This window comes from Mesoplodon bidens (assembly GCF_964165515.1).
Source record: "Mesoplodon bidens genome assembly, chromosome: 3".
Taxonomy (NCBI): domain Eukaryota; kingdom Metazoa; phylum Chordata; class Mammalia; order Artiodactyla; family Ziphiidae; genus Mesoplodon; species Mesoplodon bidens.
Window position 1 is genome coordinate 96,068,036 of NC_138178.1, and position 72,089 is coordinate 96,140,124.

Genomic DNA, 72,089 nt, shown 5'->3' on the forward strand with positions numbered 1-72,089 from the left:
AACCTGACATTGGTATCACCTGGGGAGATCTTAAAAATACAGATTCCCAAGGTATACCCTAGCCCTAACTCTGAACCTTCAGGTGGGACCTGAAAATGTTTATTTTAACTTGTTGCCAGAGAGAATTCTTATGGAGCCATTCAAACACCAATCCTAATGGTTTAGGAATTAATAATAAGTGGACCCTGAAGGAGACATGATGAAATGGTAGGAAGGAAAATCAGAATGGCTTCTCTGTCCATATACTACCACCCACCCCCAACACACACACACACACACACAACACATAAATATGTGTGATGGCTGTGTGTGCCTGAGGGGACAGTAACTGAGCTAACCCAGAATACCCATGTCTGATCAATTCCAGTTACAGAAATAGCTGTGTATAAATATCCTGTCCCAAACGTGTTTGACCTGCCAAAGTTCGGTTTACTTTTCCAGTTGAAGTCCTCAGAGGACACAGTGCTCTGGTGAGTTTGCTTTGCTTTCAGAGTCCCTGGACTTCAGGCTATATTAGGGTCCTTCTGTCCCTGGGACATTTCCAGGGCCTGGCTCCTCCAACAGCATTTTCATCACCATCTGCTTACGTCTCATCTCCTCCTTTGGGCCATTCCGGAATCCTGGACTGAAAAGCACCCACCAGCTCAGGGGTACAGACCTTGTTTGTTTGTAGACCTCACTGGAAAGCCATCTCTATTAACACATTGGTATGGATGCCAGGAATAGTGGGAGTGAGTGTTTTTAGTCTTTTCTAACCAGCTGAGTTATCTCATTCTTTTTCCCAAAGAAGATTTAAAAAAAAATAAACTACTGTTTCATAACTTCAATTTGACCTTTGATTTGGTGTAAACAAGAAAGAAAGGTGAGCAAGAGAGCAATAAGTAGCAGTTAGCTTGGAGATTCTCCCCACTTTGGTTTTCATTTGTCAAGCACATTTTCCAAGAAGCTTTTAGGGGCCAGCCTGCCCAGTAGCCAGGGCTGTTGCCCCCTGTGTTGCCATTCCCTCCCAAACCTCACTGAGTTTTTGTCTCCAGATGCTTTGTCCCCTCTGCTGAGGAGGGGGGTTAGAACAAACGTTATTAATAGAAACATGTAGTTCAGAGTCACTTCTGTGTTTGCTTAGATGCAAGCATTTTTAACAGCAACTCAGTTTAACCCACGTGATGCTATGAGGCTAGGCAGCGAGGCCTGATGCCCAGGCAGAAGGCCGTTCCACGTCAAACAGGCTGCCATTTACAGGCCAGTGAACAGGCAGGAGATGGTCAGCCTCCAGCAGGGGTTAGCCACGTGAACACTAGCTCACCAGGGCTGGCTCACAGCGCCCCTGCTGGCACTCCAAGGGGACAGGACCTTTTCTCACTTGGCCTAGATGAAGGTAGACTGTTAGTTGGGACTCTCAAGGCGGGCCATATCACTGTGGACAGATCTGGCAACTGATCTTAGCTCTGATTTCTCACGTTAGACATATGGGAACATATTTAATTGTCTCTATAGTCAATTTTGGGCCCCCTAACTACAAAAGTAACTTTTGCATTCAATATTTATATATTATATACACAGACTTGCACCCTAATTTATGTATTCTATATAATTAATAGCCATTATGCTATAATTTATCAGAGGGCTGGAGCTAAGACACAAGCTGTGGATTCTACTCATATCTTCTCATAACTGGGACCTGAGGGAACCCCTGTTCTTCATAGCAGCTCAGCTAACATGAAAAACAAAAGATATTTATCTAGAATCAAAAATTTTAAAGCTATCTCTAAACGTTTCTGAATTTTCAGCTGAAAAAGGAAATGTTTAGTTGTACCTATGAGCTATTTGGTTGTACATAAATAGAAAGAAACCCAAGTCCCTGATAATTCTAAATTTACTTTAAAAATTTAGTTATATCAGTGCAATATGTATGTGTGGACACCAGTATTATTCCACTTCAAATTGTGTGTTCTGTGTATGAACCCAAACACACACCTTGGGTGTTTACCTCTCCTGCTTACGCAGGCGAAGGATCCCCCCACTTCTCAGTCCACTAAGGGTTTGAGTAATTCAGTAGTCCCCTCCTTGGGCTTTCTCAGCAATCAGTAGGTTGAATTCTATCCGTCTCTCTAATGATCTCCTGTGAAAGGCCACATAACACTTTCTCTTCCTTGACCCTCATCCTGGAAGTGATCCACACTTGGTAACTACTAGCACACCCTCCCACAGCATTTGTAATGCAGTGGGCCCAGCCATGGACAAACATTTAATTACAGCCGACCATCTGCTAAATTTAAACTTCATCTGCCAGCAGGTTCTTGGCAGTCTGAGGAAAGCTTTTTCTAAAGGGAAATGGGAATTGCTCATTGAATGGCAGCAGGGGAAAGACCTTCTTGAATCCTTCGCATTTTGACACATTCAGGTCTTCTGAGTCAATGCTTGAAAATAACATCAGTGTCACTTGACTTCATAACTCAAGGAGAGTTAAATGTTCCCCAGAAATTTTAATCCATCTGGTATGGATTATTCAGGTGTTTTTTTGTTTGTTTGTTTGTTTTTCCATACTAGCTTAGGCTTCAAAGACAGTAAGCTAAACAAATGACCTAAGGGACAAGAACTGACCAAATGTGGGCATGATTTCCCATGTAATTTCTGACTGTAATTTTATAGTTTGGAATCAGCATCATATTGTTAAGTTAGAAAAAAATACTAAAGTACACGACAAGGGGTTGACCATTCTTCTTTCTTAATGACACTTGGTAAGTCAGTTCTTACCTACTTCCAGAATCTTTCAGTGGAGCTGCCATGCCACAGCTCACCTGGGAAGAGCAGCCCAGGCCACTGTGTTTAGTGCTTTTCAGCCTCAAGATATAGCCAGAGGTATGCTGTATCTTGACTGGATCAGAGGGAAACACCAAAGCCAGCAGCCCAAGGCTGTCCAGCATTTTATCATCTGGTTGATATAGAAGATGAACAGCCCTAATCCTCTGTGTCCAAATTACCAATCACTCTACTTCTTTTATTCTAAGGTGAACACCTCCTTTGTGGTATTTTACATACCTGGAATCAGGATGTCATACAGTCTCTGTGTGTATTTATTGTAATTATATTTCCTTCTCCTACTAGGTCATAATAAAATGATGGTACATTATATAATCAGTAATGTCTTTGAACCACGGTGTTGTAGTAACTAGAAGTGGGAACTGAAGCTTCAAGGACATGAGAAATTCTTTGGGATAGTCAGGACCACAGTGGAGAGTAGGCCAAAATATCAGTGAGAAGAAGATATGAGTAGGTAAAGGAAGCTGGCCAGTGTAGAAAAAAAAAAGAGGAAATGAATATGCAGAGGGACACTGGCCACATGGGCCTTAGAGGGAACAGGGACAATAATAACAGGTTTCCAAGTCCTCACAACAGTTCTTAGCCTTGAAGTTCCTCCAGTAGATTTTTGAAACAAAGACCCCTAGGAGAACAGGGGAGAAGGTAAACTTAACTAAGTCTCTTTTGCTTCTTAGCAAGATTCTGAGATTCGTATTCTCCAAAGATTTGGGGGATCTTTGAGAATGATAGACTCCTATGCCCAGCCTCGTCTCTCATTACAAAAAACAATTGAATGCTGGTGGTTCTCTGGGTATTCTGATTGATAAAAAGAGCATAAAGTTGAAGTTCACAGCTGGATTCAATTCCAGTGAAGAAACAAAGACTGAACTTTAAAGAACGGTCCCCTCTGCAATGGTTGGCCAATGATAGGTTGGAAAACGGACTTTCAGGTATGTCAACATGTATGATGACAGAATCTTTTGGCCCAAATGAGCTCTGTGATTGATAGTTGATGGAACTCTGAGGCTAACTCAGTGAGGTAATTCAAGCTGAATCACACGTGGGTGTTCACAAGTTTCTCTAGACAGTGGCCTCGATTGACTTTCTCCAATTACTCTATTGCAGCACCATGTTAATTGCGTTACAACACTTACCACAATTTGTTCTTATCTTATTTGTCTGCTTGGATATCGTCCCTCTCATTAAAATATCTGTCTCGTTCACTGCTGTATTTTCGGCATTGAGTTGCACATTATAGTTGCACTTAATATATATTTGTTAGATGTGGAAATGATAGAAAAGATAAGTGTAACTGGTATATTGAACACTGATAGAGAGCAAGTTGAAACCAATTTTATGGATTAATATATGTAAAGCTTTTTAAACATAGTGACCACTGTGTTGAGTGACTAAATAATAATGACCATTATTATTTCTCATTATTGCCTATTCCAACTACTCTCTCAACTTGTTCTCCCCACCCTGGATGAAACCTTGGACAGGTTTCTTAGATTTTCTGGTAACTCCTGTTTTGGCAGATGTCCAAGTCTGTCTTTGTCATTGGTGTGTGTATGGATTTTATAAAGACCCCACCTCATCACTCTAACCACAGTTCGCTTGATTCAAGCAATGCCTCCTGCAGTGGTTATTTGTAAGCTGCTCTCCGTTCCTGGTTTTTGACCAGTCCGTCCTCTGTTGGGGTGTCTTCACTATCTGGGAAAACTTCTTGGCCTCACTCTCTCTCTGTGACCCCATTCATCTCCTCTTCTCAAGAGTCCACATCTGACACATATCAAACTAGGAGGACAGGCTCTTCCCTTAGCAGCCACTTCTGCTGCTACCATGCAAGGCTAGCCATGTCCCCCAGCTCTCCCATTTAGATTTTCCCAAGTAGGAGTTGGATGCAGTTCCTGTGTTCTCAAACTCCAAGGGATACATGTCAAGTTCTACGCATGGTTCTCTTCAAGTTTTTCTTCAGTTGACTTGAGATAAGGGGAAGAACTCTCCTTCCCTTCCCCACAGGAGGGGATGGACATCACAGCATACCGGAAATCTTCCCGTGACATTCTTCTCTACCAACTGCTTCAACTTCTCGTGTAGGTAAGAGGTAGTTGATAGGCAAATGTTGGCAGGACTGTTTTTAGAATCTCTTAGCTTGCTCTGCCTAGATAGTCAAGTACCTGGCACTTCTTTTATCATTCTTGGCCTTTGTATCACATAAAAAGCTGGGAAACCAAGCGTCCCAATTTGACATCCTGTTACATGAATAAAGATAAAAGTGGTAACTCCTATAAAGTCTTGTTACACAGCAATCTACAGTCAGACTGATCCTCATTAATATGGGATTATCAAAGCCTTAATTGGTAAATTCTAAACTGTTGTGTATTCCAAGTCCTAAACCTAGGGAAGGTTATGATTTAGAAGAGGTGGAAAGCTAAGGTACAGTAGAATTTGAGGATTTCTTTGCAACTGAGATTAGTAGAAGTCAATCAGATTTAAAGGATGAGATCTACACTCCTGTTTTGTAAACACATGGATGATGGAAACATGAAAAATCTAATTTAAATTTCATGAACAAAAGCTGCTAAAATTTATTGATGGTGGCCATTCATATTATATAATTCCTTGCTCTTAGGCCTTTTACCAATAATTCTTCTAAAAGCTTGGCCAACCAACTACATTTTTCTATTAAGAGATATATAGAGAGATAATGCTAACTTGGTAACACTTTTTCCTTATAAATTAATAAATTGAAAACGTGGCTTTTTATACTCAAGTCCCCCTAGATTTGATCAACACCTATCAAACTTAAGTATAAGATAAGTTGACTCTGGCTTAGCCTAAAGAATGTAGAGAATTTTGTAGGGATGTCTGACCATGACTTGGAATTGTTGGGTCCAAATTGGGTTTTGGCTTACTTTGCCTGAAGGTACCTGAAAGAAAGTTTGAGCATAGATACTTGAGAGGTCAGTGGGAGAGGTATAACCTGGTACCTCATAGTGTTTTGGGAATGGTTTTTGAACACCCTAGCAAGGGTTGGATAAACACTGTCAAGTGGGCCATTTTAAGGGCTAAAAGAAATGCAGGGCTCTGTTGGTGCTTTAAGCAATGGGAAACAGCCTCCAGGGCTAGACAGCTTTCTTTGGTAGGTTGTAGATGGTAGACAGAGTGAGAGCTCATAGATACAGCAGTTGCCCAGATGAGATGGGAGATCATGAGCAGAAGCCCAGGGAGAACAGCAGCATGTAAAGGGCCTGCTTGAACACATGTGAGGCTTCCATGGGGAAACCTAGAAATACCTTGGGGGGACTTTTCAAGGGACCAAGTTCTTACAGTTCTATGAGTGAAGGCAACAAGCCTGCAGAATTTGAGTCATAACGTCAGTGTAAATTATTTTTGCCCACAGTTTGGTTGCATGAAGTTCTGGATCCATGGCACCAGACCCAACATAGTGGCGGTCAACTACTTGGTGCGTTCCTGCTAGAAAAACCCATTGCCCTCACTCTGATCTTAGCAAGGTCAAGCCTGAAGAAAAATTGTATTATCTTTTTCAACCTATGTCCCATTTTTGAAAGTCCTAGCTAAAGCTATTATCCGATAATTAATATTTATACTTTAATAGAAGATACAAAAGAGAAAAGCCCTCAAAGATCTACAGCTGTAACAGTGGAATGACACCATTTGTCCTGAGTGCCACTCCTGAGAGGCCAACATAAAAGAAACTCCCCATTATGGGAGCCAGGAGCAAGGAGGAAGGTTGGACATAAGTCCAGGGCTGTCTCTGGAATAAGTAAAATAGACTTTAGTAAGTTCCCAACATCGAGGTGCTAAAAGCCACAAAATGAGTCATCCATTCATATATCATCAAAGATAAACTATTACCAAATGAATCAAAATTCTTAAGCCACTGAGGTAAAAGAACAGTTTCTGAGCTAACACTCTGTCTAGGCAAGCATTTGAGTTTTCTCTTGGATGGGTTCCACTCTCATCAGCCTGCTCTAGTTGGCAGACTACACAACTGTTGTCAGAGAGTGACACAGGAAGGGAGATGCTGAGATTCCTTCTTCCAGTTTGATTAGTATGAGTGGCAAATAGTAAGCAACAAACATCTCACTGACTCCTTTCCTCTGATGGCTTCCTGACGGCCTGAAGCCAGCGGATGATGTGGGCATTGGCTGTTCATCCGTCTGAGAGGGCCTTGCCCCGACAGGTCTGCTAAATTCTTCTGCAGCCAGGCTTTCCAAAGATACTCTTTAGTGTGTGTGTGTGTGTGTGTGTGTGTGTGTGTGTATCGAGATATAATTTATATACTGTACAATTCATCTGTTTACAATTTAATGTTTTTTTACAACAGTATATTCACAGAGCTGTGCAACTATTACCACAATTTTAGAACATTTTCATCAACCCAGAAGGAAACCCCATACCTATTACCAGTCACTTTTCTTTTCCCTTGAACCCTTCCAGCTCCTGGTAACCACTAATCTACTTTCTGTCCTTATGCATTTACCTATCGCAGACATTTCATAAGAATCATACAACATGTGATATCACACAATATGTGGTATAATTTGCGACTTGCTTCTTTCAGTATCATGATGTTTTCAGGGTTTATCAATGTATGTATCAGTACTTTATTCTTTTTTTTAATAAATAATATTCCAGTCTATGAATATACCACGTTTTATTTATCCATTCATCAATTGATAGACATTTGGATTATTTCCACTTTTTGGATACTATAAATAATGCTGATATTAGCACTTGTTTACAAGTTTTTATGTGGACGTATGTTTTCATTTCTCTTGGCGGTATTCCGAGGAGTGGAATTGTTAGGTTTTGAAGAACTGCCAGACCATTTTCCAAAGCATCTGCAGCATTTTACATTTCTCTCAGCAGTATATCAGAGTTATAATTTCTTCACATTATCACTAACACTTGTTATATATTTTTTTTGCATTTTTTTAACATCTTTATTGGAATAAAATTGCTTTATGATGGTGTGTTAGTTTCTGCTTTATAACAAAGTGAATCAGCTATACATATACATATATCCCTATATCTCCTCCCTCTTGTGTCTCCCTCCCTCCCACCCTATCCCACCCCTCTAGGTGGTCAAAAAGCACTGAGCTGATGTCCCTGTGCTATGCAGCTGCTTCCCACTAGCTACCTATTTTACATTTGGTAGTGTATATAAGTCCATGCCACTCTCTCACTTCGTCCCAGCTTACCCTTCCCCCTCCCTGTGTCCTCAAGTCCATTTTCTACGTCTGCATCTTTACTCCTGTCCTGCCCCTAGGTTCTTCATGACCTTATTTTTTTTTTTTTTTAGATTTCATATATATGTGTTAGCATATAGTATTCCTTTTTCTCTTTCTGACTTACTTCACTCTGTATGAAAGACTCTAGGTCCATCCTCCTCACTACAAATAACTCAATTTAATTTCATTTTATGGCTCAGTAATATTCCATTGTATATATGTGCCACATCTTCTTTATCCATTCATCTGTCAGTGGACACTTAGGTTGCTTCCTTGTCCTGGCTGTTGTAAATAGAGCTGCAATGAACATTGTGGTTCATGACTCTTTTTGAATTATGGTTTTCTCAGGGTATATGCCCAGTAGTGGGATTGCTGGGTCACATGGTAGTTCTATTTTTAGATATTTAAGGACCCTCCATACTGTTGCCATAGTAGCTGTATAAATTTACATTCCCACCAATAGTGCAAGAGGGTTCCCTTTTCTCCACACCCTCTCCAGCATTTATTGTTTGTAGATTTCTTGATGATGGCCATTCTGATGGCCAGTTTTGATTTGCATTTCTCTAATGATTAGTGATGTTGAGCATTCTTTCATGTGTTTGTTGGCAGTCTATATATCTTCTTTGGAGAAATGTCTGTTTAGGTCTTCTACCCATTTATGTATTGGGTTGTTTGTTTTTTTGATATTGAGCTGCATGAGCTTCTTGTAAATTTTGGAGATTAATCCTTTGTCAGTTGCTTCATTTGCAAATACTTTCTCCCATTCTGAGGCTTGTCTTTTCGTCTTGTTTATGGTTTCCTTTGCTGTGCAAAAGCTTTTAAGTTTCATTAGGTCCCATTTCTTTATTTTTATTTTTATTTCCATTTCTCTAGGAGGTGGGTCAAAAGGATCCTGCTGTGATTTATGTCATAGAGTGTTCTGCCTATGTTTTCCTCTAAAAGTTTTATAGAGTTTGGCCTTACGTTTAGGTCTTTAATCCTTTTGGAGTTTATTTTTGTGTATGGTGTTAGGGAGTGTTCTAATTTCATTCTTTTCAATGTACCTGTCCAGTTTTCCCAGCACCACTTATTGAAGAGGCTGTCTTTTCTCCATTGTATATTCTTGCCTCCTTTATCAAAGATAAGGTAACCATATGTGCATGGGTTTATCTCTGGGCTTTCTATCCCATTCCATTGATCTATAATTCTGTTTTTGTGCCACTACCATACTGTCTTGATTACTGTAGCTTTGTAGTATAGTCTGATCCAGGAGCCTGATTCCTCCAGCTTTGTTTTTCTTTCTCAAGATTGCTTTGGCTATTCAGGGTCTTTTGTGTTTCCATACAATTTGTGAAATTTTTTGTTCCAGTTCTGTGAAAAATGCCATTGGTAGTTTGATAGGGATTGCATTGAATCTGTAGATTGCTTTGTGTAGTATAGTCATTTTCACAGTGTTGATTATTCCAATCCAAGAACATGTTATATCTCTCCATCAGTTTGTATCTTCTTTAATTTCTTACATCAGCGTCTTATAGTTTTCTGCATACAGGTCTTTTGTCTCCTTAGGTAGGTTTATTCCTAGGTATTTTATTCTTTTTCTTGCAGTGATAAATGGGAATGTTTCTTTAATTTCTCTTTCAGATTTTTCATCATTAGTGTATAAAATGGCAAGAGATTTCTGTGCATTAATTTTGTATCCTGCTACTTTACCAAATTCATTGATTAGCTCTAGTAGTTTTCTGGTAGAGTCTTTAGGATTCTCTATGTATAGTATCATGTCATCTGTAAACAGTGACAGCTTTACTTCTTCTTTTCTGATTTGGATTCCTTTTATTTCTTTTTCTTCTCTGATTGTTTTGGCTAAAACTTCCAAGACTATGTTGAATAATAATGGTGAGAGTGGACAACCTTGTCTTGTTCCTGATCTTAGAGGAAATGGTTTCAGTTTTTCACCATTGAGAATGATGTTGGCTGTGGGTTTGTCATATATGGCCTTTATTATTTTGAGGTAAGTTCCCTCTATGCCTACTTTCTTGAGGGTTTTTATCATAAATGGGTGTTGAATTTTTTCAAAAGCTTTTTCTGCATCGATTGAGATGATCATATGGTTTTTCTCCTTCAATTTGTTAATATGGTGTATCACATTGATTGAATTGCATATATTGAAGAATCCTTGCCTTCTTAGGATAAACCCCACTTGATCATGGTGTATGATCCTTTTAATGTGCTGTTGGATTCTGTTTGCTAGTATTTTGTTGAGGATTTTTGCATCTATGTTCATCAGTGATATTCACCTGTAGTTTTCTTTCTTTGTGACATCTTTGTCTGCTTTTGGTATCAGGGTGATAGTGGCCTTGTAGAATGAGTTTGGGAATGTTCCTCCCCCTGCTATATTTTGGAAGAGTTTGAGAAGGATAGGTGTTAACTCTTCTCTAAATGTTTGATAGAATTTGCCTGTGAAGCCATCTGGTCCTGGGCTTTTGTTTGTTGGAAGATTTTTAATCACAGTCTCAATGTCATTCCTTGTGATTGGTCTGTTTATATATTCTATCTCTTCCTGGTTCAGTCTTGGAAGGTTGTATTTTTCTAAGTATTTGTCCATTTCTTCCAGGTTGTCCATTTAATTGGCATAGAGTTGCTTGTAGTAATCTCTCATGATCCTTTGTATTTCTGCAGTGTCAGTTGTTGCTTCTCCTTTTTCATTTCTCATTCTATTGATTTGACTCTTCTCCCTTTTTTTCTTGATGAATCTGGCTAATGGTTTATCAGTTTTGTTTATCTTCTTAAAGAACGAGCTTTAGGGCTTCCCTGGTGGTGCAGTGGTTGAGAGTCTGCCTGCCGATGCAGGGGACATGGGTTCGTGCCGCGGTCCGGGAAGATCCCACATGCCACAGAGCGGCTAGGCCCGTGAGCCATGGCTGCTGAGCCTGCGCGTCCGGAGCCTGTGCTCCGCAATGGGAGAGGCCACAACAGTGAGAGGCCCGCGTACCACAGAAAAAAAAAAAAAAGAACGAGCTTTAGGTTTTATTGATCTCGGCTATTGTTTCCTTCATTTCTTTTTGATCTGATCTTTATGATTTCTTTCCTCCTGCTAATTTTGGGGGTTTCTTTTTCTTCTTTCTCTAATTGCTTTAGGTGTAATGTTAGGTTGTTTACTTCACATGTTTCTTGTTTCTTGAGGTAGGATTGTATTGCTATAACCTTCCCTCTTAGAACTGCTTTTGTTGCATCCCATAGGATTTGGGTCACTGTGTTTTCATTGTCATTTTTTTCTAAGTATTTTTTGAATTCCTCTTTGATTTCTTCAGTGATCTCTTGGTTATTAAGTAGTGCATTGTTTAGCCTCCACATGTTTCTATGTTTTACAGATTTTTTCCTGTAATTGATATCTAGTCTCATAGCTATGTGGTCAGAAAAGATACTTGATATGATTTCAGTTTTCTTAAATTTACCAAGGCTTGATTTGTGACCCAAGATATGATCTATCCGGAGAATGTTCCATGAGCACTTGATAAGAAAGTGTATTCTGTCATTTTTGGATGGAATATACTATAAATATCAATTAAGTCCATCTTGTTTAATGTATGATTTAAAGCTTGTGTTTCCTTATTTATTTTCATTTTGGATGATCTGTCCATTGGTGAAAGTGGGGTGTTAAAGTCCACTACTTTGATTGTGTTATTGTCAATTTCACCTTTTATGGCTGTTAGCATTTGCCTTCTGTATTGAGGTGCTCCTATGTTGGGTGCATAAATATTTACAATTGTTATATCTTCTTCTTGGATTGATCCCTTGTAGTGTCCTCTTTGTCTCTTGTAACAGTCTTTATTTTAAAGTGTATTTTGTCTGATATGATTATTGCTACTGCAGCTTTCTTTTGATTTCCATTTTCATGGAACATCTTTTTCCATCCCCTCACTTTCAGTCTGTATGTGTCCCTAGGTCTGAAGTGGGTGTCCTGTAGACAACATATATATGGGTCTTTTTTTTGTATCCATTCAGCCAGTCTATGTCTTTTGGTTGGAGCATTTAATCCATTTACAGTTAAGGTAATTATCTATATGTATGTTCCTAATACTATTTTCTTAATTGTTTTGGGTTTGTTATTGTAGGTCTTTTCCTTCTCTTGTGTTTCCTGCCTAGAGAAGTTCCTTTAGCATTTGTTGTAAAGCTCATTTGGTGGTGCTGAATTCTCTTAGCTTTTGCTTGTCTGTAAAGATTTTAATTTCTCCGTCAAATCTGAATGAGATCCTTGCTGGGTACCATAACCTCGGTTGTAGGTTTTTCCCTTTCATCACTTTAAAAATGTCCTGCCACTCCCTTCTGGCTTGCAGAGTTTCTGCTGAAATATCAGCTGTTATCCTTTGTGGGGATTCCCTTGTATGTTATTTGTTGTTTTTCCCTTGCTGCTTTCAATATTTTGTGTTTAATTCTTGATAGTTTGACTAATATGTGTCTTGGCATATTTCTCCTTAGATTTATCCTGTATGGGACTCTCCATGCTTCCTGGACTTGACTGACTGTGTCCTTTCCCATATTAGGGAAGTTTTCAACTATAATCTATTCAAATATTTTCTCAATCCCTTTCTTTTTCTCTTCCTCTTCTGGGACCCCTATAATTCGAATGTTGGTGCATTTAATGTTGTCCCAGAGGTCTCTGAGACTGTCCTCAATCCTCAATTCTTTTTATTCTTTTTTCTTTCTTCTGCTCTGCAGTAGTTATTTCCACTACTTTATCTTCCAGGTCGCTTATTTGTTCTTCTGTCTCAGTTATTCTGCTGTTGATTCCTTCTACAGAATTTTTAAATCCATTTATTGCATTGCTCATCACTGTTTGTTTGCTCTTTAGTTCTTCTAGATCCTTGTTAAACGTTTCTTTTATTTTCTCCATTCTATTTCCAAGATTTTGGATCATCTTTACTGTCATTACTGTGAATTCTTTTTCAGGTGGTCTGCCTATTTCCTCTTCATTTGTTTGGTCTGGTGGGTTTTTACCTTGCTCCTCCATCTGCTGTGTGTTTCTCTGTGTTCTCATTTTGCTTTACTTACTGTGTTTGGGGTCTCCTTTTCACAGGCTGCATGTTTGTAGTTCCCATTGATTTTTTTTTGTTTTTGTTTTTTTAAATTTATTTATTTATTTTTGACTGTTTTGGGTCTTTGCTGTTGCACACGGGCTTTCTCTAGTTGCGGTGAGCGGGAGCTACTCTTCGTTGCAGTGCACGGGCTTCTCACTGCGGTGGCTTCTCATTGAGGTGGCTTCTCCTTGCGGAGCACAGGCTCTAGCTGCGCGGGCTTCAGTAGTTGCGGCATGCAGGCTCATTAGTTGTGGCTCAGGGGCTCTAGAGCACAGGCTCAGTAGTTGTGGCACACGGGCTTAGTTGCTCCACGGCATGTGGGATCTTCCCTGACCAGGGCTTGAACCCGTGTCCCCTGCATTGGCAGGTGGATTCTCAACCACTGCGCCACCAGGGAAGCCCATTGCCATTGTTTTTGATGTCTGCCCCAGTGGCTAAGGTTGGTTCAGTGGGTTGTGTAGGCTTCCTGGTGAAGGGGACTAGTGCCTGCGTTCTGGCGAATGAGGCTGGATCTTCTCTTTCTGGTGGGCAGGACCGCGTCTGGTGGTGTGTTTTGTGGTGTCTGTGACCTTATTATGATTTTAGGCAGCCTCTCTGCTAATGGATGGGGCTGTATTTCTGTCTTGCTAGTTGTTTGGCAAAGGTTGTGCAGCACTGTAGCTTGCTGGTCATTGAGTGGAGGTGGGTCTTAACGTTGAGATGGAGATCTCTGGGAGAGCTTTTGCTGCTTGGTATTATGTGGAGCCAGGAGGTCTCTGGTGGACCAATGTCCTGAACTTGGCTCTCCCCACTCAGAGGCACAGGCCTGACACCCGGCTGGAGCACCAAGACCCTGTCAGCCTCACGGCTGAGAAGGAGAGGGAGAAAAAGAGAAAGAAACAAAGAAAAAAGTAAAATGAAATAAAATGAATTTGTGAAAATAAAAAATAATTATTAACAATTAAAAAAAATTAAAAGTAATTAAGAAAGAAGAAAGAGAGAGCAACCAAACTGAAAAACAAATCCACCCATGATAACAAGTGCTGAAAACTGTAATAGAAAAAAAAAAAAAAAAACAGACTGACAGAACCCTAGGGCAAATGGTTAAAGCAAAGCTATACATACAAAATCACACAAAGAAGCATACATACACACAGTCACAAAAAGAGAAAAAGGAAAAAAATCTATATATCGTTGCTTCCAGCGTCCACCCCCTCAATTTTGGGATGATTCGTTGTCTATTCAGGTATTCCACAGATGCAGGGTACATCAAGTTGATTGTGGAGATTTAATCTGCTGCTCCTGAGGCTGCTGGGAGAGATTTCCCTTTGTCTTCTTCGTTCACACAGCTCCTGGGGGTCAGCTTTTGATGTGGCCCCGTCTCTGCGTGTAAGTCACCTGAGGGCATCTGTTCTTCGCTCAGACAGGACGGGGTTAAAGGAGCAGCTGATTCGGGGGCTCTGGCTCACTCAGGCCAGCGGGAGGGAGGGGTATGGAGTGTGGGGTGAGCCTGCGGCGGCAGAGGCCGGCAGGACGTTGCACCAGCCTGAGGCGCGCTGTGTGTTCTCCCGGGGAATTTGTCCCTGGATCCCGGGACCCTGGCAGTGGCGGGCTGCACAGGCTCCCCGGAAGGGAGGTGTGGAGAGTGACCTGTGCTTGCACACAGGCTTCTTGGTGGCTGCAGCAGCAGCCTTAGCATCTCATGCCTGTCTCTGGGGTCCACACTGATAGCCGCGGCTCGCGCCCATCTCTGGAGCCTGTTTAGATGGTGCTCTGAATCCCCTCTCCTCGCGCACCCCGAAACAATGGTCTCGCCTCTTCGGCAGCTCCAGACTTTTTCCCGGACTCCCTCCAGGCTAGCTGTGGTGCACTAGCCCCCTTCAGGCTGTGTGCATGCAGCCAACCCCAGTCCTCTCCCTGGGATCCGACCTCCGAAGCGGGAACCTCAGCTCCCAGCCCCCGCCCGCCCCGGCGGGTGAGCAGACAAGCCTCTCGGGCTGGTGAGTGCGGGTCGGCACCGATCCTCTGTGTGGGAATCTCTCCGCTTTGCCCTCCGCACCCCGGTGGCTGCGTTCTCCTTCGTGGCTCCAAAGCTTCCCCCCTCTGCCACCCGCAGTCTCCACCCGCAAAGGGGCTTCTAGTGTTGGAAACCTTTCCTCCTTCACAGCTCCTTCCCACTGGTGCAGGTCCCGTCCCGTCCCTATTCTTTTGTCTCTGTTTTTTCTTTTTTCTTTTGCCCTACCCAGGTACGTGGGGGAGTTTCTTGACTTTTGGGAGGTCTGAGGTCTTCTGCCAGCGTTCAGTAGGTGTTCTGTAGGAGTTGTCCACATGTATATGTATTTCTGATGTATTTGTTGGGAGGAAGGTGATCTCCTCCGCCATCTTGAAGGTCTCTCCCTCTATCCTTTTTTATTATAATCATTCTAGTGTGTGTGAAGCGGTATCTCATTGTGGTTTTTATTTGCATTTCTGCAATGGCTAATGATGTTAAGCATCTTTTTATTGGCTTTTTGGCCATTTGCTTTTCTTTGGAAAATGCCTCTTTAGGTCCTTTTAAAGATACTCCTAAGTCCATGAAAATTCTAATGCTGAGTTTAGACTCTGTGCCTGGCCACAGCACAGCAGCATCATGAAATGCATGCCGGTAACAGGACCTGTGGATGATCAGGGCCTCCAGCATAGCTCAAATGAGATGAACGGGAGAATGTGCTCATGGACAAAATATCAGAGCCTGAGGAATAGCTTCTAGAACACTGTGATGGGGTAAACATTATGCCTCTAACTAGGCTGCAGACCTTAATTATTCAATCAAACACTAACCTAGGTGTCACTGTGGAGGTACTTTGTAGGTGTAATTAACATCTACAGTCGTTTCAAGGAGATGTAAAGGAGATTACCTTAGAGAAGCTGGGTGGGCATGACTTAATCAATTGAAAGGCTTTAAGAACAGAACTGAGGTTCCCTTGAAGAAGAAATTCCTCCCAGGGACTGCAGGTTTGACTCACAGAGAGCTTCAATCTGCCCTTCCTGGCAGCCTACCCTAGGGATTTTGGATTTGCCTAGGCAGCATGTTAAAGAGAAAGCCACAGTTATGTAACATATATATATGATTGTTACAAACACCAAGGAGTTTCTGACATATCTAAAAGGGCTTCTTGTCCTCCCTGGTACAGAAGATATAGGAAATGTGAGTGATGGAAAACTGTTCTCTGAAAGCAGGTCTAACTCTAGGAAAAATTGTGAATTTGGTTACACCTCCCTTTCGTGGCCTCACCTCCCAGATCACAGGTCTTCTTCTACCAGATTCCTATGCCTCTTATTTTCTAACTCTTGACAACAGCAGTAATTCTCAACTAGGAACATTTTTACCCCACAGGAGACATTTGGTCACATTTGGAGATATTTGTGGTTATCACAAGTGAGTGGGGTGCTAGTAGTATCAGGTGGGTAGAGGCCAGGGATGCTGCTGAACACACTACAATGTGCAGGAAAGGCCCCATGGCAAAATGGCAGTAGTGCCAAGGTTGAGAAACCTTGTTCTAAAGGCTCACTAAATGTCTCCTGGTCCATAATCTACCTAGGAATTTACCTAGGAATCTTTGATGCTTCCAAGGGGTATCTGCGCTTTAAAAAAGAGTTCAGAGAGCAATCTTCAAGTCACAAACAAATTGAACCTATAAATGAAATTTCAAGTCTTCTTAAGGGAGATTATTTGTTTGGAACAGAATCTACCTACTGTTTCAAAGACTAGACCAGGTAGTAGGTCTGCATAGAGAGAAAATGATTCCCTGACCCTATGAACGGTGCTGTACAAAGACCCAAATAATATCTAAATGCCTTCCTTAGGAGGGAAGCCCTTGTTATTAACCATTGCAAGTGGTCTTCTGTGTCCACATTTATTTATGATAGCATCTCAGAGTAGGAAGTGATTGTAGAGGTTGTCAAATATAACTGCCAATTTATTTGAATACCATATCATATCACATCTTATAGATGATATCATATCATAATATAAGGCCTATGTTATTCCTTTCACGTGTTGCTCAGCCTCAGTTCCAGGGCTAGACCACTCACTACCTTCTGAAACAACTTGCCTCTCATCTTCCCAAAAACAACTGTTTGCTAGAAATTCTTCCTAACATTGAGATAAAGTCTTCTTCAATTATGTTAAACTCATAGCTCCTAACTAAGCATCATAAATTCTGAATGTGTAATTGTGTACCTACTATTACAGGGAGATTCAAAAGGATTATGTGACTCCACAAATTTTAAGAGTTAAAATTTACTCACAATTGCTGTCTCATATGAGAGGTGTTTCAGAACAGCTCTTTTTAATATTGAGGCTTACTGAACAAGGTGGGGTGTGATGGTAGATGGGGTTGAAATGCTACATATAATCAGGCCAGGCAGCAGTAGAGGATGGCACACAGGCTGGGTGACTACTGGCTGGTTCCTAATTAGGTCCTCATTAATCCTTTGATATCTTCAAAGTCTTGCTCCAGATATCCTGCCTTGAGCAAAGTATGGAGCATCCTTAAATTTTTATCCCACCTGGCTTTGAAAGGAAAGCCTTTGCGGGGGGGGGGGATGCTTCTGATCCCCTTACGCTTACCTCATCAAAGTGTGTTTTGCTCTGCCTATTTGATGTCTGAGAGGCCTCATTAGGAGCTCATTTTATTAGCCCCGTTAAAAGAGTTTCTTTCCTATAGAAACAGGAAGTTACATTTTACAGTGTATATACCCCTAAGGTCTCCAGAATCTAGGCACATTTGGAGTTCTAGTCTCCAGGTCTCCAAATGCAGACAAAACTCTTCCCTAAGAGGCTCCCCAGTGCTCTGGGCAAATCAGTTCACACCTGGGGTCGGGCCTCTTGGCGTGCCCACTTTATAAGCTCTGCTTTTCATACAATCAGGAGAGTGATTCCACTTTGGCATTTATAATCTGTGCTTTTGGTAACCTTGAATTCTCTGTCCACTTTTAAAGGGCTCTAAAAAAAGATTTCAGTCTTATAGGTCATTGGACCTAGTCAGTAGCTTCCTGGCTCCTTCTTCAGAAAGGAGAAATGTTGGGAAACCAAAGTCATTGAAGTATTCATGCCTTTCCACTTCTAAAATGGGAAAAATGAGCACTAGGCAACTTTTCAGGATCTAGGATCAAAGGGGTCGGTAGCGCCATGGATTCTTCTTTATTCTGATTTTTTAGGTCTGGTCGCTAGATCTTCGCGTCCCCCTAGGAACCTAAAATGGTCTGGGTCATCTTAAGCATCCCCCTGCATCCCCATCCACCTCTTGGGCCTTTTCCCTAGGATCTTTCTCGTGGAGTTTCTTCATCTTATGCATAGCTCCACTCCCTAGCACACAGGTCTTAGCTGAATTGTGTAAAAAGAAATATTTCCTTTCAGAAGATGTGGGAGGGGTGAACTTTTCCCCCTCATACTTGATGGAAATAAAAAGAAATTCTAAATTTCATAGTGTAATTTTCAAAGACTGTTAGCAAATAGGAAATGTCCTACAATGGCCGAAACATGACTGTTGTAGACAGTAGTGAAGCCAGGGATCAAAGTGCTTATTTCTAGAGCATTTTTCTGCTCAAAGTCTAAAGTTCAGTTTCCAAGCCTGTCTCTCTTTCTTCGGCTCCTGTGTAGGCTGTACATCTTTGATATTGTCCTAGGAAATTGTATTACAGGAGGCAGGAAAGAAAAGGTTGGTACTGATTAGAGCACTGTTTCTCACCTTAGTCAAACCTTGATGTTACCACACCAGGGGAGAGGAAAATAAACTCCTGACAGAAGCAGCACTTAAGCATTTGAAAGGAAAAGCACTAAAGTTGATCCTTCCACCTTGACTCATCCTGTGTCCCACATACTTGCTTCATTTCCTGGCAGAGCATAAAATTGTCTTGCACTGGAATCTTTCATCTGAGTAAGTCAGAGTTCTCTGCATAAACAAGCTTCCTGAGTCTTATTCTGTACCTTCACAGAGTATGATCATTTATGAGCCAATCGGGTAACACTTTTATTATTATCTTCAACCAACAAAAATGACCTCATCTACATAAGGTGGTCAATATATTCAATTCCAATTTTGCATGCCTTCTTCAATTTTTCTTTCCCAAATTTATTTGTCTTCCATTACAAAACGTATGCAAAAGTAAAACTGATTTTTTAAAAAAATTTTCCTCTCTGAGCTTATGAATTTATAGAAACTTTATGTGTCCATTTGTGTCTGGGACTTTCCTTCCTACTTCACTCTACTACCATTTTAGCAGAATCTTTACTTATGCAGGGTCTGAAAAACGGCAAGTCCTGAAAATGTATTTGTTGAATGAATACACATCATCATATGATATTTTAAAGCAACAAGGAGCTGCCATTGTAGGAGATACTTATTTGTCTTGGGTAATTGCTTGTATGAATCAGCTTAGCAAACATTTATTACATGTCCCTTATGTTTCCAGAGAAGAAAAATAAACAGAAACTAAAGATTTATGTATTTATAACTTTTTTTTAGAGCTATTTTTCTACATTCTCCCCTCGAGAATTTAAATCCCTGTTTCTTTGTACCACATTGTGTTCTGACTTTCTTCTAATGAAAACAATAACAGCAGCCAAATATTTGTAGTCTGATCTGTCCTTTTTGATGCCTACACTGAATTTCTCCCACCCACTACTGGTGATTAAAAATAATCAGAACCCATGGTATTGGCAACAACCTGGACTTTGCTAGCCATTGACCTTTCTCCCACATGATCCAGTGGAAAACGAATTTTCTGCATAAGAACAAAAGACTCTAGAACAGTGAACATGTCACCCTTTGGTTTTTCTGATATTGTGTGGATTTAAACAATTCAATAATTTTATAAAACTGGGGGTAAATGTCAAAGCCCTCATGACTTAAGAGTGTGACCACTAGAAGTCCTCGTTTCTTCAGCCTTTTCTTTTCTGGCTTAAAGCAGAGAGATGTTTAAAATCAGTTTCTTTATTTGTAAAATGGGAATAATGATGGGTGAAGTAGAGCAACATGAGTGGTTAGAGAACTCTGCATCCTAGATTATACTGAAAACTGTGGTACAGATAATCAGTAGAATGAAAGGATGAGAAGAGTGTTGACGTAGTATTAGACAAAGGCTTCAAGGAGGTGGTACCTGAGAGTCAGGGAAGACTGGTGAGATTTGACACTAACACACTAGGGAGAAACATTCCAAAACCATAAAATAACAATTACCCATAGAGGTAGACGTGTTGAACTTAACTTTGAGAAGAGTCTTTCACCAGGGGAAAAATGGTTGGCACAAAACATGTTATATCTGGGTAGCTAAAATTAGCTCTTCCTGATAATTCCCTTGGGACATATCAAATATTTCTCCCCAAATCCCATCAGATCAAAGTCTGTTGGATGTTTTCTTTAGGACCAAGTGGATTGGTTTGTAGCTGGTACTTATTAGAAGATCGAGGATGAAGATGACTTACTAAGTTGGCTAATGGACCAGACTAAATTCTTGTAGATCATAATATTTACAGTAAGAATGAGAACTATTGGCTTAATTTTTATATAGATAATCTGCATGTTGCCTAAAAAAATAGAAAACCCAGTTGTTTTCCAGGCAGAAAAAGAATTAAAAGGAAAATGCTTCGCTTTGCTTTGCTCCTCAGCCTATATCCTCCTTGTTGAAAGCTATGTCCATTGGCCCATTCATGGAAATCCTTACAAAGTGTATTGATTGGGGAGTTAACTTATTTCAATTCTATCGACTTCTCTTAGTAATTTAACATGTAGTCATTTGAGTCTATGTTATATAAAATGTAAATTGTGTGATAACTTCTTTCATCTTTGTTCATATCTTAAATCCTCAGAATCTTGGCTAAGGGGTGCTATTAGGTAAAACTAAGTATAATTAAATCGTATAGTTTCTGGAGGGGAGTCCAAGATAATTTCCTATTTTTAATAATGCCCATGTTTCAGAGGCATGTGATAGGCCATTTAACAGAGTTCTTTTGACAAGTTTGCTCTCAAATGCAGCTTTTTTTTTTTTTTTTTTTTTTTTTTTTTTTTTTTTTTACAAGAGAAGCAACAACAAACAGCTGGATGTTTTTTGGTCAGTTTTGTCCAAAGACATTGAAATTTTTCCCCATTTGAGGCTTAGTATAGAAAGTAAAGTATGAAATTGGATGCTCAAACCTGCAGTAGTGCTATTTTCAGACTTGTGTAAAACCATAAGAGGAAATTCCCAAGTCCTTTTCCCAGCTGATACTAATTGGCTTTCATTTCCCATGGTTCCTGGAGGAAGCAATTTAACATGCTAAGGAGTAGCTTGAATGTTCCATACATCTTCCTGTTTCATTTGAAACCAAGATCTAGGATTCTAACTCATTCCAACATTGTCCAGGTTACTGGGAAGATAGTTTTCTTATTTTATTATTTCTTAGACGTCTTCTGTAACCAGAAGTACTCCAGGGACAACAGTTCCGTTCATGGACTGGGCAACTACATTAGCCTATGCCAGGCTGGCACTTCAGTAGAACCAGTCAAAGCCACCAGTGTCAAGGTAAAGAAATTAACTGCCAACTTGTTTAAATTCATCACCTTGATGAATCCTAATGCCAAATTTGTCCTTGCTTTTTATTTTGTCCAGAATATCATAGACTAATTGTATAAGACCTACTGTTTCTTCAAGGCCTTCCACAAGTCTTGTCCTTTCACAGTATTTGTCCCAATCACAGCAAATTTGATAACAGCTGCTTCATTTAAACTCAATGTATTATAAAAAAAATCCATTGACACACATAGGCTACTGCATATTTGTTAAATCTTTTAATATATCTACTTCAATTTTCATTATTTCTAAAATATATATTGGCTATTAATGTAGCATTTTCCCTATCACATGGACCATATTGTCTAGTGAAACTTTTAGATGAAATGATCTATAATGAGAAAGTGTGAGATTGGCTCAAGATGGCAGAGTAGAAGGATGTGTGCTCACTCCCCCTTGTGAGAGCACCGAAATCACAACTAACTGCTGAACAATCATCAACAGGAAGACACTGGAACTCACCAAAAAAATACCCCACATCTAAAAACAAAGGATAGGCCACAATGAGACGGTAGGAGGGGCACAATCACAATAAAATCAAATCCCATAATCGCTGGGTTCGTGACTCACAAACTGGAGAACAGTTATACCATAGAAGTCCGCCCAGTGCAGTGAAGGTTCTGAGCCCCACATCAGGCTTCCCAACGTGGGGGTCTGGCAATGGGAGGGGGAATTCCCAGAGAATCAGACTTTGAAGGCTAGCCTGATTTGATTGCAGGATTTCAACAGGAATGGGGGAATCAGAGACTCCACTCTTGGAGGGCACACACAAAGTAGTGTGTGCATCAGGATGCAGGGGAAGGAGCAGTGACCCCATAGGAGACTGAACCAGGCCTACCTACTAGTGTTGCAGGGTCTCCCGAAGAGGCAGGGGGTGGCTGTGGTTCACCATGGGGACAAGGACACTGGCAACAGAAGTTCTGGGAAGTACTCCTTGGTGTGAGCCCTCCTGGAGTCGGATATTAGCCCCAGCAAAGAGCCTGGAACCTCCAGTGCTGGGTCGCCTCAGGCCAAACAACCAACAGGGAGGGAACTCAGCCCCACCCATCAGCAGACAAGCAGATTAAAGACTGTCCACCAGGGCAACACCCAGGTTGACCCACAACCAGTGCCTCCCATTAGGAAGCTTGCACAAGGCTCTTAGATAGCCTCATCCACCAGAGGGCAGACAGCAGAAGCAAGAAGAGCTACAATCCTGCAGCCTGTGGAACAAAAACCACATTACAGAAAAACAGACAATATAAAAAGGCAGAGGACTGTGTACCAGATGAAGGAACATATAAAACCCCAGAAAAACAACTAAATGAAGTGGAGATAGGCAACCTTCCAGAAAAAGAATTCAAAATAATGATAGTGAAGATGATCCAGGACCTCGGAAAAAGAATGGAGGCAAAGATCGAGAAGATGCAAGAAATGTTTAACAAAGATCTAGAAGAATTAAAGAAGAAACACCTAGAAGAATTAAAGAACAAACAAACAGAGTTGAACAATACAATAACTGAGATGAAAAATACACTAGAAGGTATCAATAGCAGCATAACTGAGGCAGAAGAACGGATAAGGGACCTGGAAGACAGAATGGTGGAATTCGCTGCCACAGAACAAGATAAAGAAAAAAGAATGAAAAGAATTGAAGATACCCTAAGAGACCTCTGGGACAACATTAAATGCACCAACATTCTCATTATAGGTGTCCCAGAGGGAGAAGAGAGAGAGACAGGGTATGAGAAAATATTTGAAGAGATCATAGTCAAAAACTTCCCTAACATGGGAAAGGAAATAGCCACCCAAGTCCAGGAAGCGCAGAGAATCCCAGGCAGGATAAACCCAAGGAGAAACACGCTGAGACACATAGTAATCAAACTGACAAACTTTAAAGACAAAGAAAATTTATTAAAAGCAACAAGTGAAAAATGACAACATACAAGCAAACTCCCATAAGGTTAACAGCTGATTTCTCAGCAGAAAATCTACAAGCCAGAAGGGAGTGGCATGATACATTTAAAGTGATGAAGGGGAAGAACCTACAACCAAAATTACTCTGCCCAGCAAGGATCTCATTCAGATTCGATGGAGAAATCAAAAGCTTTACAGACAAGCAAAAGTTAAGAGAATTCAGCACCACCGAACCAGCTCCACAACAAATGCTAAAGGAAGTTCTCTAAGTGGGAAACACAAGAGGAGAAAAGGACCTACAAAAACAAACCCAAAACAATTAAGAAAATGGTAATAGGAACATACATACCAATAATTACCTTAAATGTGAATGGATTAAATGCTCCAACAAAAGACACAGACTGACTGAATGGATACAAAAACAAGACCCGTATATATATACCCATATATATCTCTCTCTACAAGAGACCCACTTTGGACCTAGGGACACATACAGACGGAAAGTGAGGGGATGGAAAAATATATTCCATGTAAATGGAAATCAAAAGAAAGCTGGAGTAGCAATACTCATATCAGATAAAATAGACTTTAAAATAAAGAATGTTACAAGAGACAAGGAAGGACACTACATAACGATCAAGGGATCAATCCAAAAAGAAGATATAACAATTATAAATATATATGCACCCAACATAGGAGCACCTCAATACATAAGCAAATGTTAACAGGTATAAAAGAGGAAATCGACAGTAACATAATAATAGTGGGAGACTTTAACACCTCACTTAGACCAATGGACAGATCATCCAGACAGAAAAGTAATAAGGAAACACAAGCTTTAAATGACACAATAGACGAGATAGATTTAATTGATATTTATAGAACATTCCATCTGACAATAGCAGATTACATTTTCTTCTCAAGTGCACATGGAACATTCTCCAGGGCACATCACATCTTGGGTCACAAATTAAGCCTTGGTAAATTTAAGAAAATAGAAATCATATCAAGCATCTTTTCTGACCACAATGCTATGAGATTAGAGATGGGAAAAAAACCGTAAAAAACACAAACACATGAAGGCTAAACAATACATTACTAAATAACCAAGAGAGCACTGAAGAAATCAAAGAGGATATCAGAATATACCTAGAGACAAATGACAATGAAAACACGACTATCCAAAAGCAATGGGATGCAGCAAAAGCAGCCCTAAGAGGGAAGTTTATAGCTATACAAGTCTACCTGAAGAAACAAGAAAAATCTCAAATAAACAATCTGACCTTACACCTAAAGGAACTATAGAAAGAAGAGCAAATGAATCCCAAAGTTAGTAGAAGGAAAATCATAAAGATCAGAGCAGAAATAAACGAAATAGAAACAAAGAAAACAATAGCAAAGATCAATAAAACTAAAAGCTGGTTCTTTGGGAAGGTAAACAAAACTGATAAAACTTTAGGCAGACTCATCAAGAAAAAGAGGGAGAGGACTCAAATCAATAAAATTAGAAATGAAAAAGGAGAAGTTACAACAGACACCACAGAAATACAAAGCATTCTAAGAGACTACTGCAAGCGACTCTATGCCAATAAAATGGATAACCTGGAAGAAATGGACAAATTCTGAGAAAAGCACCACCTTCTGAGACTGAACCAGGAAGAAGTAGAAAATGTGAGCAGACCAATCACACATAATGAAATTGAAACTATGGTTAAAAATCTTCCAACAAACAAAAGTCCAGGACCAGATGTCTTCACAGGTGAATTCTGTCAAACATTTAGAGAAGAGCTAACACCCATCCTTCTCAAACGCTTCCAAAATATAACAGAGGAAGCAACACACCCAAACTCATTCTACGAGGCCATCATCACCCTGATACCAAAACCAGACAAAGATACTACAAAAAAGAAAATGACAGACCAATATCACTGATGAATGTAGATGCAAAAATCCTCAACAAAATACTAGCAAACAGAATCCAACAATGCATTAACAGGATTGTACATCATGATCAAGTAGGATTTATCCCAGGGATGCAAGGATTCTTCAGTATATGCAAATCAATCAGTGTGATATACCATATTAACAAATAGAAGAATAAAAACCATATGAAAATCTCAATAGATGCAGAAAAAGCTTTTGACAAAATTCAACACCCATTTATGATAAAAACTGCAGAAAGTGGGCATAGAGGGAAGCTACCTCAACATAATAAAGGCCATATATGAAAAACCGACAGCAAACATCATTCTCAGTGGTGAAAAACTGAAAACATTTCCTCTAAGGTCAGGAAAAGACAAGGATGTCCACACTCACCATTATTATTCAATATAGTTTTGGAAGTCTTAGCCATGGCAGTTAGAGAAGAAAAAGAAATACAAACTGGAAAAAAAGAAGTAAAACTGTCACTGTTTGCAGATGACATGATGCTGTACATAGATAATCCTAAAGATGCCACCAGAGAACTACTAGTGCTAATCAATGAATTTGGTAAAGTTTCAGCATACAAAATTAATTCACAGAAACCACTTGCATCCCTATACACTAACAGTGAAAGATCAGAAAGAGAAATTAAGGAAATAACCTCATTCACCATTGCAACACAATGAATAAAATACCTAGGAATCAACCTACCTAAGGAGACAAAAGACCTGCACTCAGAAAACTATAGGACACCAATGAAAGAAATCAACAATGACACAAACAGATGGAGAGATATACCATGTTCTTGGATAGGAAGAATCAATATTGTGAAAATGACTATACTACCCAAAGCAGTCTACAGATTCAGTGCAATCCCTATCAAATTACCAATGGCGTTTTTTACAGAACTAGAACAAAAAATCTTAAAATTTGTGTGGAGACACAAAAGACCCCGAATAGCCAAAGCAGTCTTGAGGGAAAAAAACGGAGCTGGAGGAATCAGACTCCCTGACTTCAGACTATACTACAAAGCTACGGTAATCAACACAATGCGGTAATTGCACAGAAACAGAAATATAGATCAGTGGAACAGGATAGAAAGCCCAGAGAAAAACCCACACACCTATGGTCAACTAATCTATGACAAAGGAGGCAAGGGTATACAATGGAGAAAAGACAGTCTCCTCAATAAGTGGTGCTGCGAAAAGTGGATAGCTACATGTAAAAGAATGAAATTAGAACACTCCCTAACAACATACACAAAAATAAAATGAAAATGGGTTAAAGACCTAAAGGTAAGACTGGACACTCTAAAACTCTTAGAGGAAAACATAGGAAGAACACTCTTTGACTTAAGTTGCAGCAAGATCTTTCTTGACCCACCTCCTAGAGTAGTGGAAATAAAACCCAAAATAAACAAATGGGACCCAGTGAAACTTAAAAGCTTTTGCACAGCAAAGAAAACTATAAATAAGACAAAAAGACAACCCTCAGAATGGGAGAAAATATTTGCAATCAAATCAACACACAAAGGGTTAATCTCCAAAATATATAAAAAGCTCATGCAGCTCAATATTAAAAGAACAACCCAATCAAAAAATGTGCAGAATACCTAAATAGATATTTGTCCACAGAAGACATACAGATGGTCAAGAGGCACATGAAAAGCTGCTTAACATCACTAATTATTAGAGAAATGCAAATCAAAACTACAATGAGGTATCACCTCACACCAGTTAAAATGGCCATCATCAGAAAATCTACCAACAACAAATGCTGGAGAGGGTGTGGAGAAAAGGGAACCCTCTTGCACTGTTGGTGGGAATGTAAATTGATACAGCCACTATGGAGAGCAGTATGGAGGTTCCTTAAAAAACTAAAAATAGAACTACCATACGACCCAGCAATCCCAGTACTGGGTATATACCCTGAGAAAACCATAATTCAAAGAGAGGCATGCACCAATGTTCATTGCAGCTCTGTTTACAATAGCCAGGACATGGAAACAACCTAAGTGTCCATCGACAGATGAATGGATTAAGATGTTGTACATATATACAATGGAATATTACTCAGCCCTAAAAAGGAATGAAATTGGGTCATTTGTAGAGATGTGGATGGACCTAGAGACTGTCATACAGAGTGAGGTAAGTCAGAAAGAGAAAAACAAATATCGTATATTAATGCATATATGTGAAATATAGAAAAATGGTACAGATGAATCGGTTTGCAAGGCAGAAATAGAGACACAGATGTAGAGAACAAACATATGGACACCAGGGTGGGAAGGGGGTGGTGGTGGTGGAATGAACTGGGAGATTGGGATTGACATATATACACTAAATATATAAAATAGATAACTGATAATTACCTGTTGTATTAAAAAAATAAAATTAAATTTAAAAAAGGAAAATAAAAGATATCTTAAAAAAAAAATGAGAAAGTGCTGTAAGTGTTTCTGTAGTGAGCTGTGGTAACCCAGGGAAGGAACATATAAAACATATAGGTACTCAGAGAAGCATTTTGGGAGACATCAACTGTCTCCCAGTGAGCTATATAAATATGGGAAGGATAAAGGGCATTTCAAAAGATAGAACAGAATGGACAAAGGCATGGAAATGTTTGAAGGTGTAGCATGTATTCAGAGAATGGCAGGTTGTTCAGTGTGGCTGAAGTCATGTTAGGAATTTGGGGTAATAATGGGACAAAAAGAGAGTCAAGCCATTTTAAAGAGCTTGTGCCTTTTGGCAATTGAGAACACTTGAAGAATTCTAAGCAGATGAGTGATGCTATGGTAGTTAGATGTTAGAGGTACTGTGATAACTGCAGTATCATGGAATGGTTTGAAGAGCAATGCAATTGACAGAAAAGTACTCAACAAGATAAGACTAAAGTTGATAAGGATCTGATCTAGGAAAAGAGTTAATTCAGGGAAACTTAAAATGATAAAACAAACAGATCGCTAAAACATTAGCTATTGGGAGTAAGGGAGTGTGGGCGTTCTTGGATTACTCAAGGTTTCTGGCTTTTATCATTGGATCAAATATGTTACATGAAAATAAACAGAGAATAAAGAATGAAGAATAGAAGAAGAGATGAAGGAGGAGCAGAAAGTATGGGAAGGGGGTTTAAAAAATGAGTTCAGTTTTGAACATGTGCTTCCTGATGTCCGTTTTTGATGTCTAATAGGACATTAAAAGTAAATCTCAAGAGAGAAATCTGACTTGAGCTTCTGTATGTGACTTATTAGCAGAGAAGTGGCGTTAAAACCATGGAATTGGATAAGATTGCCCAGAGAATGTAAAGTGAGAAAACGGCCAGTGACAGAATTCTGGGGAATGTCGTAATGTAAGCTGTAGACAGAGGAAAAGTGTGACAGAAGAGAGTGAAGTGTGGTTGGAGAGACAGGTAGAAAGTTGAATGAGAGCAGTGTCTAAAACTCCAGAGAAAGGAGTTAGATGATAGTTTTAGTTTCCTAGGAAACTAAACAAATTACATTAACAAATTACAACAAACTTAAAATGATAGAAATTTATTCTTTAAGAATTCTGAAGGCTAGAAGTCTGAAATCAAGGTATGAGCAGGGCTGTGCTTCCTCTGCAGACTCTTGGGAAGAATCCTTCTTTGCCTCTTCTAGTGGCTTTCCAGCAATCCGTAGTGTTTCTTGTAGCTGCATCATTCCAGTCTCCTCTGGCTTCACATGGCCTTCTTCTCTTTGTGCATCTCTATGTTTTCTTCTCTTCTTATGAGGATACCAGTCATTGGATTTAGAGCGCACCCTAATGCAATACAACCTCATTTCCATTCTTAATTAATTACATCTGCAATGAATCTGTTTTCAAATAAGGTCACATTTTGAAGTTCCAGGTGGACATGAATTTGGGGGGAACACTATTCAACCCATTGCAATGGTAAATGACTATATCTTATGACCTTCACACATCTATAAGATCCGCTGCCATCATCAGAAACTATGGCTTTTCTCTGGGGATTTCTCAGATTTATCAAGGCGAAGATTAATTTATAGGGAAAAAAGAAGAGATAGAGAGAAAGAGAAAGAAATAGATTCTAGGAGAGAGGAAGCAGAGTTGATGCCTATCCTTTACCCATTTTCTTCCATAGGGCACATTTAAATGTTCCCTCCTTTTGTGAAGCAGGAGCTGTGCATTGAAAATTGTCCTAACATTCTGATAATATTCCCCACAATATGAGGGTAGGCCTAGGAATGTAAATCAGACTTAGGTCCTTATAACTCAGCAAGACAGAAGAGACAAAAGAGTTGTGTGGTTGTTGGGTTGGGGCCCTGGAGTTCATATTCCCATGTGATTTCTCCTGGGTGTGATATCCAGATTGTCCTTTTAAATCACTCTGGTCACTTTGTGGTTTGCCTTCCAGTTATTATAGCTGTATATCTTTCATCAATTAAGTCAAAAGAAGTTATTTCCCAGTAGTATTGAAGTAAGGTTAAATGCATGACTGTTTTTATGCAAAGATAAACTTGTCTCTGAGCTAGTATCTCATAAAAGACAACTCCCACAATACATAGGTAATTGTGGAGAACTAATCCCAGATTAAAAAATGAAAACTTTATGGCTGACTATATTCTCCAGGTAGGTGTATTGAGGTTGCAACACATATTGGAAGAAAAGGTGACGAAGGCACTGAACAGTTACATTTTAGCAGAGAGAGAAAATTGGCAGGTTTTCTGCCATTTTAGTAAACATCAAGACTGAGAGAATCTTTCTTTATCAGATATTTACCACTGCCCAATAAAAATCCAATAGCAAGTCAAATCAGTAGGATCAGTCCCAAACAATTATTGGAACCAAGCCATCCTTTCTCTGCATCTGCTCTTCAGTACGTGTCAAGAGCAGTGGTGACCAAAATTTGTGACCAAATATGAATTTCATGGCTATTGCTGTGTCTGGGCTGGACCTTGAAGGTAGCTTTGACTCGACAATATTGTTACAAAATTTTTCATGATGTTTTAAACTGAAGGGTGTTCATCTGTCAAAGAATCATCATTATTATTGTCACTTATCCTCGCCATCCCACCCACTCCTAAAAAAATGTTTTGGGGCTTCCCTGGTGGCGCAGTGGTTGAGAGTCCGCCTGCCGATGCAGGGGACACGGGTTCGTGCCCCGGTCTGGGAAGATCCCACATGCCGCAGAGCGGCTGGGCCCGTGAGCCATGGCTGCTGAGCCTGCGCGTCCGGAGCCTGTGCTCTGCAAGGGGAGAGGCCACAACAGTGAGAGGCCCGCCTACCGCAAAAAAAAAAAAAAAAAAAAAAAAAAAAAAAAAAATGTTTTGCTCTGATGTTGTTTACTCTTAATAGAGTGGAAAAGCCTATCATGGACCAAACATAAAGGAATTTTGCTATTAACCTTCCAGAGGAACTTATTACTTGTCAGTTTCAAAGGCAACATTACCACATGATTTTAGGAAATGTAGACTTTATTATAAGGACAAAATTATATCACATATTTAACCACACTATCTAAGACAGGGTTTTCAAAGTTTGTCAACGGTGTCTAAATCACATTATAAATGTATGCTTAACTTTGTAAGAAACAAACTATTTTCCAAAATAATTGTCTATTTTATTTTTGTTTATTTTATAGTGATTGTTATTAATTTAAGTGATTAGGTAATTGTTTAATTTATATTGTCCAAATCACTGTATGATAGTTATAATTGTTCTATCCTGGCCAGCACTTGGTATTGGTAAATTTTTAAATTTAGACCGTCTAGTAGGTGTGTAGTGCTATCTCATAGTGGTTTTAATTTACATCACACTATTGAGTAATGATGTTGACCATATTTTCATGTGTTTATTGGTCATTTGCATATTTTGCTTCTCTCCTCTATTTTGTACTATTGTTTTTTTTAATTGAAGTATAGTTGATTTACAATACTGTATTAATTTCAGGTGTACAACATAGTGATTTAATATTTTAATAGATTATACTCCATTTAAAGTTATTACAAAATGATGTCTGTATTTCCCTGTGCTGTACAATATATCCTTGTTGCTTATTTTTTTATACATAGTAGTTTGTATCTCTTAATCCCTTACATCTGCATTGCTCCTCCCATGTTCCCTCTCTCCACTGGTAACCACTAGTTTGTTCTGTATATTTGTGAGTCTGTTTCTGTTTTGTTATATACCTTCATTTGTTTTATTTTTTAGATTCCACATATAAATGATAACATAGAGTATATGTCTTTCTCTGTCTGACTTATTTCACTGAACATAATACCTTCTAGGTCCATCCACATTATTGCAAATGGCAGAATTTCATTCTTTTTATGGTTGAGTAATATTCCATTGTATATGTATACCACATCTACTTTATCCATTCATCTGTTGATGAACACTTAGGTTGCTTCTATGTCTTAGCTTTTGTAAATAATGCTACTATGAACATTGGAGTGATTGTATCTTTTCAAATTAGTGTTTTTGTTTTCTTTGGACAGTTACCCATAAGTGGGATTGCTGGATCATATGGTAGTTCTATTTTTAGTTTTTTGAGGAACCTCCATACTGTGGCCAGGACTTCCAATACTATGTTAAATAGAAGTGGTGAGAGTGGACATCCTTATCTTGTTCCTGAATTTAGAGGAAAGGCTTTCAGCCTTTTACCACTGAATATGATGTTAGCTGTGGATTTGTCATAGATGGCCTTTATTATGTTGAGATATGTTCCTCCTGTACCCACTTTGATGAGAGTTTTTATCTGTTCCAGTCTTGGAAGGTCGTATGTTTCTAAAAATTTGTCCAGTTTTTCTAGGTTGTCCATTTTGTTGGCATATAACTATTCATAGTATTCTCTTATGGTTTTTTTAATCTCTGTGATATTGGTTGTAATTTTTTCTTTCATTTCTTATTTTGTTTATTGGGGTTCTCTCTCTTTTTTTCATGATGAGCCTGGCTAAAGGGTTGTTAATTTTGTTATCTTTTCAAATTCCAGCTCTTGGTTTCATTGATCTATTTTGGAGGGGTGTCTCTATATTATTTATTTTCTCTGTGATCTTTATTATTTTATTTGTTTTGCTGACTTTGGGCTTTGTTTGTTTGTTTTTTCTAATTCCTTTAGATGGTAGGTTAGGTTGTTTCTTTGAGATTTTTCTTGTTTCTTGAATTAGGCCTGTATTGCTGTAAAATTCCCTCTTAGAACTGCTTTTGATATATCCCATGGACTTTGGAAAGCTTTGCTTCCATTTTCATATGTCTCAAGGTATTTTCTGATTTCCTCTTTCATTTGTTCATTGAATCATTGGTTTTTTTATTAGCATGTTGTTTAGTCTCCTGTGTTTGTGATTTTTCTTCCTGTAATTGATTTATAGTTTCATACCTTTGTGGTCAGGAAAAAATGCTTGATACAATTTCTGTTCTCTTAAATTTAAGACTTGTTTTGTGGCCTGTCATATGATCTAAACTGGAGAACGTTCCATGTGCACTTGAAAAGCCTGTGTATTCTGCTATTTTTGGATGGAATGTCCTGTAAATATCTATTAAGTTCAAATGATCTAATATGTCATTTAAGACCACTGTTCCAATAGATTTTCTGTTTGGATGATCTGTCCATTGATGTAAGTGGGTGTTAAAGTCCCCTATTCTTATTTGATTGTTGTCAGTTTTACCCTTTATGTCTGTTTATGTTTGCTTTATATATTTAGGTGCTCATGTATTTGGTGCATATATGTTAATGAGTAATATCCTCTTCTTGTATTGATCTATTTATCATTATGTAATTCACTTCTTTGTCTTTTGTACAGTATTTGTTTTAAAATCTATTTTATCTGATTAAATATTGTTACCCCAGCTTTCTTTTCATTTTCATTTGCCTGGATATCTTTTTCCATTCCTTCACTTTCAGTCTGCATGTCTTTAGATCCAAAGTGAGTCTTTTGCAGGCAGCATATAGATAGGTCTTGTTTTTGTAATCCATTCAACCACCCTATTTCTTTTACTGGAGCATTTAGTTCATTTACATTTAAAGTAATTATTGATAAGTATGCACTTATTGCCATTTTGTTGATTGTTTTCTGGTTGTTTTTGTAGTTTTTGTATGTTCCTTTATTCCTCTCTTGTTCTCTTCCCTTGTGTTTTGATGATTTTCTTTAGTGTTATATTTGGATTTCTTTGACTTTATTTTTTGTGTATCTGTTATAGGTTTTTGATTTGTAGTTAACATGAGGTTCATGTATAACAATCAATATATAAAGCAGTCTATTTTAAGTTGATAGTCACTTGAACGCATTCTAAAGCACTCCATTACCACTCCCTCTTCCATGTTTTATTTTTTACGTCATAATTAACATCTTTTTATTTTGTGTATTCCTTAACTACTTATTATAGTTATAGTTGCTTTTACTACTTTTTGTGTGTGTGTGTGTGTGTGTGGTATGCAGGCCTCTCACTGTTGTGGCCTCTCCCGTTGCGGAGCACGAGCTCCGGACGTGCAGGCTCAGCGGCCATGGCTCACAGGCCTAGCCGCTCTGCGGCATGTGGGATCCTCCCAGACCGGGGCACGAACCCGGGTCCCCTGCATCGGCAGGCGGACTCTCAACCACTGCGCCACCAGGGAAGCCCTGCTTTTACTACTTTAATCCTTTAACTTCATATTAGTTTTATGAGTGGTTGATACAGTACTTTTCGTATATGTTTGCCATTACCGGTGAGATATTTTTCTTTCATATATTCTCTTATATCTAATTATGGCCTGTTCTTTTCCACTTAGCCAAGTCTCTTTAACATTTCTTATAATGCTTTAGTGGTGATAAACTCCTTTAGTTTTTGCTTTTCTGGAAAACTCTTTATCTCTCCTTCAATTCTGAATGATAACCTTGCCAGATAGAGTATTTTTGTTTATAAGTTTTTTTCTTTCAGCACTTTGGATATATCATGCCACTCCCTTCTGACCTGAAAAATTTATGCTGGAAAATCCATTGATAATCTTATGGAGGTTCCCTTATGTAACTACTTGTTTCTTCTCTTGCTGCTTTTAAAATTCAATCTTTATCTTTAACTTCTGACACTTTAATCATAATGTGTCTTGATGTAGATCTCTTTGGTTTTATCTTATTTGGGACTCTGTGTGATTCCTGGGCCTGGATGTCTGTTTCCTTCCCCAGATTAGAGAAGTTTTCAGCCATTATTTCTTCAAATAAGTTTTCTTCACCTTTCTTCTCTTCTGGGACCCCTACAATGTGGTCAGAAAAGATGCTTGATATGATTTCAATTTTCTTAAATTTTCTGAGGCTTGATTTGTGACCCAAGATTTTATCTATCTTGGAGAATGTTCCATGTGCACTTGAGAAGAAAGTGTATTCTGCTGCTTTCAGGTTTACTATTCTATAAGTATCAGTTAAGTCTATCTGGTCTATTGTGTCATTTAAAACTTATGTTTCCTTATTTATTTTCTATCTGGATGATCTGTCCATTGGTGAAAGTGGGTGTTAAATCCCCCCACTATTATTGTGTTACTGTTGATCTCCCCTTTTATGGCTGTTAGCATTTGTGTTATGTATTGAGGTGCTCCTATGTTGGGTACATAAAGATTTATAATTGTTATATCTTCTTGGATTGATCCCTTGATCATTATGTAGTGTCCTTCCTTATCTCTTTTAACAGTCTTTATTTTAAAGTCTATTTTATCTGATATGAGTATTGCTACTCCAGCTTTCTTTTGATTTCCATTTGCATGGAATATCTTTTTCCATGCCCTCACTTTCAGTCTGTATGTGTCCCTAGGTCTGAAGTGGGTCTCTCATAGATAGCATATATATGGGTCTTGTGTTTGTATCCATTCAACCAGTCTGTGTCTTTTGGTTGGAGCATTTAATCCATTTACATTCAAGGTAATTATTGATATGTATATTCCTATTACCATTTTGTTAATTGTTTGGGGTTTGTTTTTGTGGGTCTTTTTTGTCTCTTGTGTTTCCTAGAGAAGTTCCTTTAGCATTGGTTGTAGAGCTGGTGTGGTGATGCTGAATTCTCTTAGCTTTTGCTTGTCTGTGAAGCTTTGATTTCTCTGGTGAATCTGAATGAGATTCTTACCAGGTAGAGTAATCTTGGTTGTAGGTTTTTCCCTTTCATCACTTTAAATATATCCTGCCACTCCCTTCTGGCCTGCAGAATTTCTGCTGATAATCTTATGAGGATTCCCTTGTATGTTATTTGTTGCTTTTCCCTTGCTGATTTAACTTTTTTTGTTTGAATTTAATTTTTGTTAGTTTGATTAGTAGTGTCTTGGTATGTTTCTCCTAGGGTTTATCCTGTATGGAAGCACTCTCTGTGCTTCCTGGACTTGGGTGGCCATTTCCTTTCCCATGTTAGGGAAGTTTTCAACTATGAACTCCTCAAATATTTTCTCATACCCTTTCTCTTTCTCTTCTTCTTCTGGGACCTCTGTAATTCAACTGTTGGTGTGCTTAATGTCCCAGAAGTCTCTGAAACTGTCCTCAATTCTTTTCATTCTTTTTTCTTTATTATTTTCCTTGGCAGTTATTTCCACCATTCTGTCTTCCAGCTCACTTATTCGTTCTTCTGCCTCAGTTATTCTGCTCTCGATTCCTTTAGTGTATTTTTCATTTCAGTTTTTGTGTCGTTCATCACTATTTGTTTGTTCTTTAGGTCTTCTAGGTCTTTGTTAAACATTTCTTGTATTTTCTCGATCCATGCCCCCATTGTATTTCTGGGATTTTGGATCATCTTTACTATCATTACTCTGAATTCTTTTTCAGCTAGGTTGCCTATTTCCTCTTCATTTATTTGGTCTTGTAGGTTTTTACCTTGCTCCTTCATCTGTAACATATTTTTTTGTCATCTCATTTTTTTGATGGGTTGGGCTGTGTTCCTGTCTTACTGGTTGTTTGGCCTGAGGCTTCCAGCACTGGAGTTTGCAGGCCTTTGCGTAGAGCTGGGTCTTGGTGCCGAGATGAGCACCTCCAGGAGAGCTCACTCTGATTAATATTGCCTGGGGTCTGAGGTTCTCTGTTAGTCCAGCGGTTTGGACTCGGCACTCCCACCACAAGATCTCAGGCCCAACCCCTGACCAGTGAACCAAGATCCTAGTCACTCGGGGGTTCTTCCCATCCCCTTAGGTGTCCAAGATACCCCACCAGCACCTGGTAGGTGCCCTAGTTGTGAGGAGACGTGAACTCTGAGTCCTCCTACTCCGCCATCTTGACTCTGCCCCTCATGAAGGTTAGAATTTGAGTTGACATTGACAACCAGAAATCAAAAGCATAATCTTGGCCTCTCTGTTAGAGTTGGGGCTCTACCCTGGGTAGTAGATTCCTGTTAGTAACTGGAGTCCCAGAGAAAGTCAGTTCTCAGTCACTTAATGAATAATTAGAATGACTATACTTGATAGGTGGGGTAACTGCTGCCACATGGTGTCCCAGTCCTATGAGGTAGGAGCCAAAGAGTGGGGACGGCCCAATAACCTCTAACACTTCTCTCCACAAAGACAGTAAAAAAAAAAAAAAAAGCTTCATAGGTGCATGGTAGAGAATTTGGCAAATGTATTGTTTTCCATCCTCTAGTACTCAGGATAAACTCTCACTTTGCTTCATTTTGCAGCAGAAACTACAATGTGAATATTAGTACATCTGATGCTGTTTCAGAGGTCCCTTAAACTATCCTCATGTAAATATTTTTCAAATAAAATTTATTTTTTATTTTTCTGTTCTGATTGGTTGATTTCCACTACCCTATCTTCCAGATTACTGATTCGTTCTTCTGTATCATCTAATCTGCTATTGATTTTCTCTAGTGTATTTTTCATTTCAGTTATTGTATTCTTCAGCTCTGATTGGTTCTTTTTTATATTTTCTAACTCTTTGTTGAAGTTCTTACTATGTCCCTCCATTCTTCTCCAAGTTCAGTGAGCATCTTTGTGAACATTACTTTGAATTCTTTATCAGGCAGTTTAATAGTTTTATATCATTAAAGTGTGTTTCTGAGGTTTGTCTTTTTCTTTCACTTGGAATGTATTTCTTCATCTCCTCATTTTGCTTGGCTCTCTGTGTTTGTTTCTATGTATTAGGCAAAACTGCTACCTCTCTTGGTCTTTAAAGAATGCCACTCTGTAGGTGATGATCCTTCTTATTCAGCCCTGCCTAGCTCTTGGTGGTCTCTAGAATCTTTGTGGTTGTCTATACTGCCTGATTTATTTTTGATATGCTCCTGTTGTTGAGGGTGTGCCAAGGCCCATCAGTGTTCCAAGGAGAGGAATCTCATTTAGCACCTAGTTTCAGGCTGATTGGATGCAAGACCCTTAGGCAAGAGCTTTTAAAGCATGTAGGTATATACAGTCCTGTAGGGCTGCAATTGTAATCCCTACTGGCCTCAAAATCAGGAGACCCAGAGTTGTCCTCGTGGTGACAGTTGTAAAAATTGGGACTCCTTTCCAGGGAGTCTTGTCAATCTGTAGCAAGGCCAAGGAGGTGTACTAAAATGGTGTCTCCTTGCTTATGTTCCCCAGCAACACCTCCTTAGCCTCTAGATGTGGGGGAAACCTGAAGCCTGTCCCACAGAGTGCAGATCCAGGTTAAGGAATAGGCCATTTTCACAGGAAGACTGGGGTTTTGTTTCAGTGCCTGGAGGTGGTGGCCTGCCAAGAACTGTCTTTCCAATTGTTATTGTCCTGTGGAGCTCAGGAACACCAGCTCCCTTGGCCATAATGTCCAGGTGATAAACAGGTGTCCCTTGTATGGATTGTACAGGCCTGCTGGCTATAGCTAGGCATCTGGAGAGCATAGGGAACAGAGCTTTCTCACTTGCTTCAGGAAAGCCATTGAACAGTGATTTGACTGTGTGTGCCCATGAGCTTCAGCAATGCACCATGAGAGTGCCTTGCCTGTATACTTGTGTAGGCTTTAGCTGGGGGTGGGAGAATGCCGTGATTGCTCACATTCAAGGATTGCTTGCCCCCATGTCCAGGCTCACCTGCCTCTGCTAGTAGGTCAGGTGAGGAGTGCAACAATGGCATCTGCCAGGGCCTTTGTCTCCAGGGAGCATTTCTGTCACCTCCCCTCCAGCTGATACTCTTAGATTCTCAAATGACTCTTCTTTGCCTATAGTCTTGGCATTTTTCAAATATCTGTTATTTTAATGGGTCTTGGGGCAACCGAGACCACACATGAGCCCCTTAAGAAGTTTCCTGTAGCACTTTGGGACCCTTGAACATCAGCCCCATTGGTTTTCTAAGCCAGATGTTTTGGAAGCTCCTCTCATCAGATGTAGATCCCAGGGGCCAAGGGGCCTGACATGGAGTACCAACCCCTCACTCCTCTGGGGGATGCACCTGTCTGTTGAGATCCTGCCCTATTGTGTGTTGCCATACTAGGTGAGATTTTTGGCAAGAGTGTTTCTCTTCCTCTCTGACCCATCTTAATATGGTCCTTTTTATTTCTTGGTATAGAGCATGTGTTCAGCCAGTTCTTAGGCTCTTTTCAGAGGGAATTGATCTGTATGTAGTTGTATATTTGTTGTATCTGTGGGAAGAGGTAGGTTCAGCCTCTTCCTATGCCATCTTCTTAAATCACCCCCCAAATCTCAATTTATATTTGAGTACATTTGGCCCAAATTCAAATAATCTATTATATGTTATTTTTTTTAAACATATACTATCAAATCATATTTTATCTTACATAAGTGATTTAAAGAATATGCATCGCTTGTTTAAGTGAAACAATCTTATGTCTATCACTAAGCAGTTATTAAAATGAGCTTTATGATATAATAGTTAATGGTCTACTGATAAAAATAAAATATACTTATTTAAAGTCACATCACCATGTACCATACAAAAGTAACAACGTGATTTTTTAATTCTTTAGATTATTTTATTAGTATATGTTACTAATAGAGGAACTTTCAAATCAAAGAAGGTTTGGAAACATCATCATAGATTAAGTATGGAGAAGAAAAGAATTAAAATGTTTCATGAGGTAATAATAGCCCCAAATGACAATGAAAATGTTGTTTATCAATACTCATCCCTTCAAGGAGCATTTGCTGATTTTCTTTTCTATTAGAGGATGACAAAATACCTGAACAATGATGAATAAAATGTGACCATCCACTCAATATCTATGAGACATCTATTAGATTCTCTGTCAGTTACATTGTTATGTTCTGGAATTATAATATTGAACAAGATAGGCAAGAGTCACTCCTTCATCAGGGTTATAGTTCAGCAAAAGAGACCGACAGGAAACAAACAAATCAACAACAACAAAAATAACATTGTGAAGAGATCTATGAAGGAAGCTGAATGACAGTAATGTAAATATAATAGTTAGATTTTCAGCATTAGGATTCACCTTCGATATCTCATGGAAGACTTAACTATACTTACAAATAACTTGTCAATATTACTGATTTTGGCAACATAAATATAAAGCTACAGATAACTGAGGTTGTGAGATGGAAGTAGGATGGGAGGTGAAAAGAAATGAGGGCTAGGGACTTCCCTGGTGGCACAGTGGTTAAGAATCCACCTGTCAATGCAGGGCACATGGTTCAAGCCACGGTCCGGGAAGATCCCACATGCCACAGAGCAACTAAGCCCGTGTGCCACAACTACCGAGCCTGTGCTCTAGAACCCATGAGCCACAACTACTGAGCCCGCGTGCCACAACTACTGAAGCCTGTGCACCTAGAGCCTGTGCTCCACAACAAGAGAAGCCACTGCAATGAGAAGCCCGTGCACCACAGCAGAGTAGCCCCTGCTCAACACAACTATAGAAAGCCTGTGCATAGCAACGAAGACCCAGCACAGCCAAAAATTAATTAATTAATTAATTAATTAGAAAGAGATGAGGGTTAATATCCTGATCCTACAAAACTGTAGTTATTTAAAAATATTATCTGTAGCTTCCCTTTTCAGTACAGTTACCATATGGCTGTTCAGTTTTACATTATTTAAAATTAAATACAATTTAAAATTCTGTTTTTCCTTGGTTGCAGTAGCCATATTTCAAGTGCTCAGCATTCACCCATGAGTAGTGGCTACCATGGTGAACAGAATAGATATGAACATTTCAATTATCACAGAAAGTTCTATTGGACAGTTCTGGTCTATAGTGAGCAGATAAAGAAGTAATGATTTAAGAATGTTGTTTGAAGTAGCATAGGCTGTCAAAGGTAGAACTAAGACTTGTGATGTAACTAGAATGAAAGAAGGTGAAACAGGAAGGTGGTTTCATCTTCATCAATCGAGTCAAGAATGTCAATAGTAAAGTGACAATTCCTAGTCAATAATTTTATATTCTGACAAAGCACTATATTTAGCATCATTGAGATAACGAATATAGACACTGAAAATAGAAATCATTCCTGTACTGAGAGAGGGGAGAAGTGGGCCTGGAGAATATTGGCTTTAATTGTATATCTGTTGGTACTGCTTCATTTTTAATCATTTGCATATATCACTTTACTTTTAAAGCTGTTTTATTAAGAAATCATTCTAGTTTCTTTTGAGGAAATAAATTGACAGAAATAAGAATTTAAGTAGGCAGACTACTTATGGGGATTTTGTAATAGTTCAGGGGATAGATAATGGTTTTTCTTTGCAATTAGTAGACAATCAAGTGATCAAAGTCTACAAAGAGAAGGTGGGAAGACAGCAGTGAAAGGGAAAAAGGAAACAGAACAGAATATTTATGGAGTGAAGATCCTTGATATAGCCAAAAGTTGTTACATACATTAAATTCATGGTATTGTCATACTTGTATACAGTGTTTTTGACCCTTAGTCTAGCAATGATTCAAGGACAACACATCTAGTTCAGTTCAGGGCCCGAAACTCACCCAGGGCACACACACTGACCTAACTAATAAGAGTAGGACATCAGATACACAGCTGGAGGGTGTGAAACCCTATTAAAGAATTCTTAGAATATGGAACAGAGTTAAGCCATTCCATCTATATGCTGGAGGAATAAACAGTGATCTTCCCATACAGTGTTCTAGATCCTTCAAAGACAGGCAACTAAGGAAAAACAGTAGATGTTATGTTATCGTGTTTATCATGTTAATGTTCCAACTGGCAGGCTCCAGAGATAATTGGATTTCCTGGAGTGCACCTATGAATAGACCTCAATGTCCTAGAGAAAACATTAAACACACAAGTTATCAGATTACTTTTACTGCCAGTTGCAAACTTACTGCTCTACATATTCTCAACTTGTTTTTGTTTTCCTTTTGTCTTTTTTAAAAAAAAATTTCCCCCAAATCATATTCAGACAAGTTAGACAGTTTGAAGCCTTTAACAAAGACAATTGAATTTTTAAAAATAAATTAAATGCTATAATTTTCCCATAAAAACCAAATGTTATGAACCTCTGGTCAAATTTTCTGCTTTGAATTTAAAGCATAACATTTCCCTTCCACTCCAAACACACAGCAATAATATATGCAAAATAGTAAACCGAAACAATATAGACAGACTCAGAAACAAGAAAGGCATCTCTGGGGACCAGGAACAGAACTGAAATACAAAGCCATGAGCAAGACTGAAGCCACACACATGCTAGCCTTTGAGTACAGAAACAAGCAGTGATAGTAGGAACTCAGCTTCTGTAGGCTTCAGAGGACTAAAATTGTTCCATGTGGGACAAGGGAGCACTGAAGCTAAGCTGCTGAAACCACCCTGCCCTCATAAAAGAAGGTGGAAAAAATATTAGACCGACTTGAGTCTACAGCTTTTAGCAAGCTGTAGGCCGTCACTGCTGGAAGATATGGACAGAGTCCAACAATACTGAGACTGAAACAGGTGCCCACCGCTTAGTGACTGGATCTGAGGTATCCTCACAATCCACACCATGGAGATACACTCACAGTGGCTCCAGTGCCCTTATGTCAAGCCCATGGGATGAGCAGAGGCAACTGCAGACTCTCTAAATAGGGGTAGTCATGTCCTCAGTAATCACTTATTCTCTGTATCCACTCTGGAGTTTAGCCAGAAGATAGAAAATAAAAAGACATATACACAAATTTCCTTTCAAATTTAAACTAACAGCAAAATTCTAAAACATTAAGAAACCCAGTGTTAAAAATAACCAACAAACAAAATTAACCATCAAAACCATATTAATTCACTTTGGTTGAAATTAATTTTATGTAACAATCTGACAAAGACTTTAAAATAAGGATGTAGAGTGCTCTGCATTTTAGGTGAAAGAAGTATTTCCTTTTAAAATGAGCAAAAGTTTGAGTCAAAAAGAAACAGAAATTAAACAAGGTGAGTGTAAGAAGAACTAATTAGAAATCTTGGGATGAAAAAGTACAGCCATTGATTTAAAAGCACTCAAATAACTGGTTAAACTCCACACTGTATACATAGAATAAGTTAGTAGTGGGGACATCCCTAAGAATGAAGATGAGGGGAAAAAAAGATGAAGAATATGAATGAGCAGAAAAGAAGCAAAGACAGATGCAAGGAAAAGCTAGATGAAGAAGCTCAATCATACATCTAATAGATATTCCAAAAGAAAATAATAAAATAAATGGAAGTGAGGTAATATTTGAAGAGGTAAAAGCTGAAGTTTTTTTCAGAATTAAAGAGAAATATGAATCTTTAGATTGAAAGTATACTCTAAGTACCAAGATGGATAAAATAGATCCACGTTGAGGTACATTACTGTGAAACTGCAGAGTAACAAGGGTAGAGAGAGGGACCCTTAAAAGTTACTAGAGAGGAAAAGGCAGATTACTTAGAAAGGGATAACCTTTGCACGTAAAACAGATTTCTTTATTGACAATGATAGAAGCCAAAGTACAATAGGATAATAGCTTCAAAATGCAGAAGCAAAATAACTGGCAATCTAGAATTGTATCAATATATAGAAATGAACTATCATTTAAGAACAGAGGCAAAATAATGGCATCAAAATAAAGACATTTTCATTTGTACTAAGCCAAGAGTTTATCATCCATAGCCCTCACTAAAAGTACTATTAAAGGATAAACTTAGACAAGAATAAAAGTGACACTAGAGAAACCACATGATACAAAACACAGTAGGATAGAAATTGATAAATTATGTGGGTAATGGTAACAATAGACTCGTTTAAAAAAACAACATGGTTTCAAGGTAAAAGGCATATTAAAATTTTGGCTACTAGACACTTTGTTAAGACCTGTGACAAAATTCTTCTTTACCAGACAATAGCTGTTCTAGAAATATTAAGAGTATGGTCCCACAGAAGCCTGATGTGCCCAAGCTCTCTGTAATTTAGTCTAGATAGAGAGAAGCAAGTCTCAAAAGGAACTGTGGTTATGCCTTTTAGCACATGAGACTGACTAGAATAAACCACATAGAGAACCATAAGATTTTATGAGAGAGTTGCTTTGGCAAAAATGTCATCAGCCTTGAGTAAAAAAGACTGAGACTAATTGAGATGTGAAAAAATACCCATGGACCCCAACATTCTACAGGCAGGAAGCAAGCTGATAAAGCTGCTCAGTTGCCAAGAATGAAATATTCTCCAATGCCCTCTGCGGAAGTGATCAAAGAAGATAATGGAAAAAGACACAGGAGACAGCACAGCCAAGCACCATAGGGGAATAAAAAATGGACTAGGGAGCCATTCCCAGGATTTTAATCTGGAACCTAATCAAGATACATTCCCTAGCCTTAAGGAAAAGGAACCTGGCAACATTTGCCCATAGGATTCAAATGGCTATGGACCACTGACTGCTATGTGTCTCCACTTCTTTTCTTTCTTTGAATGGGAGAGTTTGTTGCAGTTATCCTGTCTCTGATTTATCACTGTATTTTGGGTGTGTGGGAGGCAGATAACTTGTCCTTTTAGTTCTAGAGTTACAACCAGATGTGACATAGGTAATAAGATCCTGGATTTAGAGCCTGATGCCTTGATTGGATGAATCTTTTGGGGTGTAACAGTGAAGGGCTGAGTGAAGTTTGTGTGTGGGAGAAATGTAATAATCATAACCAAGAGGGTAGCCTGTGGTGGGTTTCATTATTATTCCCAATTTTTCACCCTACCCCTGAGTCTAAACCCATTGTCATGGGACTTTGCAGTTTTTCCCTCTAGAGGCAGAGTATATCCCCCATCCCACTGATTCTGACCTTGGCCATGTATCTTGCTTTGACCGTTTGAATGTTAGCAGATGTCAAGTGATCAGGGACTAGAAATGTTCTAGTGAGGTTGGGCTTGCTCTTTTTCACTTTTGTCATTGCCCTGGATAGCCTACTGGTCCCAGAATAATGTAACATGTGTGTGAGGCAAGCTTGACCTGAACTCACAGTCTGGAACCAAACCCAGCTAAGCCTAGCCAAGATTAGCCAAACTATAATGAACCCAACAATGTATGATATGTAAATAATTGCTTTTTGCTGTAATCCACTGATTTGTGGATTTTTAAAAAGAAGTATTACTGTGGCACTACTTGACTAAAATATTCTCTTGCTGCACAGAAAAATAAATTTGAGACAGTTTAAAGATCTAAATATAAAATGAAAACATTTAAAATATCTAAGCAAAAATAAAGGAAAAAATTCTAAGAATTTCTTGAAGAATAAACCAAAAGCCCAAAAATTATTGATTAATTTTCCTACATTTAATTTTAAAAATCTTTTTAACAAAACACATCAAATATTAAGATAAATTACAAGGCACAGACTGGGAGAAGATATTTGAAATGCTTATTGCTTGTGCTCATCAAAATATTATTGTCCAGAATATATATAGGAATAGGACAGTAAGGAAAAGTTACAAAAACAATAGAAAAATGGACAAATAATATGAATATTCACAGAAGAATAAATCCAATAGCCACATGGAAAGATGTTAAATCTCACTGGTAGTCAAGGAAATATAAAATAAAATGACAATGAGACATCATTTCATATTTATTAGATTGGCAAAATTAAGCAAAAATTAGACAATACTAAATCTTGGTGAAAATTTGGAATGATGGACTCATATAATTATGGTGGGACTGTAAATGGACACAACTACTTTGGAGAATATTTGATATTGTCTGGTGAGAACTGAATTCAACATAATTCCCTGTCCTAGTGTTGAACAACACTGGTACCAAACATACTTTTCTGTCCCTGTATTAGACAAGTCTGACAGGCATGGTTTTCTGTCTCTTTGTTAAGCAATACTTAGCTACTTGCTCCAGGAAATATTTTCTCCTGGAAGTTAAGACCATGAAGCTACAAAAATAGCTTATGTATCAAGACTAATACCTTGCTCATCAAGGCTTACTTCAAGAGACTTGCCTCATGGCACCTACCAATTCAAAGCTGCTATGTCACAAACTCTGCCCAATCCAAATTAGTCCCCTGCAATGCAAGACATATGTTGAAATCACCTAGCCCAGCTCCTAAACCCATGCAAATACCATCTTCTAATTTCTCCATTTGTTGGCATGATTAAGACTCTGCCATGATAGTGGTTCTTCCAGAATACAGTAGGCCTAAGAAACTTAGCTTTCCTTGATCAACGGTGTTATTTTCTTTTGGTGGGGGGGTGTATTTCACGGGAGCTGATACTAGTAAAGTTGAAGATTCTTATGGTATATCACTCAGGATTTCCATCTTCGCATATAAAGCCTAAAGCAGTATAATTCAAATCATGCATTTAGACTGATTAGTGAAATGAAAAATCAGTTTGGGGAATCACAACCCACATTTGCTTTTTTCAGAATAGGATAGATCAGACAGGTATGGACAAAAATGGAATGGAATGGAATAAAATAAAATAGAATGAAGAGTAAATAGTAAAAAATAGTAAAATAATAAAAGGTTGGTCTGTGAAACTGGTTTCAGTATCATCTAAGTGTATGTTTGTACATGGGTACATGTATGTATTATGCACTGCCTTAAATTAACCCTTTCATATGTATACAAGAAAACCTGTATTTGTTTATTGCACAAAAAATCTAGAAACAACCTCAATGATCATCAAAAAATAGACAATAAATATTTATGTAGTAAATATTATACAGAAGTTAAAATGAATGAACTAGAGTTATATACATCAACACAAATAAACCTGAAAAACCTGTTGAGTGCAAAGCAATTTATACAATACATACATACTTATAAATAAGAAAACTAAACTAAATATTGCTTGAGAATACAGTAATCCAGACAATATAATGCCAAAGTATAAAAATTGGGAAAATCAACCTAAAATTCAGGGCAGTGGTATTCTCTGCAAAGAGTGGGAGTGAGAGAATGAGGAAGCAGAGCATTGAGAGAGGGTAGTGAGAGGGAGTGAGAAAGGGAAGAAGGGAAAGATATCAAGGGGGGATAAACAGGGGGTCTTGAGTGTCTTCGTATTTTGATTTCTTAAAAAAAATCTGAGACAAATATGGCAAAATGTTAAAACCTGATAAAGCTTGGTATGGGTAACAACAACAAAAATAGTAGCTCACTTAGAGTTTTCTATGGTCCAGACACTGTTCTAAGCACATTACTTTTTATTTGCAAAGCTACTCATTAAATCTTTACCTTGTACTTTTCAGTGTGGTGGAACTACTTCACAGTTTTAAAAATAAAAGCAGGGACAAAATATTAACATATGAAATCTAAGTGGTGGGTATATGAATGTTCATTATACTATTTCCTGTAATTTTCTGTATGGCTGAAATCCTTCATTAAAAAGCATGTATTTAAAAAATCAGTTGTTAATACAGGACCGATAGTTAATCCTTAATGAGAGACCATATGATATAGGGAATGCACTGAAGTGTTTACAATGGCCTATGCACATATCCCTAAGGATTGTTCTTTTTCTCACCAGAGTTCCATGAAAATGTTCGCTGTCATTTTGTACAGAATCAGACTGGTTATCTCTAGAGTACAGAGATAGCTGTACTCTCTTCAGAGGAAACACAGGAAGTTGCATGAGAGCCATACTTGTCCAGCCTGTGCCATTCAGCCCTCCCTTTCTTCCCTCCTGTCCTCCAAATAACTGAAAGGAACACCCAGAAATGGTGACAGAGATGGGCTTAAAGTTCCCACGCCTTCTTTGAGAAAAGGGCTGGATCTAAAGAAAACAGACATTAGTAATACCACACGGGGTCGGCTGCTGGGGTGGGGGCGGGGGGCGGAGGAAGAAAAGTGCTTCAGAGTGAAGCTTCATTTGCACAGACCTTTTTGTGGCCTTTATGTCTGGAATGTCTTCACCAATCTGTGGCTTAGATCTCAACTGGTTTTATTAAGAGCTGGAAGCAGTCAACATCAAAATCCTTCATAATCTTCTGATGAGTTTTAACTCGACACCCAGCTCTCTGAGTGGGACATGTAGCCTCTCTTTGAGTGGTTGTTTGTGCTGGCACTAGAGGCAGCTTGGCTCCACTAAGGATGAGCCTCCAGTTGGACCATTGTTTCACAGAACTGGCTGGTTGTTTGATGAAACTGGCTGAACTAACCTCTTGCTTTGATATCGTGGAAATAGAGTCCAGTTCTCTTCCCAGCCAAGAAGCTGGCTAAAAGCCCAGCTTTAGATACAAAATTGGAGATGTGGATCCAACTCTTTAAGACTCTAAGCAACATCTTGTGCCTCTTGGTCTTTCTTTTAAATGAGTAAGGATTTTATTTTTCAAGAAAGGATAAAAATAATAAATGGGTTTTTAAAAATGGTTTTAAAGCCCATACTTGAAAGTATAATGTAGGGCTCAATTCACCATAAATCTGAAGTATTTAATAATAATAAAAATAGTAATGCTAATAGTAATACGAATAGCTTTTATGAACTCATTTCTATGTGCCAAGTATTCTTTCATTTTCCAAACACAAACTTATCCTTATAACAATCCTATGAAATAGGTAACTATTTCTCCCATTTTATAACTGAGGAACTGAGTTCTGGAGAAATTAAATAATTTGCTCCAGATAGCAAAATCAGTGGTGGAGCATGTGGGGCTTAGAGATGATGTAATTCAACTCCCTCCTTTTACATAGGAGGGAACTGGAGGTCTAAGCAGGGTGTCAACATGAGGAAATCCACTTGAGTCCATTAAGATTACATTCTCCATAGAGAGAAGGAGATACATGCCTAGGCCTCCAGCCCAGCTAAGTTGACACTGGGTTCACACCTTTGCCTCTTGATGAGAAAACTTAGGACCAGAGAGGCCAAGTAACTTGCTCACAATCTGGCATTTAGTAAATAGCAGAGCTGAGGTATAAGAGTTCATCTAAGTCTTTCTCTAGACTCTTAGCCTGATATTCGTCTCTGTGAATTTGGATTTCTCCATCAATTTTTTTCTCTGATTTTAATTTGCTTTATTCTCCATGTTTTTTAGTTTTCACTAGAAATAGGTTTACTCTCATATCCAGCCTCTTTAATTCTCTGCTGAGGATAAACGTTTGGAAGTGGAATGTTTTGTTTTGTTTTTTTTGGGGTTTTTTGGCGGTACGCGGGCCTCTCACTGCCGTGGCCTCTTCCGTTGCGGAGCACAGGCTCCGGACGCGCAGGCTCAGCGGCCATGGCTCACGGGCCTAGCCGCTCTGCGGCATGTGGGATCTTCCCGCACCAGGGCACCAACCCGTGTCCCCTGCATCGGCAGGCGGACTCTCAACCACTGCGCCACCAGGGAAGCCCGGAAGTGGAATGTTTTTGTCAAAAAAAGTATATAATACTTTAATACAAATTGATAAACTTCATAATGTTTATAATAACTGCTATCCCATTCAGGTGTATTAGTGAATTCAGTTCCTCATGGCAAAATATACACAATGTTATTTACCGATATAATAGATCAAAATAGCACCTTATTTTACTTTGACTCTATAATTATGAGTGAGGTTAAATTTATTTCGTATACTTCTTAGCTTCCTGATTTACTCAATAAATTTCCCTTTTTTAACAAAGTTTTGCTGATTTCCTATTGGCATGTTTGTGTTTATAAGATTTTTTTAAACATAGGAGTTACTATCTCTTTGATAAAATGATGAATATTAGTCCAGGCTTCTCATTGGTGAGATGGAACCTATATGGATTGGCTAAAACTTTTGAGAAAGCCTCCAAGCATTGCCTGAAGAGAGCCTAAGAATCTAGGGAGGCCCACAGACCCCTCTGCAGGTGTCCAAGACCTGCCCCTAAATAGCCCTGGTTGTAGCCACTGGACTGGGATTTTTGATTACCTGATGCTGACTCTGAGTAACTTGATGTATCTGCTTCAAAGGAAATTTTTATGCATAAGAGTCAGAGATCCTTTTTGTTTTAGGGCAGGCAAACCTCCAGAAGAGTTTTATGACCATTTCTCCTTATTAGTTAAAAAAATATCTAAATGACAAATATCCATATACATGGAAGACTTTGATCTGAGACTCCCTTTTTTACTAAGAGGATAATCCTCATTCATCCCACATTTCTTTGACAGCTACTAGGAAAAACATAAAGTTGTGCATGACCAGATTGTCCACAAGAAAGACCTATGTCAAACTCACCAATGAACATTTTCAAAATGTTTCTGAACAAAAAATGTTCTTGGACTCTTCTCCTAGATTGAGGCTATCTATAAGGAATGAGATTGAATTTACCTACAATTGGAAGAGGAAAAACTACTTCTCCTTGTCCTCTCTTTCTTATAGGAAGAAGAAATTAATTAAGGAATTCAAGGTCACTTGCCTCTCCAGCCTTTTCTCTCTCACCCTCTCATCTGTGTCACCTCAAAAAACACTCATAAATAGATAATTGGGAAAGGATGTCTGTGTTGAGAATTGTAACTAAGAAGTAATTACCAATCCCTCTAACTCAGCACTGCACTTTATTGAAGCTGCTTTCCTTCTCTTCATTGATTGATTCCACACATTGACTTGAATTTATTTTCAATCACCCCCCTCCCCATCCCCCCATAGTTTCTTTATGTTATGTTAGATTCAGAGAATATCCAGTGACGGTGATGCCTGCTTCCTTCTCCAAGTTATTGACCTGCCAGAGCTCCTGAGAATTAGTGACCTACTAATCCTATTCTGGGTTTATTTTAGAAAACCAAGCATAGCATATCTGGATCCTCATCATCCAGGAAGTGCCCCAGACTTCAAATGCAACTTCTAAAAGTGTTTTCACAGAGTCGTTATTGTAATGGAACAGAATGAAAAGAATAAAACTTCCTTTTTCCCTCGGTTCATGAAAGTCAAAACCAGAAACAAGTTAAATGGCCTGTGACTCACTCTGAGTTCTGATTGCCTGCTTCTGTTTCTGCTCACAATCTTTGCCTGGGAGAGAGAGGCCTCCACATTTACTATGTGGTCAACCGGAGGTGCACACATACTGGGAAGGGTGTCTAAAAATTGATCTTCTCTTGGTTGTCTGAGGCTTTGGGGTTTCATATGATCCTTCTATCACTATGAGAACCTGAGGAGAGAGATTAGCCTGGTTCTCTTTCTTCTCACCATCAAGGTCTCAGGGGAACATAAATCAACCCACCCATGAGGACCAAGACACAGGCTGCCTGGTTCAGCTCTGACAGTCACACCCTGGCTGGTCTCACCTGTGAATGAAGTAAATATCTATATCATGTGACTGTGGGAGTATTGAGCCCACCCCTCCCCCAATATCATCCTTGACTAATAAGTGATTCCTGAAACTCAACCCTCAGAGCTTTCCTTTTGCTGCTTAAGGTTACCATTACTATGCAAATAACTCTTGGACGGAAAGAAAGATGGGGAGTGGAAGGAACTAACATGTGAAGGCCTACTTTGTCCCAGGACCTGTTTGGAGCCCATTAGAATCTATATTTGCCACTTATTTCATTCTTACCTCTCAGGTAGGTCCTGTCTCTTTTCTAGAGTGGAGGTAATTTAGTCTTAAGGACCCTCAGTGAGTAAATGGTGCATCAAGGATTTGAACCCAAACCTCTCTGATTCTGGAGTCCTTGGTATTTAGGAGAAGTACCCATAAAGCTGCTGTCAATCATTCATAGTTTTATACTGATTTGGGGAGAAATTAGCAGTGCTTATGACTTGGAGAGTGTGAGAAATAGATTGATATTTGCTAAAAGAACTATTGAGAGTAACTGAAAACACCTCTTCGCTCCCTTGCAATGTTGCTGTGGAGACTGGGTGGTGCTTTCTTCCCTCCAGGGCTCACATCTCCTGTACTACTTGCTGCCTCATCCAAGTAAGGCTGTGCCGGGGGTTGGGGTGGGGGAAACTCATTATGTGAAAAGAGCAACGTTGAGCAAGAGCCTCTCTTTCCCAGTCTGCCCCAAGTGATGTCAGTGATACATAGGAGTTTAGTAAATGAGGCATGAATCTGTGATAGAATAAACAGCCTACAGCCTACCACTGTGTAACTGGGATTTGACAGCTTAACCAACCAACCATTTGTAGATTAGGAGACCAGAAATGTGTCAGGAGAGACTTGGAAAGTGCCTCAGACATTTACATTTGTGTCACTCTTTAGGTATGTTTTGAAGTTTGAAATAACAGATGTGGTTAGTCCCTTTGATGGGGAGAACCCTGGACTTGGAAGGAGAGACTAGTGTGACAGTGCCAGCCCTGCCACTCATCAGCACTGCAGGGTAGAAGCTGAGGCTGTGATCTCAGGCAAAGTCCCAGCCTCCTCCAGACCTCACAGGGTGCTCAGAGGGTGCCACACCTCAGAGTTTGTCTTGATTAGAGATAAGGAAGCTAGACTTTCATAGTCCCCAAACAGTCAGTCCTAGGCTAAGGGCTTTCAAGGAGCTGCTAAAAAAGAGAACAGATCCAAATCTGGGCTCTATCTCTTAGTAGAGTTATTTCCGTGGGGAAATTTTACCTAATCTCTTAGTTTCCCCATCTCTGATCATGGTAGGATAATTAGGCTCAAAGGAGAAAATAAAAGCAAATGTTTGTCCACTTCCTGGGCAGACTTATATGTACTCAGAATTGGTATTCTCAGACTTGGTTTCCCTGCTCTGAAGTATCAGTCATAAAAATTGAAATTGACAGCTGAATAATACCATACATGGTAAGGTAAATTTTATTATTCCTTCCAGTTTTGATATCCTATGAAGTCACAGCCTTGCCTACAATTCCTAATATCTAAACAGTGCTCTTGAGAGAGGCTGAGAGACATGTATATGGGACTGGAAGTGAAAGCAAATTGATCCCCTTAAGCTAAATCTAGCAGAGCTCTGACAAAGGCCTTTATAATCCCTGACCAGCCTGGGGCGTCTATTTTCTATGAATAAAAGTAATGGTACATGATTTTTCCCTAAACCCCTATCAAATAGTCAGGTCTTGAAATTCATCATGAACCACAGAAGGGAGAAGCTCAACATAGTAAGCAAAGTATACAGTGATCTCTTCTCCTCATTTGGTCCCTTATTTATTTTAAGGGGAATAACTGCTTCTGGAAGCATATTTGGATGGAAGTTCATTTAAGGAAGACAATAGCAGTGATGAGGCCAGTGCTGAATAGCCACGATTTAGGATAGGGCTGACTGTATATCCATGCCGTGAGCCTGGCAACTAAGGAAATAAGATCAAGAAATAGAAACGGCCCTCAGTTAGAAGGATATCTAATAGCCACTGGGTCTGGATCAAAAGGTCCTACAAAGTGTCTGCAAAAACAAAAGTACAAATGAGAACTTTTAATACTGGAATAAAAGTTACCAAATGTCAGAGAAACTCAAGTCTGAGGAAATAATTGTTTCCTTGCTCATGATGGGCACAGCTTTGAGAATTTGATGCTACAAATGACCGCTTAGAACAGACCAATTACAATGGCAAAGAGGAAGTGTGGAGGGCAGTTTAAGTAGCTCTCATCTCTCCCGAGAGCAGAGGTGGGAGACCCAACATGGTTGTGCAAAGAGGATGGCTGTCCTAAAGGCTTGTTAAGTAACTGAGTTTCACCTTCAACCCATAGGGTATGAGGTTCAAGGGCATTGCCCATTTAACAGGGCTCAGTATGACAGAGCAAACTGGGTATTTTCATAGACATTCTTTTATCCCACTAGCACCTGAAGTAGGTACTAGTAGATCAGGGGGAATATTGCTTATCTAGGAGCATTGTGTTCACCAGTGTGATTGAAACAAAGGTGGGAAAATAACTGTTTAAAAATGTAGAGATAGTGATTTGGAAAATATTCCAAATGATGCCAGACTAAGGATCTGGGCTTTATCTTAATGGGGAGCCTCTAAGGACTTTGGAGGTGGGAATTGGAATGAAGAAAGGAAATTAATATGACTCTGGTACGTAAAATCATTTAGAAGGGAGGGGAGGCTGAGGTTAAGACTGGTTAGGAATAAGTTTTGGTCAGTGAGGCTGAGGGTGTCTTGTTGGGTGGAAGGAAAAATGGAGACACATAGCATGCTGAATGGAGCAGGGGAGAGGTTTGCCTTGGTGCTCGTGTCTAGCTAAGATGCTACAGAAATAGCAGATGAGACTAGCTTCCCACCTCTATGGAGGTACCTGCAGTAAAGATCATGGATTCCACAACCACCTGAGGGAAGCAGACAACTGGCCAAGGTGAACAAGTCTTCTCAGTAACAGGACAGAATTTCATGTTGTGATTACTAGACACAGCCTGGAGAGGCCACTGGCTCTGCTAATCCTGGCTGCTCTCAAGGAGATAAACACTCCTGGCCAGGACCAGCCCATCCTCATGATTCCTGGAGAAGCTGAAGATGTAAAAATCCCCCCATTTCCCCATAGTACCGTAACCTCTACCCCTAGAAAGATCCAGTTTCCTACATGCCACCTCCTTTGCTTCCATACTTCTGGGGGAGAAACTTCCCCTTTACATTTAACCACTTCTAGAATCCCCGCTCTCTGAGAGACGGCAACAGCAGGACTGTCACCAGGGCTCAGAGAATTCATACCACTGAAATCAGGCAAATGAGTTAATATTTATTCCAGACTTATGATCAATGACAGTGTATAAAGAATTTTTAATTCATAAGTAATGTGTGGAAAAGGGTAAAGCTGTTTGAAGTAACTGTTTGTATTTTTTCACAACTTTCTCATATTTAAAAGTAAAATAGGAATCTGTAGCCAAAGCATCCATTAATAGAAATAAAAACAGTAATGAGAAGAGAAAGAAAGTGCTTAGCATAATTCCTGGTTCATGGTAAAAGACATGGTACCCTGTTAATCATGATGTAGAGTGATTGCATGAAATCCAAGAGAAAAGGTCTAACCCCTGTTAGGTATATAGGATTGGCACTCAGCAGAGAATTGGGGGTTGGAATGATGATTTAAAAGTCATTTGCACAGAGGGGATAGTAGAAATTGTGAATGAAGCTTTCCATGCTTTCCTGGAACTTACACGTGTGCTAAGAAAGTAGAGGCCTCAAACTTAATTCTTGGGGATGTGGAAGAAGTGGAGCAAGTAGATACAGGCTCAGAGCTGTTAGAAAGGAGAAAGATCCAGGACAACATGGGGGTCTTAGAAATTTAAGGAGAAAAGGAAGACAAAGACCTCATTGATTGAGAAACATAAGAGGCTAGAGAGGCCTCAGGAGAGCAGTTTAAGAGGACTGCATTCAATTAATCCTGTCTTTTAATGGTGGGCATTGGGAGCTATGGCTTGACATGCTTAGAGCTAGTGAATCCAGAGCTCCCACCCCACAATTTTTCTGCCATTGCTTAATCTTGTGTTTCCTGGGCCCTAGATCCGAAACCATAAAATGTGTAGTATTTATTTAGTATTAGACCATGTTCTGAGAATGCTTTTTCTGGAGCTGTTTTGAGACCACAGAATTGAAAAAGTTCTTGAGATGAAATGCTAGCCCTGTACCCAGGTTGGCCTGTCATCCTTTCCATTTAAAGCCACTGGTAATATGGTTGCAAGATGTATTTTGCCCATTTTTTAAAAGCCATTTTCTACTTTCTACTTTCCAACCACCAAAATATGTTGGGAGTTTCATAATTGTTTGTCTCTTTGGAACTTTAGAAAATTTTGTTTTTATAATAGAAATAGCATTTCTTTAATTTTTTTCTTTTTTTAGTCTCCAAAGGCTGCCATACCAAACCACAGACTTGGCTCTTTATATTTCCAATTCTAGCTTGTGCTAGAATTTCTGGCAAATGAGTGTCATAGGTCTGCCCAAAATATTTCTGAGGAGGTTTATCTCAGAGGCTAGTCAGATGAAAGACTAGAAATTTTAAATGGACTTAAATGAATTCATGCAGGTTAAGCATTTAGAATAGGGTCTTGCACATGATAAGCATATATAAATGCTGGTTATTATTATTATTAGGACATTCTAAGATGATGTATTATCAGAGGCAGAAATGGACCAAGAAAGATCATCTGTTCTTATGATAGGATAAGTGTTCCCTAAGGATCCAAAACAAATGATTATTAGAGTTTAGAAGACTTCCAAGGAGCTGTTAAAAGACGACCACACCATGGGTGATAGTTGTGTTAAGAGGTTGACCAGTTGTCAGTTGTGTACGCTTAACTACCAAATGTATCATGGAGTGGGAAGTGAAGGAGCTTGCGGTTATCCGAAGTTGTAGAATCCACATACTTTGAAAGTAGTCCAACCATAATTGAAGTGTAAAGGTGCTTGGAATTAACATAGGAAGAAAATATTGAGATGCTGAAAAGAGCATGATGTTCAGGCATTTAGAAGCTGTCAAACATGTGGAGAAAGATAAGTGAGCCCTTATTCAGGGTTCTATCTGTTTCCCTTCACTTACTTGCTTTCAAGGTCTCTAAGTTCTCTTGCAGTAGGGCAATGTGATTGGGACATTTATGAATAAATGATCTGGTTTCTGCAGATCAGTGAGTAAATAATTGAACAATTATTTGTACAAGCATTTGCTCTGAGACATGTGAAAATCACTATAATAGAAGTCTTTGTGTCAATAATAAACTTCTCTATCATTCAGATTGTTGCTAAAGATAGAAAGAATGTATCACAGACTATGAGATAAAGGGAGGACAGAGGGTACTCCCCAAATTTACATGCTAACAATGTCCAATCTAACCAATGAAAGAATATGTCTAAGAGTCTTGGAAGAGAGCTGGGAAGACCAGACAAATTTTGAGTCAAGACCAAGAGAATAGGGGAAGAACAGATGGGATGTTTTGGAGTTAGTGAAACTTGCCTGCAGACTCACTATAGACCAATACATGACTTAGACTCTAAAAAATTCATGAGAAAATAAACATGTCCTCCAGCAAACCTAGTCCACCCTTTACCCAGAACTCCAGCAACCTCAAAGAGCCCATTCCCAGGCTAGAATCCCACAAAATAAATAACCAGTTCTGGTGGGGAATGGTCATAGCCCATCCTTTTGAAAAAAACCCTAACCCCCATTATCCCCATCAGTCATCCTAAATGGAGAGTAAAGATTTTTTTTTAAAAAAGAAAGTTGTGGACCTATTTTCAGACCTGCTATGTACAGAGGTAAGACCATCCAAAGAGCCCTAGGGACAAGACAAGGAAAATAGTGTTTAATGAAGAAGAATATTCATGTGAGAAATTTGGAAGATGAGGTTGTAGAAGTAGGTCAGGACCTAATTATAGAGGACCTTGAGAGCTTAGAAATGAAAGCTCAGAGTTTCTCCTGTTGGCATGGGAAGGGAGTGAAAGATTTATGAGCTAGAGGGGTTGGATAAAATATTAAAAGATATATTTCAGAAAGACTACTCCTCTGGTTGGTAGTGGGGAGGGTGGACCACAGTGGGTAGGACAACTCGAGACCAGAAAAGAGAAAACAAATTGATGTTACTATCATGTGTCATGCACAGGGGCCTGGATATCACGGAACTGTGGGATTAGAAACAGGAGAGGCCATCTTAAAGTAAAACCACATGGGTGTTTTTCATTATTTTTTTTTCACTTTTTATTATGGAAATGATTCAATCATACATAACAATAGAGAAAATAGTACAATGACTTCCCAGGTATCTAATATCCAACTTCAACAGTTATCAATATTTTGCTAATCTTGTTTCATTTATCTCCTCCTACAACTATTTTTACATGTGTTTAACCTTTTTCTTTTGAAATCGTTTCAGACTTACAGAAAAATTGCAAAAATAATACCAAAAATTTCCATATACCCTTCCACCAAATTTCCCAAATGTTAACATTCTGCCACGTTTACTTTAATTTCCTCTCCCTCTCTCCCTTCCTCCTTACCTCACTCCTTCTCTCCCTCTCTCCTTCCCTCTTTGTCTCTCTCTCTCTCTCTCATATTAGTGCTACAATTGTCCCAGATTTGGTCAGTGGGAGCCCCTGCAAGCTGGATCCTATGTCCTCCTGATGTTCTTCCATCATTCTTTGAGCACTTCTTCTTTTTTTTTTTTTTTAATTAATTTATTTATTTAACTTATTTTTGGCTGTATTGGTTCTCCGTTTCTGTGCGAGGGCTTTCTCTAGTTGCGGCAAGCGGGGGCCACTCTTCATTGCGGTGCACGGGCCTCTCACTATCGCGGCCTCTCATTGTGGACCACAGGCTCCAGATGCGCAGGCTCAGTAGTCGTGGCTCACGGGCCCGGTTGCTCCGCAGCATGCGGGATCCTCCCAGACCAGGGCTCAAACCCGTGTCCCCTGCAGTGGCAGGCAGACTCTCAACCACTGCGCCACCAGGGAGGCCCCACTTCTTCTTTTTTAACACAATACACTATTCCCTGCTCATGTTATACTTTCCATGCCACAAGCCTGGAATCAAACATTTCTCAAGGACCCTGTTCCTTTTAGTGAAGAATGATATTTAGAAAACAAAATATGACCATTAAGTATACTTATTGTTTTTGCTGCTATGCCCTCTCAGCAGATCTAGCTAGAAATCCATGTATATCTATTTCTATATATAAAATTATGGGTTCATAATGGTAACTCCAATTCCAATCCAATACCACAGGGTTCTTTCCAGCCTTACCCCTTTTGCAATTGTAGTTTCATTTCCCAACAATGAGAACACTGACTCTTATCCACAATATAGACAAAATGATGCTTTTACGAATTATCTATATGACTTTATAGAATAATCCTGAATTTACCCATAGCTCTCTCTCTTTGACCTCATATACTTAGTCTCAGCAGGGAAGAGGAGGAAAAATGCCCACAACAAGCAACAGTTTGACATATACATTCCCCCACATTTCTAAACACAAAGGCAAACACAGGGTGAAATGATGTTTCCAGGGCAGTTAAGGACTAGAAACCTCACGTCTGTCCTTAGATGGGAGTTTATTTTCTCAGACTAAGTCCGGGCTTTACATTCCAGCTGCTCGCCCTTCCATGGCAAATGGATATGGAGAAGTCTGCCACCAGCCGTTGATGGAGAAAACAGCTTTCCTTAGAGGGGAGAAGCCATGGAGGTGGTTGGATGTCCTCTCCACTCCCCCCATCTTCTCCCCGTCCTGCAAATACAGCATGCACACATGTACATGCAAATGAAGGGAAAAGGACGTTCATTCGTTGCTAGGAAATTCAACTGGGAGCAAGAAAATCTCCCTTAAGTAAATTCTTTAGCCAAAGTTTTCCTTTAGATGATGATTTGCATGAACATTAATTCAAGCATGATTATCTTGATTATTTGTGAGTTGTTGCCTGTGTCGATTCGTTCAATTTCCTGAGAAACTGGATGAGTAAGCACATGACCTTGATGAGCTGACTACAACTTTATTTTGGTATGTTTGCCTGTAGTGACTTATTTTCATTTCTTAAACAGTGCTTACTAAACACTTTTTATGTGTCAGACACTGTGTTAGGTGCTTGAAATATAGACATGGATAGTCCACCAGAAAGAGAAGTCTAATCACCAGGAACAGAAGTAGGACCTATTTCCCCTAGGGGTAAACCATATCTGGTGGCCTTAAAATAGCTATCTGAAATGGTATGATTTAGATGATTCTTAGCTTTCTCTAGTCCTTAACTAGCCACCTGACATCTCTTACGATGCCACTGTTAGTGCTTCTTTTGATTCCTTCCTAAAGACTTTGCATTCCTATAGAATTTTATATTACAGTATAAGTACTTTTCCCTGGCAGGATATTTGTCTTAAATCTTTTATACAGATAACGTATTAATGAGATCAGTTAGCAGTTAACTTAGAGTGAGGTCTTATGAGTAGGAACACATAAGAAATGGAGGTCCATTATGAAGGAGAAGGCAGAGGATCCTAGCAAACACCAGTACCAGCTTCATAGTTTCCTGTCTACAAGACCCCAAGTCAGTTGAGAACTATAGTTGATACCACTAAAAATATTTTCTAGGGCTTCCCTGGTGGCGCAGTGGTTGAGAATCCGCCTGCCGATGCAGGGGACACGGGTTAATGCCCCGATCCGGGAAGATCCCACATGCCACGGAGCAGCTGGGCCCGTGAGCCATGGCCGCTGAGCCTGTGCGTCCGGAGCCTGTGCTCTGCAACGGGAGAGGCCTGCGTACTGCAAAAAATATATATATATAATATATTTTCTATAACCCAAAATATGTGCTTTGTTTTGTCACCCCATGAAAAAGGAAATATGAAGAGTCTACAGTATTTGTCTTTCTCTTTCTGACTTACTTCACTCTGTATGACAGACTCTAGGTCTATCCACCTCATTACAAATAGCTCAATTTTGAGTATAGTCAACTGCTGTGAAATGAAAACTGATCCCAAACTTAGATCCAGGTAATATCCCACGTATAATTTTAAATGGATTGCTTATCTTATACTTTTATACTTTCAAATAATTTTTATTTGAAAAGTATGTTCAAATATTTATTTTATAATAAACCTGTATCACTCTGATTTCATAGTAGAGTGGGAGGGACCAGTAAAAAGGGGGATCCCTACTGTCACACTGTGTGTTAGTGACATAAACACAGTGTAGCTAGCTTAAGGTAAAGGTATAAACTCACGGAGCTGAAAAAGATACAGGGGTATCTCTGATGGGCGACAATTCTTCATTGCTATCTCAGGTTTCTGCATGTCTTGTAAGCAGAGGCAGTGAGCGTCTTTTTGCTGGACTCTTTCAAGGATGTTTGTACAGTGAAGAGCTAGTGTCTCACTCTGGAACAAAGGGCAAGCAGGCTTACTCCCCCCATACAAGGTCTGAGTTCCCTAAGCTCAGGGTGTCTCTTCCATGATGCAACTCACTGTGTGTGCAAGTGTTACTTTGTCCTCTTCACATCACCAAATGGGAAATGGAACTCGAGGAATGAGCACAAGGACATGCTGATATTGCGGGCTACTGTTGTGGGTGTGACTAATAGTCCTTTGTCTCTGAACCAAGAGTTTCATGTCTTCTACTTAGCAACCATGGGACTATGGCAGGCCAAATTGTTAACTTGCAAAGAGGGTAAAATTTCAGATCTTCCACAGTTCTTATCAACTCAAAGAATCAAATTAGAGACTAACTACTGGAACTAGGGTCTCAAATTTATCCCCTCTAGGTCCACCTTTCTCTCCATATCTGCTATGGGCTAATTGCTTATATCTCCTCCAAATTCATATGTTAAGACCTAATTCCGAATATGAGTGTATTTGAAGATGGGATCTTTAGGAGGCAATTAGATCATGAGGGCAGAGCCCTTATGACTGGGATTAGTCCCTTATAAAAGAGGCTCAAGAGAGCTCCCTTGCCCTTCTGCCATATGAGGGCACCATAGAAATGGCTGTCTATGAACCAGGAAACAAACAACCCCCCACGAGACACCAAATCTGCTGGCACCTTGATTTTGCACTTCCCAGCTTCCAAAACTGTGAGGAATAAATTTCTATTGCTTATAAGCTCCTCTGTCTATGGTATTCTGTTATAGCAGCCTGAATGGCAATACCTCATCCATTTCTGCCTGTTCCTATTCTGCTTTAGTCTATAGACAGAGAAGCAAGACAGCTTTCGTCATTGCCAAATCTGTTCTCTGAACTCCACAGCCCTGGGCTGTTGACCTTCAGTTGTTCCCAGGGAAGAACTCTGATTAGCCTAATTTGTATCATTGTTCCCTTGGACCAATATTTATTTAACAAATATGATATACTCTGTAAGAATATATTTCTGCAAATCATGTTCTTGAATATTAAAATTCTTATGAATATATTTCTCTTTAAAACTGAACAAATTAAAGAAGAAAATATTAATATAAATTATTCATATTCAAAACTTTATGCTTATTAATATATCTTTGTATGCCACTCAATTTGCCCCCTCTTTCCACACTTCAGTAGTCAACTGTAACGTAGATCTGGGAACAGAGACCAGAGCAATATTCCTTAAGTGTCAATTAGGAAGGTAAAATAAATCTGACTTACCACAAGGAAATAGAAAAGTAAACTGAGTGAAATTGTCATTTGGAAAGCTGATCATTGGTAAATAGCTTTTAGATAAAATTACCTAGAGCCCTCCTTCCCACTGCTGCTTTGACCCCCACTAATACTCACATTTCTTCCTTTCACTCCTTTATTTCTATAGGTCTATCTCCCTGATAAGCTCTTGAGAGAATAGAGACCATTCCTTATTTTTCACACATAGTAAGTAAAAGCATTTAATGTCCACAATAGAGAAGCTCACCAGCCTCTTCTCCTGGGGATAAGCAGGATGCCTTAAAAAGGAACACAGAAAGACAAAAAGATTCCCCAAATTCTGTTACATATTATTCAAAACAGTTATTTTCCTGTAACTAGAAAAATAATTTCATAAGTTCCAAAGTTTTGAGTAGATTTTATTTTCCTGTTCATTAATTCCCAGTTTCAAGACTTCTCAAAACATAGCTCAATTAAACCAATTAGAATAAAGTTTCCTATTAAATTTTTGGAAGATCATTGAGGTCTCATTAAAATAAACCCTATAACCTCTATTTGGAAACATTCTCCTTTGCTCATGTGCCTTCTCCTGCCTGTTTTTTCAAAACTTTAGTTCAAATATTGAAATTCTTAATGAGTCTTTGTTTAAGTTTGATGGTAATGTTAAAACTTGCTGTTTTTATCTGACTCCTCATGCTTATTGTTGCCCTTTTGTCTTTGCTAAGAGGGAAGAGAGACCAAGATCCTGAGCTGAAGCCTCAGGACAGAGATTGTCTGTCTTCTGTAGAGTCAGTGAATCATGGTGCAGTCATAGATCTCCTGGGGCTTAAACCCATTGGCAGCCCAGCTAAGGAAAAGAATCTCAGCTTCTGTAGCAGGTGGGGCTAGCCAACAGGATGACGATGGATTAATTTCATTGGCCTTTGTCTGTTTTTCTTTAGTGGATACCTACAAGATGTATGTGTGTGTGTATATATCTCCTTAAACCTGTTTTCAAATTATGATAAAGCTGATGATTTTACAAACACTGATGAAACTAGAGAGACCTCAGGCATCAATATCTATCATCTTAAGTATCTCCTGACTGCTGTGAACCGCAGACTTGCCTATATAGTACATAACTCTAATAATGTGAGCTTCGTCCAGGAGTGTTTATATCTGCCACATTAGAATGATCATGGATTGCATTAAATCAGCCTTATAGATCCAAGTCAATAAGCGGCACTTGGAATTGATTCTAAGAGTAATTCCCATACTTGACCCAAACCACATGTCCTTACAATATAATCTAGTGTGTGGGGGTAGTGCAGGGTAATCCAGAGAGAATATCCCTCTGACTCTCTCATTAGACATCTGAAAAGCTTCTGTTAATGACACACACATTCACGGAAGTATTTTGACTGTTCTTTTTTTTTTTTTTGAGGGTCATGTTTCTTTGTTCTTTGTTTGTTTTTTTAACATTTTATTGGAGTATAATTGCTTTACAATGGTGTGTTACTTTCTGCTTTATAACAAAGTGAATCAGTTATACATATACATATATCCCCATATCTCCTCCCTCTTGCGTCTCCCTCCCACCCTCCATATCCCACTCTTCTAGGTGGTCACAGAGGACTGAGCTGATCTCCCTGTGCTATGTGGCTGCTTCCCACTAGCTATCTATTTTACGTTTGGTAGTGTATATATGTCCATGCCACTCTCTCACTTTGCCACAGCTTACCCTTCCCCCTCCCCATATCCTCAAGTCCATTCTCTAGTAGGTCTGTGTCTTTATTCCTGTCTTGCCCCTAGGCTCTTCATGACCTATTTTTTTCTTTCTTTCTTAAATTCCATATATATGTGTTAGCATACGGTATTTGTCTTTCTCTTTCTGGTCTACTTCACTCTGTGTGACAGACTCCAGGTCCATCCACCTCACTACAAATAACTCAAGTTCGTTTCATTGTATGCCTGAGTAATATTCCATTGTATATATGTGCCACGTCTTCTTTATCCATTCATCTGTTGATGGACACTTAGGTTGCTATCATGTCCTGACAATTGTAAATAGAGCTGCAATGAACGTTTTGGTACATGACCCTTTTTGAATTATGGTTTTCTTAGGGTATCTGCCCAGTAGTGGGATTGCTGGGTCGTATGGTAGTTCTACTTTTAGTTTTTTAAGGAACCTCCATACTGTTCTCCATAGTGGCTGTATCAATTTACATTCCCACCAGTAGTGCAATAGGGTTCCCTTTTCTCCACACCCTCTCCAGCATTTATTGTTTGTAGATTTTTTGATCATGGCCATTCTGACCAGCGTGAGATGATATCTCATTATAGTTTTGATTTGCATTTCTCTAATGATTAATGATGTTGAGCATTCTTTCATATGTTTGTTGGCAATCTGTATATCTTCTTTGGAGAAATGTCTATTTAGGTCTTCTGCCCATTTTGGAATTGGGTTGTTTGTTTTTTTGATATTGAGCTGCATGATCTGCTTGTAAATTTTGGAAATTAATCCTCTGTCAGTTGCTTCATTTGCAAATATTTTCTCCCATTCTGAGGATTGCCTTTTCATCTTGTTTATGGTTTCCTTTGCTGTGCAAAAGCTTTTAAGTTTCATTAAGTCCCATTCGTTTATTTTTGTTTTTTATTTCCATTTCTCTAGGAGGTGGGTAAAAAAGGATCTTGCTGTGATTTATGTCATAGAGTGTTCTGCCTATGTTCCCTCTAAGAGTTTGATAGTGTCTGGCCTTACATTTAGGTCTTTAATCCATTTTGAGTTTATTTTTGTGTATGGTGTTAGGGAGTATTCTAATTTCATTCTTTTACACATAACTGTCCAGTTTTCCTAGCACCACTTATTGAAGAGGCTGTCTCTTCTCCACTGTATATTCTTGCCTCCTTTATCAAAGATAAGGTGACCATATGTGTGTGGGTTTATCTCGGGGTTTTCTATCCTGTTCCATTGATCTATATTTCTGTTTTTGTGCCAGTACCATACTGTCTTGATGACTGTAGCTTTGTAGTATAGTCTGAAGTCATGGAGGCTGATTCCTCCAGCTCCGTTTTTCTTTCTCAAGGTTGCTTTGGCTATTCGGGGTCTTCTGTGTTTTCATACAAATTGTGAAATTTTTTGTTTTAGTTCTCTGAAAAATGCCAGTGGTAGTTTGACAGGGATTGCATTGAATCTGTAGATTGCTTTGGGTAGTAGAATCATTTTCACAATGTTGATTCTTCCAATCCAAGAACATGGTATATCTCTCCGTCTATTTGTATCATCTTTAATATCTTTCATCAGTGTCTTATAAGTTTCTGCATACAGGTCTTTTGTCTCCTTAGGTAGGCTTATTCCTAGATATTTTATTCTTTTTGTTGCAGTGGTATATGGGAGTGTTTTCTTAATTTCTCCTTCAGATTTTTCATCATTAGTGTATAGGAATGCAAGAGTTTTCTGTTCATTAATTTAGTATCCTGCTATACACCAATTTCATCGATTAGCTCTAGCCGTTTTCAGGTAGCATCTTTATGATTCTCTATGTAAAGTATCATGTCATCTGCAAACAGTGACAGCTTTATTTCTTCTTTTCTGATTTGGATTCCTTTTATTTCTTTTTCTTCTCTGATTGTTGTGGCTAAAACTTCCAAAACTATGTTGAATAATAGTGGTGAGAGTGGGCAACCTTGTCTTGTTGCTGATCTTAGTGGAAATTGTTTCAGTTTTTCACCATTGAGGACGATGTTGGCTGTGGGTTTGTCATATAAGGTCTTAATTATGTTGAGGAAAGTTCCCTCTATGCCTACTTTCTGCAGGGTTTTTATCATAAATTGGTGTTGAATTTTGTCAAAAGCTTTCTCTGCATCTATTGAGATTATCATATGGTTTTTCTCCTTCAATTTGTTAATATAATGTATCACATCGATTGATTTGCGTGTATTGAAGAATCCTTGCATTCCTGGGATAAACCCCACTTGATCATGGTGTATGATCCTTTTAATGTGCTGTTGGATTCTGTTTGCTAGTATTTTGTTCAGGATTTTTGCATCTATATTCATCAGTGATTTTGGCCTGTAGTTTTCTTTCTTTGTGACATCTTTGTCTGGTTTTGGTATCAAGGTGATGGTGGCCTCGTAGAATGAGTTTGGGAGTTTTCCTCCCTCTGCTATATTTTGGAAGAGTTTGAGAAGGATAGATGTTAGCTCTTCTCTAAATGTTTGGTAGAATTCACCTGTGAAGCCATCTGGTCCTGGGCTTTTGTTTGCTGGAAGATTTTTAATCACAGTTTCAATTTCAGTGCTTGTGATTGGTCTGTTTATATTTTCTATTTCTTCCTGGTTCAGTCTCAGAACGTTGTGCATTTCTAAGAATTTGTCCATTTCTTCCAGGTTGTCCATTTAATTGGCATAGAGTTGCTTGTAGTAATCTCTCATGATCCTTTGTATTTCTACAGTGTCAATTTTTACTTCTCCTTGTTCATTTCTAACCCTGTTGATTTGAGTCTTCTCCCTTTCTTTCTTGATGAGTCTAGTTAATGGTTTATCAATTTTGTTTATCTTCTCAAAGACCAGCTTTTAGTTTTATTGATCTTTGCTATTGTTTCCTTCATTTCTTTTTGATTTTTTTCTGATCTGAATTTTATGATTTCTTTCCTTCTGCTAACTTTGGGGTTATTTTGTTCTTCTTTCTCTAATTGCTTTAGGTGTAAGGTTAGGTTGTTTATTTGAGATGTTTCTTGTTTCTTAATGTAGGATTGTATTGCTATAAACTTCCCTCTTAGAACTGCTTTTGCTTCATCCCATAGGTTTTGGGTCGTCATGTTTTCATTGCCATTTGTTTCTAGGTATTTTTTTATTTCCTCTTTGATTTCTTCAGTGATCTCTTGGTGATTAAGTAGTACATTGTTTAGTCTCCTTGTGTTTGTATTTTTTCCAGATTTTTTCCTGTAATTGATATCTAGTCTCCTAGCGTTGTGGTCAGAAAAGATACTTGATACAATTTCAATTTTCTTAAATTTATCAAGGCTTGATTTGTGACCAAGATATGATCTATCCTGGAGCATGTTCCATGAGCACTTGAGAAAAAAGTGGAATCTTCTGGTTTTGGATGGAATGTCCTATAAATATCAATTAAGTCCATCTTGTTTAATGTATCATTTAAAGCTTGTGTTTCCTTATTTATTTTCATTTTGGATGATCTGTCCCTTGGTGAAAGTGGGGTGTTAATGTCCCCTACTATGATCGTGTACTGTCGATTTCCCCTTTTATGGCTGTTAGTATTTGCCTTATGTATTGAGGTGCTCCTATGTTGGGTGCATAAATATGTATATTTGTTATATCTTCTTCTTGGATTGATCCCTTGATCATTATGTAGTGTCCTTCTTTGTCTCTTGTAATAGTCTTTTTTTTAAAGTCTGTTTTCTCTGATATGAAGATTGCTAATCCAGCTTTCTTTTGATTTCCATTTGCATGGTATCTTTTTGCATCCCCTTGCTTTCAGTCTGTATGTGTCCCTAGGTCTGAAGTGGGTCTCTTGTAGACAACATATACACGGGTCTTGTTTTTGTATCCATTCAGCCAGTCTATGTCTTTTGGTTGGAGCATTTAATCCGGTTACATTTAAGGTAATTATCAATATGTATGTTCCTATTCCCATTTTCTTAATTGTTTTGGGTTTGTTATTGTACGTCTTTTCCTTCTCTTTTGTTTCCTGCCTAGAGAAGCTCCTTTAACGTTTGTTGTAAAGCTGGTTTGGTGGTGCTGAATTCTCTTAGCTTTTGCTTGTCTGTAAAGGTTTTAATTTCTTCATCAAATCTGATTGAGATCCTTGCTGGGTAGAGTAATCTTGGTTGTAGGTTTTTCTCCTTCACCACTTTAAATATGTCCTGCCACTCCCTTCTGGCTTGCAGAGCTTCTGCTGCAAGATCACCTGTTAACCTTATGGGGGTTCCCTTGCATGTTATTTGTTGTTTTTCCCTTGCTGCTTTTAATATTTTTTCTTTGTATTTAATTTGTGTAAGTTTGATTAATATATGTCTTGGCGTGTTTCTCCTTGGATTTATCCTGTGTTGGACTCTCTGTGCTTCCTGGACTTGATTAACTATTTCCTTTCCCATATTAGGGAAGTTTTCACCTATAATCTCTTCAAATATTTTCTCAGTCCCTTTCTTTTTCTCTTCTTCTTCTGGGACCCCTATAATTCGAATGCTGGTGCATTTAATGTTGTCCCAGAGGTCTCTGAGACTATCCTCAGTTCTTTTCATTCTTTTCTCTTTATTTGCTCTGCAGTAGTTATTTCCACTATTTTATCTTCCAGGTCACTCATCTGTTCTTCTGCCTCAGTTATTCTGCTATTGAACCCTTCTAGAGAATTTTTAATTTCATTTATTGTGTTGTTCATCATTGTTTGTTTGCCCTTTAGTTCTTCTAGGTCCTTGTTAAACGTTTCTTTTATTTTCTCTGTTCTATTTCCAAGATTTTGGATCATCTTTACTTTCATTATTCTGAATTCTTTTTCAGGTAGAGTCCCTATTTCCTGTTCATTTGTTAGGTCTGGTGGGTTTTTTGCCTTCCTCCTTCATCTGCTGTTTGTTTTTCTGTCTTCTCATTTTGCTTTACTCACTGTGTTTGGGGTCTCCTTTTTGCATGGTGCAGGTTCGTAGTTCCCGTTGTTTTTGGTGTCTGTCCCCAGTGGCTATGGTTTGTTCAGTGGGTTGTGTAGGCTTCCTGGTGGAGGGGATAGTGCCTGTGTTCTGGTTGATGAGGCTAGATCTTGTCTTTCTGGTGGGCACGTCCACGTCTGGTGGTGTGTTTTGGGATGTCTGTGGCATTATTATGATTTTAGGCAGCCTCCGTGCTAATGGATGGGGTTGTGTTCCTGTCTTGTTAGTTGTTTGTCATAGGGTGTCCAGCACTGTCGCTTGCTGGTCGTTGAGTGAAGCTAGGTCTTGGCATTGCAATGGAGATCTCTGGGAGATTTTCGCTGCTTGATATTATGTGGAGCTGGGAGGTCTCTTGTGGACCAGTGTCCTGAAGTTGGCTCTCCCACCTCAGGGGCACAGCCCTGATGCCTGGCTGGAGCACCAAGAGCTTTTCATCCACACGGCTCAGAATAAAAGGGAGATAAAATAGAAAGAAAGAAAGAAAATACAATAAAATAAAGTAATTAAGATAATTATTAAGAAAAAAAATTTTTTAAGAAAAAAAATACAGACGGATAGAACCCTAGGACAAATGGTAAAAGCAAAGCTATACAGAGAGAATCACACGTAGAAGCATGCACTTGAGGGTTATGTTTTATTAAGTGGTAACTTTTAGGACTTCACGCCCAGGAGGCAGCATCTGAAGTAACCCTGCGTGAACTGCTCTGAGGAGACGAAGTGGGGAGCCAGGTCATATAGAAGTTTTACAACAAAGGGCAGGTAGTCTATGTGTAAAAAGATTATTGTTAATTAAAGGAAAGCCAGATATCTCAATTTAAGGAATTTAGAGCTTTTGTATATATGGGAAGATGCAAGAGTCTAGGCTCACTGAAATCATTCCTTTGATATGCACCTTAGCCTATCTGGGGCCAGTATCCCGTGTTTTCACATCCTGAGTTTCCTCAGGGCTCGACATAGGGAGTGGCTGCAGTGACTGTTCTTACTGACAGAGAAAATAAGATTCTGTTTGGGTGGCAAAGCTCTTTATAACACCCCAATAAACAACAGCCAAGAGGTCAATGCATCTAATCTTCCGGATTCACATTTAAGAGTTTAACTGATCGTGTGAGATGTTAAAGTTCCGAAGGCCTCTGTGCTATACACTTGAAACTAACATGGTATTGTAAATCAAGTATACTTCAATAAAAAAAAAATTTAATTAAAGAAAGTTCTGAAGGCCTTTGAAAAAAGGGCTGTTATTTTTTCACCAGTACCATTAACCACTTAGAATATTTTGCTGATAGTACAAACCACGTTTTATTCTGCAGTAAACAGATTGCTTTCTGAGAGCTCTAACTGTGGGATAATTCTTGATTAAAGCTAGTACAATTTTTTCACTGAACAGTAGAACAGAAAGTTATTAGCAGATATCATATATCTCATCTATTATATGTAGTTTACCAATATGAGAGATAGTCAGACTTAGAAAGTATTAGAAAACAAGCCTCACAGAATATTTAAAGAGAAAAACATCAACAACAACCAAAAAAATCCACCTGTTTGGAGGAAAAACATTCGATAAGGGAAAGGAACTCAAAGAAAAGGAACAATTCAGTACCCATGATCAATTACGAGAGCTGGTTTTTAAATGCTTATTCAGTTAGTTAAATCAAAATATTTTAAATTTGCAAACTAAGATATCTTACCAACTAAAGATAATTAATAAAGGATTAGCCTAATTTAATAATAAATCAGAAGATTCAAGGACTGAGCACAAAATAGAAAGCTAACATATGATGTGACTCTTACTTTAAATATTGTATATAGAGTCTAGGCATTAACTTCCCCACTGTCTGAATTAGTCTGGTCATCTGATGAATATTTTCAGCACACGTTTGTTAATAATACAGTCAAGAATAGAATTTTTGCTGAGGCAATTTTAGACTCAATATGTTATGCTACTGCTAAGTGTACCATCATAAGAAGCTAAGTGGGGGATGGTTCTTTGTTTTCCTTGATGAACTTCAGCTAAACTTTGATAAGATCTTAATATTTTCATAGGCTGAATATCTGTGACTTGGAAAATCGAGGTGTTTTTTTCCCTGACATGGATTGTTACATGGATAAAAAGGAAATTAGTGAAGAATCCTTATCTTATTCTTGTCAGCATTCCTTGAAATGCATAATCTCAGTTCAACAAAACTGATATAGATCAGTTAAATTTTATTTTTGCTCCCTCTTAAAATTCCCATTTCATTCTTTTTTCCTTTCTTCTGAAATGTACTTTTCTAGGTCTATATGCTAATCCTTGTTCCCAAAAGGCATTTAATTAGCCAGTTAACATATCTTTAAATAGTGTCAAGGTAAGTGGGAAGGTGAAATTGGAGGAGAGCCCTCTGGAAGACTGAAAAATCCACAAAATTTTTCTCTGAATATAAAAACCCTTTACTCCCTCATTTGACATAGAATTCTATGACTGAAGCACAACAGGTGAAATGACCCATCTGTTTCAAAGCCAAGATGTTGAGCCCATATGGTGGCAGAGAGAGAATAGTGTTCAATCCAGTAGCAACAGGGTAACTATTTCCTTAGTGGCCTATGAAAGAAGTCAGATTTTCCTGCTGGCTTCTGCCTACGGACAAGCCATTCCGACATCTTTCCCAGTCTGCTTTATAGAGATAGAATGGCCTACCAGATAGTATTGCCCTGGTAGGCCAACTCAGCCTTGCCCAGTGGAAGTTTTAGAGCTAGTGAACTTTTTTCTTATGAGAAGTGGAGACATAAAACTCTGAGTCACATCCAAGCCCTGGGTGTATTTTTCTAGGGCAGCCTTCTCTGGGCACACGTGTGTACGCCTCTCACACCTGCCCATCACTGCTCTGCCCAGTTCTACGAATAGGAAGCCAAGCGCCACATGATCACTGGGCAGAGAAACAAGGCAGGGAGAACAGACAAGCCCTGGCAAGGCATCCCTAATGCCAGGGCACACATGGTGCCCTGGGCCATCCAACAGAGGTGTGACACTGTTTACCAGGGAGAACGGCTGCTGCAGCCTGGCTCCCTACGCCCTGTCTAGCCTATGAAATTTGATCTAAATCACAGGAGGCAAAAACATATTACTCTGACCACAATTCACATTCCGTTGGAGGAGGCAGGATTAGAACATTTCTATTCTTGCCCAACGCTGCTAAATTTAAAGTCAGTATAACTGTTCACTGAAGTCTTCCTTCAAAAGACCAAAGGCAAGCATCATCTGCTGGTGGCAGAGTGCTCTGAAATGTCATCGTGAGCTGTATGGTTGGGCAGAGGAAGCTGAGAGGTCACAAGCAACAGTCCTAAACTCATGGCCAAGGCTGCTTGTAAGTTATAGTAAACGCCTCCATTTATGACCTCATTCATACCCTCATCCATTTGTCTAATCATGTATTTCTTTATTAAACAACTGTTTATTAAACTTGTATTATGTGTCAAGCATAAAGGTGAACAGTCGCAGCCCTTGAGAGGCTTATAAAGGAAACAGGTACACATGTGAAGAAGAATAAATCTCCATCACCTTAAAACTGGTATGCTGATGGCTCTCTGCTCTTTCACTTCTGCATACTTCCTCAGTTATTCTCAGGTCTAGAGTCTTTCATTTCTTGTTCACTTAAAGATCATCCTTATGATTTGAAAGGTAGCTCAAAACTACTCATCTAGCCCTCCTCCTTCAGGACACCCATCTGGATTTACCAGGAGGACCAGGAAACATTTCACAGCAAACTTTACAACTACTTCCTTTTTCA